The following is a 72,089-nucleotide window of genomic DNA, read 5'->3' as shown; positions in this document are numbered from 1 at the left end:
AGGTAAGCGGCAAGTGACGACAACATATATAAGCACTATCTCCTCTCATTCATTGTATTTTATTTTGAATAAAGAATTATCAGTATGTTAATAGTCCATTGAATAGGCATTATATTTTAATTTACAACTATTAAAACTAATCCAATGTGGATAGCAAAATAAATTTTCTATATTTAACTAATTTTTAATATTATTACAATATTTAAGTTAATTCCCAGCAATAAAATCAACCAAAGTTGGTCTCCACATTATTCCCGAAAGGAAATCAATGTAGTAAATGTTACTACATCCAAAGCAGTAGTTTTCGCACTTTTTTATTTCTCGGCGCTCTAAAAAAGTAACTAATTGGATGGACGGATGAGCGTGTATTTTACCCATGGCCCACACGAGAAAGGGGTGACAGAGCTCTAGCCTGGGGACTATCTAAGCGAGATAAACACACTTCACAAATTTACTCTAATATTTTAAAAAGGCGCTACTTGATAAATAGAATTTTATAATTATTTTTAGTGTGTTTCCCGACTAATAAAAGTGATTATCCAATATGGCGATGGGTCGCATGTTACTTTAATGTCACACAAAAGGGGGTCGCAATTAGTGCTTCATAATATAATGCCGAGTGCTCACAAATTCAAGTGAATTTATTTAAAAATACCAAAAATCCCTAAAAAATACACGGAAGACCCTTTGTTTTATACGTTAAATTGTCTACGAAAGAATTATAATTTAGTTAAACTTACTTTTACTAAATTGGACTTGAGACATGTTGGCTATGAAGTACACAATATATAAATAAAACTGAATAATTATAGAGACTAAGTGCTGAAGTTAATAAGATAAATTAGTAAGTATCGGCTAATGAAAAGAAACATGTATTTTAATACAAATTTAATCTTGTAATATTTCATTGAATTTCAAAGAATATGTTTTATATTATATTATACACAATAGAGTTGCATGTTTTTATTATAGGCGTGATTGAAAACTAAATAATATGATTGCCCACAATTATTATAACCACCTTGCAGCCATCAGTATTTTGAAATGTCAGTCTTTATAGACCAAACCTTTAATTTTATTATTTTATCTTCAGTATTGTGACTAGGCTTAAACATTGTGATTAAAAAGTAGGTATACTATATTCACCTATAAAAGACAAGTTAAATTTTATCACACTCTAATACAAAATGACTATGTTATTTAATTACTTACTGCTTACGTACTTTACTGTTTACTACACCTATTTATTAAAAAAATAGCTAATTATTTTTAAATACTATTTATAAGTACCTACACTATTATACTTTTTATTGAAAATACATATTATGTGCCAACATCATTTTGAAAAATCTCACTTAATAATAAACACTTGGCCACCAGTGCATTTGTTCAAATTTATTCAATCCTACTCGTAAGTCATTCAATTAATGAATATTACTAGAATCAGAATCTATGACTATTTATATTGTACTTAATATTTTTTTTTATTGTTTATTAATTTTAAACTTTATAAATGTTATATCTTGTTTTTTGTGAGATGCTTCGATGTATATATTTAACAACAAATAATATAAAATAACAAGATCGAATTTACATTAATAAAAAAATGATTATGGGTAATTTATTATTAAGTTATTGTATGTATAAGTAAATTAAGTCATGGATCATCAAATTGCCATTTGTTAAGTGTATAATAATAATACGTAAACTATTAAATAAAAAATATCAATAATTTTATTTGCTTTTATTTTCTTGATCAAGTCTGTGCTGTTATTTAAAAAATAAAATATAAACTGAACGTGAAAAATTACCACAAAACAAAATTGTTAGTACAGGATATCATATTATAGATACTGAAGTATGTATCAGTCAAAAAGTCTTTATACTTTCAAATAACGGAATCAATTAATGATTTTTTTCGGATACATCGCTGAAGATCGGTATCGTACCGTAGCAGTAGCGAAGGGTGGAGGTTGCCTATTAAGATTCGACATACATAGTGCCATCTAAACTTTTTCAGTTATACTTATTTGTTTTAATTGAACTAATAATACAATTTGCAGATGGTAATTTTTTTTAAATTTATTAATCGATGCCTAAATCAAAGGTAATCGATAAAAAATATTCTTCTCTCTATAAACTATCTAAAATTCTGTATGGTTTAATGGCATACTTTTAGATATTTTATAGATAAACGAATATTGTTTTACTATTAGCCACCACGGTTTGGATTAGGCAGTGTTTAATTGCATTTTAATAACTAGCAGACTTTGTCTATTGTACTATTAGTTAAATTAAAACAAATAAGTAAGATAATACAAATTATTGCAGATGGTATTGATTAGTTATAATTAAAGCCTGCATAGATCAAACCATAATAATTAATAGTAAGCGTTAGGCTATGGAGATCTGACATAAATAATGCACACTTAAACTCTACTGAAACCAAACCACAATAGATATGAAATATTCTTCTGTCTAGAAATTATTTTAAATTATATTAATGTAATGGCATAATTTTTGATATTTTATAGAATAATTTTTATTTATAATGGTTTGCTTTATGTAGGGTATAATTGATTGATAGCATACTTCCTCCCTTTGCCACTGTTTGAAAGATATAACAGCTAAAATTTATAATTTGTATGGTAATTTATTCCGAAGTATTTATTTTCGTATACAAACAATATTTAGCATCGGTAATTTATTAAAAAAACTTTTGAATAAAATGATTGTAAATCTTTGAAAGAATTGTAAATATTATTATACATATGGATTTATATATTATTCGGATTTATCTCTACCTGGCAAGGTCAGATTATGATCAAGGATGCCCGTTTTGTTATTGGTTGATAAGTATCAAGTAAATTTCCTATAAACTACTGGTCGTATTTCTTTAAATATTTATTGCCTATGATATACTTGATTGCAGTGGCAAAGACTCCATACTAGGCGATTATTTAAAGCGTACCTTCTTAAGAAAAATAATTTTTATTTTCATGTTGACGTATTTATATAATTACAAATAATAATATATTCAATATGCCCAAAGACATCTATCGTATAATTATCATAATTTTACAATCTTTTCCCATATTTCAATAAGCACCATCTATGGCATCTCTCGAAAGTTAAAAAAAATAGAACACACCGCGCTTCGCTTTACATATTGTATAGGATTATTTTCGTGTGAATCGACGGGTTATTCAATATGAAGTTTTTTTTCATAATTTCAAAATGTCTGGCGTCTCGCATACAAATGTACAAGTTGTTTCGTTAGCGCTTACGTCGCGAGAGTACACGTATTCAAAATAATTAATAAGAAGATAATTTCTATGGGATCCAATCACATAAATATGTATTGATTGTTGTTAAAAATATAAAATAATTTATCTCGTGATTTTTATTTTTTTATTAGTTCACTCATTAGACAATTTAGATATCTGATATTGTACCTACCTAAGTCTGTATTTTAAATATAGAAGTATTTTAAAATGTCTAGTTTTACGGGTTAAATTATAAATTGTTATGGAATATAATAATATATATACAACAACGGATATTTTCATAGATGATAGGTAATATATTTTGAGCGTATGTTACGTTTATAAATGTTTAGGAAAATACATAAGTAATTCAAACTAATTGCTTATTTTTTTGAAATAATTATAACAAACCAATTAAGCTTTTGAAATTTTTTCGTTTTAGCATACCTATTCATCAGTAGTAATATTGGGTTATCTTCTTATTTCCCGCAAATATATCTGACAAGCATGGTTACTCCCACAGCCTACCTCTTTTAAAAAGTCACCCTTCGCCACTGCTTGATTGTATACACAGTAAACGTTTTATAACTATCGTCTTATCGGATTTAAATACAAACGTAACATAATGATGTTAATTAAAATTATATTCTTAAATAAAGTTTATGTTTATTACATTAAATTACACTAAGGGCGCAAGTGCCCCACATATTCAAAATATTATTATTTTGGGTATGTAAAGGATTGATAGTTGAATATTCTGCACATTTTATAGAACATATATATTATTATATATCATTATTATAATCACGTCTAGATAGGCAGGTACTTAAATAAAATTAATAATAATTATAATAATGTTTTCTGATAAGCTAATTAAATATGTAGCAATTATACGACTCAGAATTACATGGGTGACACACTTTAATATGTATAAACAAAAACTAAAACGATTGTCAGTATTTCCTCGATCATAACTAGATCAGTAAGGTCTGTTATGATTTGTTAATTGCGACAATGTATTTTGTAATATATGAACTGCATTTGTATAAATAGCAAAGATAATCCATAAATCTTCATTCACTCATCGAGTCCGTCACTCGACGAACTACTCGTCACGATTCTGGTCATTCGACATTATTCGTCTCTCAAACTGAGACTCCCGAGCTCGTCACCCAATCATCATCACCACCAGATCGATGCTCGGTCTGAGCTCCTAGCTCACCACGATTGCTCCACTCCATTACTCCAACTATTGTAACTATTATCTGTACTACAGCATCAAGAAAATAAACATCTACATCCATCTCTACCACAGCTACCTTTATTTACACTCACCACCTGCTCCCTCATCGACCGCCAAAGTGGTGACCTCGACACGATCCTATGCATCGACTCCCCAAAAATGTATTTGATTTATTTGTGAATATTTTGTCTCTTTTTAAATTGATTAGTATACATATCTATTCTGTTGTATATTCTTTACTAGTTACTATGTCTCTCTAAACTTTCTAAAGCGAACGACTGTTCAATATTTAATAAAAAACGTGGAATTAGGATAAAATTGCGTCTTATTTAATTAATAATTCAATGCATTTCCACCATGAATTGACAGTTAATACCATAAAAGAAAACAATAATAATATGTAATATTTATTTCTTTTTAGTTTAATAATACTCATGACCGGTTTCATCCGCTTCAAAAGAACACCATCAATAGAGAATATATATATTATCATCTTTCAATAAGCATGGGATGGGTATATTAATACGTAATTTTGCGTTTAACAAATTGTTTTACTATAAATACCTAAGTATCTCTATTTCAGCCACGATAGCCGAGCGGCTTAAGCATCGGCTTATAATGTCGTGGGTCCCAAGTTCGAATCCTGGGTCTGGAAAATATACATATTGTTTTTCAATTTGTGTTTGGAGTATATGGACCTAATAGGTTGAGCAAGCGGCTGACATCCATTTCTTGTAAAAACAAACATCTGTCAATACAAACCTCCACATTGTGGAGGTCCATATGATCCTAGTAGGAATGGACATGGTCAGAAGAAAAAAAAACATCTCAATTACATTACATTTTGTATTTTCTTTGTTTAGTTTGAAACTGGTTGTGATTATTATTAAATTGAGTAAAATAAGAACTACAGATTGTATTTTATTTTGGTTACCAAATAACAATGATTAAAAAAAATGTATGTATTGTATGAACCTGAAGAAATTAAATAAAAGGACCGCTGGTCAACTTATCAAGTTTGCTTTAAGTAACTTTACATTGCAGGTTCATTTGCTGAACTTCAAACTGCTGATATGACATTTTTGGCGGTAAATGAAGGTAAAGGAAATAAAGTCATGATTGCTTGGATGTTTTGAGACGAGTTTATTTGTCGGTACATGAATACAATAAATAATATAATGAAGGTTGACTATATCGAGTGAAAGACTTGTGACAATAGTAATGCGTCTCGTGATGGATTCGATAAGTGAGTGAGGATTCATAAATTAATCTTTCAATTTATATAAATGCAGTATATATATATATTACAAGAGATATTGTCGCAATTAACAAATCATAACCGACCCTACTGATCTAGTTATGATTGAGGAAATGTTGATTATTGTCGCTCTATTGTTTTATTTTGACAAAAAAACTTACATATTAAAGTATGTCACTCATTTAATGAGTGGTGTGATTACTACACATTTATTTGCCAATTTTCTGGGCGTATAAAAGAATAATCCAACGCGGTGAGTAGAACTTCTTTCTTTTGACCATGTCCGATTCTAACAAGATCATAATATAATGAGTCTCTACAGAGTGGAAGTTTGTTTTAACAGATTTTTATTTTTACGATAAATGGATGTTAGCCACTTGCTCAACATATTAGGTCTATAATTTATTCATAAAAACAATGTGTATTTTGCACATGGGACCCACGTAAATAAGCAACCAATAATACCTACTACATTTTGGCATTATTGTTTAGTTGAAAAATCATGTAAAATTAGTGTAAAACTATTATGTATCACTGCATTTGTGCAAGTAATCACAATGAACATAAAAAAAATGTCGCAATATTGCTCGAGCAAGAAATTTAGAATGGCAACTAAAAGTGATATTAATATTTGTTGAGTTTAACAACTCAACTTTGCGTCATACGCTTGCAAAATAAATTAAAATGTCATTACAGAACTAACGTATAAGTTTCCTTCTATTTATAGTCCAAATTATTTGCCTAATAAAATCTATTTCCACTAAGAACTGATACTTAACACCTTTAAAGAAACTAACGCAAGTTGTAATAATATAATACGTGTTACAATAATCTCGTTAATAATTAAATTAGATTATTCTTAACTACAATAATGTAGCACAACTTTGCACCAATTAACTGACTACATTATTATCTGTTTTATAAAAAAATAATTACAAGATAAAAAGAACTTTTTATATACAACGTTTTTAAATTTTCTGTTGAATCATATAAACTTGACTTGACTAGCTTAAGCGATCAAAAAAAATTGTACTTGATAGAAATACTGAATAATGAAATGTCATTTCATATTGATTTACATAGTATCGCACGTATATATTATTTAATAATTTAGTTGCTAGGACCCCCTAGCAATCAATAATGGTATTGAAATAACTTTTCATACAAAACAGAACTAACTAAAAATGAATTCAATTCTACTTAAAGATGGCTAAAAGTATTAAAAATATGCATTGGCATCGTGTTCTGATATAGTTATATAGTTAAAAATCGATTGCAAGATTTGTACCGGACAAATAAGGATACGACCTAAGAAAAACGTTGTAAAATGTACGAAATCCTGAGTCCAAATCAGTTTCATACTATTCATTCTCAATACGAATTTCTACGACAACAATATCTACCTATAAGTTTTCTTTAAAAATATTAGTTATAATATTTAATCCTATATTATTATAAATAAACAGAAAATAAGCATAAATGCAATTAACATACGATAAAAATATAATTCAAGTTCATAATAATATGTTTCTATGCCATTATAAATACTCGAAGTACAAATTAAAAATAGATAGTAAAATCATCAATTATGCAAATTTCAATTTGCATTTGAAATGCCTAACAGAATATGTAGATGATGTTATTAAAATTACGCATTTAATAATAAAATTATTTATTATTTTCAATATTTTAATCTCTTTGCATAATTGAAACGCATTTAAATATACCTACTCTATAACAATTGCTAATTCCCGATAAACATGATTCTATAAGGCATCAACTATAATGCCTCAAATACATTATCATCACGTTATGTGCTGTCACGTGCTGTCAAAGTAAGCTGCTACTATGGAAAAAAAATCGGTGTGTGTACTTATATTGTATGCGCGTTAGAAGTTATACTTCTTTGGCGTAACAAAACAAAAAAAAAACTTTTGATTACCTAGATTCTTCAACTAGCTCTTAATTGTCTTGTTAAATTACACACTTAAAAAAAAGATCCGGTTATTGGAGCGCTGTTGGTTAATTTCTATACACTTTAACTTAATTATATTACTAAATTATATACCATTATTATTTCTCGCTGTTTTTATTTTTAAAGTAACAACTGTCACACGTTTAATCATTTGTTTACGTAAGGAATTGCAAATGGCCGACAATAATAAATTCGTTGCCTAGGCAACGGAACAATTCTACTATTAAACTTGCGTTTGTATACAGCTGACTGATTCTCAGCTAACTTCATACTGTCGCGCAGCTCTCAATTTCACTCTCTACCAAACGCCCCAAAAGAAGTATAACTTAAAAAATGTGTAATGTCGTTTTTCTTTGTATTTAAAATGTTATCGGACTGATGTTTCCATCTAGTAAGACATTTTGACCCTTTAAACGGTTTAAACGAACATTGTCAGTTCTCTGTCCGACGAAATTATTACCAGAAAAAACAATGAGGTCAACTCACGCGTATTGCACTCCACCATGAACCACTCTAGTCAGTCAACGTTTTTTCTATTTTCTGCAGGCCTATACATTTTCGACTCACGTCAAAATCACGTATTTTTTTTGTTTTTAGTGGTTTTCTCTGTGAATTCTATTAAATTATTATCGATGTCTGGTGTTTACGTCTATTATCTATGGTCTGCTGGTTGGGTTCTGTTAAAAATATTATCTATATTATATGCAATACGCACACGTACAAACTGTAAAAATTAATTGAAATTAGCACGAATAATGAATAATAATTTAAAATATAACAGAGTTGGTATTTTCCAACATTGAATTTATAGAGATAGTGATCTCCACAAAGTTAACAAATGTATAAAACAAGACTATGCAATGTGATAGAGGTCGGTAGGCAAATGGTGGGCTGGACATGTCGGTCGGCAAGTTGACAACCGTTGAAAAAATGCAATCATACAGTGGTACATAAGCGGTACCTAATAAACAACCACAGAAAGTCCTAAATCCCGCTGGATAGACGAACTCATAACATTCGGTGGATGTACATGGCAGCGAAGAACTAGGGACCGAGAAGAGTGGAGGGAGCTATGGGTGGCCTTCATTCACTATTGGATCGACCCCAGCTGATGCTGATGATATATTTCATTCAGATTTAAAATAAAAAGTTATGTGTACAAATCTTGTATATCAATAATAATTATCTCTTGATACAAAATAATATATTGTAAAGTAACTGATCTCTCAGTATATGATTTATCGTAAGATAATATCTTGTATTATAATCGTTCTTAGCTGCTTGTGATAATATTTTGATGAGCAGAATTTCGCACGATCATCGTAATAATTATCTACCTTAGAATATATACTCAGTCAGTATTTTATAAAATCACTGTAATGGCGGCCTTGAATCTAGATTCCAATAGGGTAATTACTGCGTGGAAAAGCTTCAATATTGACAAGTACTTTATCATTATGCACGTCCTAAGGGATAAATGCATTATAGCCATAGATTTTAAAATCAGTGACGGCGATAATGAAGTGTAGTTTTGTTCTGTAATAGTATAATAAAGACTACGTTTATATGATATAAGTAATTGATTAAGGCAAATATCTCGCTTGGGGCGGTGAGGAATATGCAAATATGTACACCAAACAGAAGACGCTCACCGTCCATTTAAGGCCTTGTCTAGATGTAGCGATTTGACTCATTCAGACTGCATTCCAGAGTTACATGTGACCTCATGGCCCCCACAAAGGGAGGGATGACAGGGCTCTAACCTGGGGGCCCGGGCTCAGGAGGGGCCCGGCGAGGCCAGTCGACCAGATAAGTGAGATAAACACACAACACAAATTTGCTTTAATAATAATATTATTACTTAAAATTATATAGTTGTACGATAAAATTTTTAATAGTGTATCGACACTCGACAACTCTTAATTCAAATAGATGTATTAAAATAAACAACACAAAATATACACATTAATTTTACCGCGTACACCATTTGGAAAACGCTACTGTAGAGCATCACATTGCCTTTATCCTTAGAGATAGGTAGGGGGTCCCGCCAAAGATCCCAGCATGGGGGGCCGGTTCAGGATGTCAGGGCCATGTGTGACCTCATTGAGCCGTCCACATATAGTCGCGGTGAAACGTGGCGAGACACGCGTCATCTAGCTAGACAAGCTCTTAGTAACAAAGTAGCGAAATTTAATGCTTGTCTTGCATTATTTTAGAAAGTAAACTGATGGCATATTTTAACGTTACAAGTTCAAGTTACAACTGAAGTGACGGTGTGTCTACACATCTTAAATCAACAATGACATCAGCCACTTTTAAAAAAAAATACAAGAACCCTAAAAATACATGGACAACCCTTATCTTTAGGGCTTGAACAGACAGAGAGCGGTCAGGCGTTCTGCGTTCCGCGTTCAGAGTTCAGCGTTCTTTATAGTGTTCCGCGTAATACCATTTGGGGAACACTTCTGTTGAACATTACACTGCTCTTAACCTTTGCGATAGGTAGGGAGCCTGCCAAATATCCTGGCCTGGGATCCATGTTTATCATCTAATGCGTAAGTGACTGGCTTATGACATCAGGTTCGGGATTCGATTGCCGGTGAGGTCACAATACATACCCAACATAAGTAATTTTCTCAAGCATGTGTGCTTTTTCTTTGTTACCCTTGTGGCTCGCTGTAATATTAAATAATACCAACGTTTCCTATCTGCGTATTTTCTGTATACATTTTTTAATTGCTTCTTAAACCTAATATTTTGTGATATCCTTATGACCGTTATAAAATTACTGTACGAGATACGCCATTGTAAAATTTATAGTGTGAAAGAATCATGTAGCCTTCGAAGTTGATTTAAGTATATATGTAATAAAATACTGAATATGATAAAACTGAACAATTTACGTAAGTGCATTTTGATTTGGCATATGGCATTTAATGTCAAATAGAAAGAAAAAACATAACCACACTCTCGTGATATAAAATATACAGTGTGTTTTTAATATTAATAATAATAATAAAAAAAAAATATCTGAAAAGGTGTATTTACCAGACCTAGGATTCAAACCTGGAACCCATGACATTACAATACGATGCTTAAGCCGCTCGGCCATCGTGGGCGCCAGTTAGTAAATACTGATATTAAAAACCTTAAGAATATCATTTACTAGTAGAATCATCGACATTATCTTAATAATTTTAAGCACAGGTTTGTTTACCTTGGCTTACAAAAAAATAATTGTTCAATAAATTTTATTTAGCACACAGAACAATGAATAGAGAATTGAATAAATATGTATTTATATGACAGCTTTAAGTGCAAAATTGCTACTGTTTCATAGCATATTAAACGTGTTTGCTGATAATAAAACACACTAGTATGCTGTATGTAAAATAAATATATAGTGAAAATATAGTTTTAAATATATATATTATTATCTTAAGTGGGCACAAAAAGGGTGGTTATAAACACTAAAATTGATATATATACGAGGGTGGGTCAATAAGTCCTTAGAAAGCCGACAGGTGGCGCGACTAGTACTGTAAGCGGTTTGTTTTCATGCAGCGGCACTACCGATTCAGTATGCTGCGAAGTTTCAATCAGATTGGTCGGGTTGTTGTGTGTTTCTCGTACATTAAAAAAAAAATTTGCTTGTGGAAAATGGAAAAATGGAAAATGGAGAAAATTGAGTTTAGAGCTGTTATTAAACATTTTAATATAAAAGGGTTAACAGCAAAAGAAATAAAAAATGAGTTGGATTTAGTTCACGGCATATCTGCTCCTTCACTTGCAACTATTTATAACTGGTTAAATGAATTTAAACGTGGTCGTACATCAACAAAGGATGAACCACGCTCAGGACGTCCTGTAGAGGTGACTACACCAGAAATGATCAATAAAATCCACGATATGGTGTTAAGTGACCGAAGATTAAAGTTGAGTGAGATAATTGAGGTTACAGGGATCTCAAAAGGTAGCGTCATTTCTATTTTACATGACAAATTGGGCATGAAAAAAATTTCTGCAAGATGGGTGCCGCGTTTGCTCACATTCGACAATAAACGCAATAGGGTGGTGGCCTCTAAAGCCCTGTTGTCGCTCATGCAACGCAATCCGGATGAATTTTTTCGTCGCTTTGTGACTGTAGATGAAACATGGATACACCACTATACTCCCGAGACGAAAGAACAGTCAAAGCAGTGGATTGCGAAAGGCGAACCATGTCCAAAGAAGGCGAAAACCGTAAAATCAGCTGGTAAGGTTATGGCTACTGTATTTTGGGATGCACGTGGAATTATTTTCGTTGACTATTTGGAAAAAGGAAAAACAATAACAGGGGATTATTATGCATCTTTATTGGACCAGCTAAAAAACAAAATTGAAGAAAAACGGCCTCATTTAAACAGGAAAAAAATCTTCTTTCATCAGGACAATGCCCGTGTTCACACATGTTTACGATCAATGGCTAAAATTGAAGAATTGAAGTTCGAATTGGTCGACCACCCACCGTATTCGCCAGATTTAGCCCCCAGTGACTTTTTCCTTTTCCCAAACTTAAAAAAATGGCTAAGTGGACAACGTTTTTTTTCAAATGAAGAAGTCATCGATCGGACAAATGCTTATTTTGAGGACCTTCCGAAAACTTATTTTTCTGACGGCTTAAAAAAAATTGAGAAACGTCTAACCAAGTGTATTGAGCTCCAAAGAGATTATGTTGAGAAATAAAAAAAAAATACAAAAATAAAAACTGTTTTAATGCTTTTTTCTAAGGAATTATTGACCCACCCTCGTATCTAGCATTTATGTAACTTTGTTCTTAGAAAGGGTTGAAATCTTGGGCTTGAACATGTTACGTTTCCGGGATTTTGAGATTTTGTTTTAATGATCTTTAGAAAAATACAACTTAATACTTTGGACGCGGAAGACGCACGCGGTGCGTAATGACCAGGCGGCCGATCGATGTAATTAACGTGCATTTTAAAGGGGGCAATTAAAATCTCATTATCTCTTCAGCAGCGAAAGCGTTAACAAGTGTCATGGAATTACAACATAATGCAGCTGGAATCTACCATTACAGTAAGGTGCTGTAGCTCAGCTGTAGGGCAGTGTTATTCTAAAATATCTCGTATGAGTTCAAAATCAATAACAAAGTGATAAATTTGCTTTATCGTATTCCAATAGTAAGTTAACCATCCCAGGATATGAACTTTCAGGCGTTTAACACGGACGCTGATGCTTTAGAGAGCGAGATGGATTACGACAATTACATATTAAGAATTGAGATGCGGCGATTTAGTAAGTTGATACTAATTTTGCGGCACTAGTGACACGGCCGCTGTTTCAACTCAATACTATTGATACGCATGCACGAAGTTCGCACGAGTCCAAACGAAGTTGGCCAAACTATGCAAAAAGTACTAACTCTAATATTCGCGTATCATTGTATTATCAATAAATATTGTAGATGACCGCCTTGTTTATAATTGAATATATATAATTGATATTTGTATAATTTCTGAGCAAAAAAATAGCGGAAACGTGTTACCGTGTTACCGCGTCACGTATGCTGAAGATACGGATTACGAAATAATCGTCAAGTTGGCAACCCAGGTGGGATGTAAAAGGTGGAAGGACGTATTTAAACTGCTTGACGTGCAGGTGTAGAGGTTTTCCCCAACTCTATAACTGACATGTATTTTTCTATGCTCATGTTTGAAGCATAGACAATAGCGAGTCGGAAATGACAGTTGTCTATAGATAGATATTCAATATTATAGAGGTTAAGGTTCCAAAATATCAAGTTAAAATGATTATGATAAACTTTTTCACGTAAAACATAGTTTAATATACTTTCATGCTATCTTGCCGTGTAATACCACTAGTGTGTGTGTACCATATAAATAAAATAAAAACAAGACAATATAAATACAAACGCATGCTTCCTTGAATGCTGCCCTTACAATATCTCATCTCACATACAAAAACTGAATATAAAATAATAACGGGGGTAGTTGACCAAACAAATAACAACTACTCCCCTTAAAACTATGGCATGATTCGGAGTGTATAGCCATTGGAAGGTAGTATCTATTTTATTGAGGGAGTAAGAGTTTCGAATAGTTATAAAGCAAACGCAATAATTTGTATTTTCGAAAAAGAGTTTTTATTTATGTTTTAAAAGATTGTTTCTCTGCCTTTTTGTCGGACATTTCGATTCCTAAAATTGAAAAAAAAAAACATCACTTAGTATATAATTTTATATAATCATATATTTAGATAAAATAAAATAATGTTTTTAACGTAATAGCTATGACAGCATATATTTTTAACTTTGACAGTTATCTAATTTTGTTATTAATTAAGTAGTATATCTAATAATGTCAAAGATACATTTTTATACCTATTGTATATTTTTTGAGATTCTTTTTATTTATATAAAATCGAGCTTTAATATTGTGACCATAGCAGTCCATAAATCCATGTATGGCGTGAATATGTTGATCCAAAAACATCAATTCTCATTCAGTTCATTTCACCATTCGTACGTTTGGCTTTCTGTGGTAAATCAGATTATTTGGTTTATCAGAATATCTTATTAAAATGTAAATTCTCAACAAACTAAAATTATTTAAAAACATTACTAATTTACCACAGAATGCCAACCTTACAAATAGCTGCCCTGACAATTGATATTTTACAATGTTTTTATTAGCTCATATTCTTTTTGTCCGGTGGTTGTTTGTCCAGTACAAATCTTGCAATCGATTTTTAACTAACTTCCCAACTAGCTAGACATTTGAAACTTTCAGAATATATCAAAAAACGATGCCGATGCATTATTTTAATACTTTTAGCCATCTTTAAGCAGAATTGAATTCATTTTCATTTAATTCTGTTTTGTATGGAAAGTTATTTCAGAAAAATCCGTAAAAAGAAAATTACTGGTTGCTATGGGGGTGGTCCTAGCAACTAAATTATTGATATATACGTGCGTTACTATGGAAATCAATATGAAATGTCAAAATGACATCTCAGTATTCTATATTTTGTTTGTTTGTTTATTTTTTTATTTACTTCATATCAAGTACAAATTTGAGCATATTGAGCATAATAATTCAACAGAAAATTTAAAAACGCTGTATATAAAAAGTTCTTTTAATCTTGTAATTATTTAGACTTATAAACATATTCACGCCATACAAGGAAATATTCTTAGAGGAAAAATGTAATTATATAATGTATCTAAAATCATTTCTAAAGAAGGTTTCTTATTTCAATTTACAACCTTTTTGATTTTTATTATCTTTTATTTATATAAAGATTTTCGCTTTAAATAGGTACATAAATTATCTACATTAACAAACTTACAAAAGACAATACTATAATATGTTTAAAAATGTGTTTATATAGTTACCCTTATTACTATCCAAGTATTCCGGATCATTCCATGTGACCTCTTTAGCAGATCCAATTATTATATAAACTAAATTTGAAGTAAAGGCAACTCCAGCTGATATCCAAAAGACTTTTCTCCACTGCAGAACATCATGCTGTAATGATACAATGAGATTGTAATTAATTTCAATATTTTTTTCATGTCATCACATCGTTTGTATCTAGTCACAAAGAAAGAATCTACTTATATAATATATATAATTGCGGCCAAATACTGATAAATCTAAAATATAGATTTGGTATAATGTTAAAAAATGACAAAGAATGGGCACTTTTCTATGTGTAATTTTACACAATATGTTCCAAAATTACAGAGATAAGTAAAGGTATATTAAAATGCCGATATTATGTCCACTTTTAGTTCGTTAATATTTATTTCATTATTGAGTTTATTTTTTAATAAATATTGACATATTATCGTTTTAATTTGAAAGTAAAATAAGATAAAAAAAAGAAACTAACATTAATAACTAATTACGACTGAAATAATAAAATCTGGATATATCGGTATTTGGAACAAAACACATCAATATTTTTTTATTGTTAATAATTGGTCATCACAACATAATATTATTATGTGTGTCTATTTTATTACTCTTATTTTAACCAAATCTGTCGTATATATTATGTACAAACATTATTTTTATATTTTAATAGTTAATTAAATAAATAATTTACTTATATTATTTATAACACTACAATAGGCCAATATGTCCAATGACAGTAGTGTGTATAGTAATAGAAGTGAAACAATCACAAACACCGAAGTTTCGAGAAATGAAATTGAAGATGAAAGGCCAACGATTTAAACCTTGAGATAAAATCAAACTGCGATGAAAAGTTCCCTCACAAATATAAATTAATGTATTATAGTTAATACATTTTCAAAAGAAAGAGTAAAGGAAATATAAAATATGTATAAAATGTATTTGATAATATCAGCTATAGTTAAAAATTCAATAAATTTGTTGAAAATTTTAAGAGATCTTTAAACAATATTTTTTTTATTTTTAACCCATACTACCATAATAATATTAAGTGTACCTACGATAACACACAAGAAATTCAAAGAAAAAAGGAAATTGTCACCGCATTTCCAACATTGAAAGACACTCAAAGACAGACTGAATTAGTTTAATGTTGGCACAGGCATCATCAATGTGTATTTTCTATGCTCATACTGAGACAGTATATAATATTATATTCTCAAATATTTTATTTGGACTGCACTATTTTTTTTTAAATATTTATATTCTTTTTAACACTACAATGGGCCATGAGGCTTAATGACAGTAAAGTTAGTAGTGTATTTTAACCAGTGGCGAGGAGTGGAGGTATACTGTTAAAATTCGACATAAATAGTGGACACTACACTTTGTCAATCATACTTAATTCTTTTCATTGAACTAAGAATACACTTTACAGATTGTGCTGGTTAGTTTTTAAAATGCAATAAACCTTCCTTAAACCAACTCATAATGGTTTAGGTATACTGTCATTATGATCGACCGACAAAATAATGAATACCTTTTCAGTCACAATTGTTTACTTTCGTTGAATTAAGAATACATATTATTACAGATGGTGTTAGTTATTTTTTTTAAATGCCCTTGCCCATGTCAATTCATAATCGATAAAAAATATTCTTCTATCTACAAAATATCGAAAATTTGATATGGTTTATTGGCATAATTTTAAATATTTTATAGATAAATAAATATTTTTGAGTCTCTTTGAATCCAGTATGGCTTGGATTAGACAGGGCTTAATTGAATTTTAAAATCTAATAAACACTATATACATATTGTAGTCTTAGTTCAATGAAAATAAATAAGTTTAACTGACAAAGTTTAGTATGCACTATTTATGTCGGATATTAACAGCCTACCTCCACTCTTCGCCACTGATTATAACTGTTAAACAGTACAGTACAGCAATATAGTAGTAGAGGTGAATCGATCCCATACATATCCAAGCTTTGCTAAAATCACATGTATTGTGACCTCACCGGCTCGATCCCGGAGCCCCCGGATGAAATTATGTAAATGGGTGTTTTGTATATAATCCTAAATTTCTGAATCATTATCACTGAACCTACCTCATCTGTGAGAACAAGACCTGCCGTAATAGGCGCCATGATTCCAAATAAATTAGATGTCATGTTGCATATCCCCATCATTGTTCCAGCAAAATTTGGTGCAACGTCTATGTGATTTACCTAAAGGTAAAAATGTCATTTTATATAATATTATGTAGCAGTGGCGTGTGGTGCGTAGATGCTGTGGATGTGGCGCACTCCTTAATTATTCTTGGACATTGATATTATAAAATCAACAAACAAATTTAATGATGTACTAGTTTTCCGATACTGTTCATTATAAGAGCCAATATGTTGTAGTGTGAAACCTTTCTATTATATATAATTCAAGTTGAAAGACTTCGATTTATTTATAAAATCTGTAATCGAGTATTCAGTAGAAATAGTGTATTTCAAAATTAGAACATCCAGCTTGACAATTAATGTTATAGCATCTCAAAATACCCCTTCATAGAAGTATACTTTTGAGGAGCACGTCCGATTTTAAAAGATATCACACGCCATTGATATGTAGGTATTTACATAACAGTTTAAAAAAGCTAAAATAATAAAGTGTGTTTGCGCCAGTTGTGTTTAAATCCTCGCCAACAAATCCAAAACCATGCTCATCTATATTTTTCCCGGGAACCTCCTAATCCAGTGCCAATCTGATCGCAAAACCAACAAAAACAAACAATTATACAAATACACACAAATTTACAGGGTAACCGCATGTCTGTATATACTGTGTGCTCAAAAATCACGGAAGGGAAGTGGTGACATAATGTAATCGTGACAGTGTGTGTGCGAGTGACTTGGGAACGGGACTGTCTGCTCACCATCAACTCAAGGTTAGTGCCTGGAGTTGCTAAGATCATCCTACCCATCAGAACAATCCAAATTACAGTTCTAATATGAAGAGGTTATTGCAAGACAATGATAATATGCAACAGACCCATAGTTTGGAGGAGATATGAGCAATTTAATGTTCTTGTTCGTTGTTCACATATTCTTGATCAACATCACTATTAATAATTGTCATATTACAACATAGACAACATCACTATTAAAAATCACTAACCTCATTTAAAATGTTTGATATATCGCACAAATAATTATTTTGTATGGAGCAAGAAGGCGTGGATAACTGACTGGTGTCCATTTTGACTGGTGTGGCATATCATAATATGTTATAATATTATAATAATATGGTTATAATATTATTATAACCATTTTTCTAGCAAAATTTGAATTAGCAAGAACAAGAACAAGTGTATATCATATAGAGACATCTGTGTATTTTTTTAAAAGTTTCTTTAGTAAAAAATGTGAGTGTGTGCCCTAGGAATTGGTTTTATCCAAAATCAACAAATTCATAATTAGTGGCATACAGTGGCGATGCGCCTTTGAGAGCGCTGGAGCGGTGAACACCTACCCACTCAATTTATGCGAAAAGTTTTTAGTTTAGTTTTTAAAATAAGTATTTCATTTATTAAAAGTGTTCTGATCTATTACCGTAGACATTAATTCATATACAAAAACAAATTGTAATAAGTATGTGTTTTTAACCGGCTATTTTAAATATAATATATAATAATTCACGCGTCGCGCTGGCATCGTCCGTGTGGTTTCGCTTTGCCAAATGCAATGCTATTCGTGAGCGCGTTCCTCGATCGCTCAAGCAATCATGCCTTGTAATGAGAATGAGTGCGACAGCAATAATATTCTTCTGTAGGTGATAGCGTGAGATGGCAATACTTCTTGGAGCGCCACTCACTGTCGCCAAGGCGCGTTCCATACTCGAACCGTATAAACGTATAACCAAAAAAAAGACTTTGTCAACGAACATTTTCACACACGGTTTATACGTTTGAGTTGCGCGAGCCGCTCAAGCCTCGTAAGACGCCCAGTAAAACCTCGCGAAAGCGGATTCATATTATTAATAATTATTGTCTGTTATTTACAGCTTGGATATTTTTTATAATGCTGATATTGCCTCAGCATTATTAAACATTATAATAGAAAAAAATCTTATTGAGACATTTACGAAAACGGTTTTACTATTAAACTTAATTATTTGCACTACTCCGATGACATCAGTGGAAAGTGAAAGATGTTTTTCCACACTCAAACGGATCAAGTATTTTAGCAGAAACACCATCACGCAACCAAGATTGAAGGCATTATATATGCTCAGTATCCAAAAAAGAATGAATTTGTGTCGATGAAAAACAGAAGAATGGATTTCTCATACAAATGAACAAAAACATAGGTACTTTAAAAAAAGTGAACTCCCAGTAAAATAACTCACCGATCGCCACTGGTGGCATATCATTGTCATCATATTACCTTTACAACATAATGGACGTACGAGGAATGATAAGTGTAGCGTGGAATGTTATAATAATAATATTACAATACATATAGAAAATAATGCAAGAACCTTACATGAAATCCAACCATTACTCCAGATTTGATGCTTGTAGTAATTACTAAAAGGGTAACAGCCAACGGCATATTTGTTTCGGGTACAAAACTAAGTATTATCAAAATCACCGATGCCCCCCATACCGCTAAAAATAATAAAACTTCAAATTAATGCAGTAAAGATTTTTTGACTGTAATTTATGTACTATTGCTTGGATTAGACAGTGAATTTTAAAAACTAACAAACACTGGTACTTAGATGGTTTTATTAGGTACCTACTTAGCTTCGACATTTCATTTTTATTTAAATATTACAATACAAATAATAATCATTGACTGCAGGTAACTAACAAATATGGGAACATGAGAGAATTATAATAATACAATCATTTGCATATCGTCACCTGAATACTACAACTAGATAACTCTGATTTGGTCATTGTTGGGAAAATGAAATTTAAACTTTACTCGATTAACTTAAATATAGGCTAAAAATAATATTTAAATGTTCAATTGTATGAAAAAATATTGTAGGTAATATTTTTTTAAGCACAAAATTAATACAGTTCCCATTCATTTCTGACTTACCTAGTTTTATCATTTTGTAGAGATGGAAATGTAATAAATCAGTAACAGTAAGTAAATCAATTGCTATCTCAAAAACAGTGAAAATCAAGTTATCTAGATGTAGTATTGAGGTAACGAATTATATAAATAATGTAATATAATATTTCAACCATAATAATAGAACATACATAATTTTGAAAACACTTCTGAAAAAATGTATTATAACTAGACTTAGGATTCTTAGGTATTTAAATATTTTTTTTAAACATTTAAGCCCTATTTGTTAGCACCTATTTTTGGATAATTATTACATATTTTTACATATTCTAGGTTAAAGCGCATATTTTCACATAAACACAAAATTTCAATGTTCTTAAATAAAAATACTGGACTTCAAACGCTGCATAATATTAAAGCTGTCTTGGAAAATCCATCAGATTCCTCAGATGTTTCAATTTTTTCTACTTCAGAAATAGTTTCATTTACACACGCAATAATAACATAATATGTAGAAGTGGAAAGGAGTTTTTCCGTGTATAAAAATTTGCTAAGATCAAATCGTCAAAGATTCACTTTCGAACATTTGAAGCATTATTTTATTATTTATTGTAATAAAGCGTTTTCTATTTGTGAATAAATAATAAATTAAACTGTTGAAATATAATATATATGATTTATTGTAATAGGTAGGTGCTTGTTTAAATTTTTAGCACCTATTTTTGTTTTTTAGCACATATTGATGAAATTTCAAAAACATATTTTCCAATGATATCTACATATTTTAGGTTATTCATTTTTTAGCACCTAAAAATCCTAAGCCTTATAACCAATATAATAAATCTTTTTGAAAAAATTACGACACCCCGCAGGAATCGAGCCTGCATCTCTCGGGTATCGCGCCCGCCGCGCATAGACCACTATGCTAAAGCTATCATACTAATTACGACAAATTTTAACTATCGGCTGTTATAATACTCTCTGAAGCGCTTCCGAAATTGAGCTACGATTGGCTATCGACTTTTGTATTTTAAATCAAAGTAGGTATTACTTTAATTACTAGCCGACAACACGGATTACTACAAGATATATATTATACTTCATAATAATAGAATTCAATACGTACCAATTGTGTTCGCAATTTTTCTTGCTGCAGTTAGAGAGCAAACTTGCCTATTGATGAAATAGTCAGACAAATAACTATAGATAAAACTGGCCAGCCACATTCCAAGAAACGGTAGGGCAGACAAAACACCATTCTGAAACCAAACGTAAAGGAAATATTATGTCGTATCGTATTATTTTCATAATTTCCGATGCAAATGAAGCATATTATTAGGTTACAGTGACGTCCTGAGGGGGTAGGCAGGTCACGCGTTGTATAGGGGCGGCACATTATAAAGGGCGGCGAATAAATGAACAAATACAAATATTACAACTTTTAAGAGGTCGCTTCATTAGAAAGTATTAACATATTGGTTTAAAAATAATCGAACTATTAAACTTTTGGCAACATAACTATTGTTGTCTCATAATACCCATTGTAATACATATTGTAAAGGCGGTTTATCGCACAGCCAAAATTACACAAGAGTACTTACCTAAAATCAACACTGTTTGAGTGTAGGGTAGGTGGAAAAAGATTTTGTGTGTATATATTATGTGTGTATATATTATGTGTATAAATGAGTCGGGACCTAACAATGTTTCAGACAATTTGAAACAAAAAAATGATAAGGGTCAGCAGCATTCTAGGGCGGCACTTTGCCTAGGGCAGTGGCGGCTCTACCTTAAGGGTTCGTAGGGACCATCCCCACATCGTTATCTTCTCAAAAATATACGTCCGATATTTTTATCGTTGTCATAATATACCTACTAATTACATGATTAAATGAACTATTCAGTTGATTTTATCCATCTAAACCCGTCGCAATTTACAGAGATATTTATTATTATTATCCAAATAGGTAAAGCGATGATTGTAAATTATGTAATAACATAATGATGATTACGCAGTATTAAAATCAGTAATTAAATTAAATACGTCTTATTTCACGTACAAATTAAGAAAGCTATGGCGTCTATTTTTCACTGACCCATCAGTCCTATTCCGTCGACGCGTACAGATCTCGTTCTACAAAGATTGTGAATCCATTAGCGTTAGTATACACATACTGGGGAGCGAATCAAAAGACCCCTAGGTAAGTAAAATGCTCGTTGTATCTCGTTGTTCGAAACTGATAATATTAAGTCTATAATAATTATTATTATAAATTAAGTTAATATTTTAAAACACGCTTTTTAGCTGTGAATAAGTAGCGACTCAGATAATCATATTATTATTTGATAGATAATGTATAAAATGAGATAGTAGGTAGGTATGTATATTTAATAATTAATGGATAAACCGCACAACCTATAAAATCGTCGACCCGCCACTGGCCTAGGGCCGTCAATATTACCTGAATATAATAACTATATTATTATTTTCTTGAATTATCCGTTACTACATCTTTGGACTACTAATAAGTACGTATTCTTTAAACAAAACATAAACCACTGATATTATTATTAAACATACCATCAGTGTAATCTAATGAAAATAATTATTTTTGGTTACATGATGTGATTCTAAATAAGAATGAGATATGTTGTTATTTTTACTCTACACTTTCGTGATTGGAATTTATGGTTTCTATTTTATTTTTTATCGGGGGGGGGGGGCTAAAATCAGTCAGTGCAGCGAGCGTCTACGTATCTAAGTCCGCCACTGATCTACACTACTTTATCACAGATCCTCTTAAAACTATTTTTACACTATTTCAAGCCTGTAGACAGAGTTAGTAGATAATAAAAGATAGATAGATAATAAACCATACAACTGTTACCACTCGCACTGTTCTTTGTATGGAGATTTCATGCGATAATTAGGTAAATCGGATATAAATTAATAAGAGGTTCTCACGGCTTGATTCAGTCTTGATTGGCAAGGACACCGCTTCTGTGTTTGAGTGCTTGCTGTTAAACCAGTCGAAAGTTTGGAGTTTTATGGAAACTTTGCTGGTAGCAATAACTTATAATTATTATATTTTAAATTTTTGTAATCAATATGTAACTGTTTGTTTCCTTAACAATACAAAAAAAAAATTTTTTTTAGTACACACAAATTAATATTCTACAGAAGATTAATAATATTTAAATGATTGTTTAGAATTTATAGTAAGTATTTTTAATGTCATGAATTTAGAAAAAAAAACCACAACATATTAGAAACCTACGCCTTTTTCTATCCATATTGAGCTTTTATAATTATATTAACTATATTTATATGTCAACTTGAAAAATATTTGCTTAATTATTTTTTTTTTTTGAGACAATATTATAAAAAAATCATCACATGAATTAGACAAGATATGATTATTTCTGTAAATTAATATTAAGTATTCTTTTACATATTGACTGTTTAATCTGAAAACCAGCCATCTGCAATTTTGACCGAAAATTAAGTCTTCAACTGTGTACAGCATCATAATATTATTAAAAATGCCAAACACAGATGAACACAACTATCAGAAAATGACAGCATAAGTTTTTATACATAACCTCAATCGACCGTCAAAGATACATAAAATCATCTATCGAAAAACATTATAGGTACCTAGTTGGCGGAACTAATATTGTGTTAATATACTGAAGAAATATTAGGTTACTAATTGTATATTTTCATCTTTTTGTGCCATATCCGTTATCAGACGTCGGCGATATCCATTGCTACCTAACTCTGAATAGGCAATGGGGATGAAGTGCTGAGCTTAAGCCAAATCTGAGGTTCTTAAGCTAGGACGTTTCTATTACCAGGGCCTCATCTACCATAGATCTCCTCTTCAATGATAATATACATAAGGTGATACCTATAGTCTAGGGATGCCGCATTATGCGACCAAAGTATGCCAACTTTCTTGTTATTTTTTTGTCTTTGATTATTTGTATTTGATTTTTTTCATCTTCAAGATCACCTCGACATTTCGACGGCTTAATCTGCAAACCAGCTAACTGCATTTTTGACCAAAAATGAGATTTTGATAGAATTTTGTTATATAGTATGTTTTCTATGCTCATACAAAATTTTAAACTCCTAAACCTTATAAATAAGTGCGTTATTAGTCGTCAAAAGCAAAGCAGCCAACGGAAGGTGCCAAATTTCCAATATCGTAATTGAACAACAACAACTTCGCTCTTTATATAATTTCTCTTCATATATAAAAGGGAAGCTAAAATAGTGTACCTATTAATAAAATTCATAGTGCAGCTTATTTGTAAAAAAAACGATTTTCAAATGCATTTTTGGAATTGTTAAATTCCGCTCGAGTGTTAAATTTATTAAATTAGTTTTTTCTCCGTCCTGAACAATTTGCCCAAATGGAGTTAGCCGGTTTGCAGAGTAAGACGGTACTTCAGTGAAACGGCAAATAATTTTCAACTACGGGTGCGACGAAATTTTGCACTCGCTGGCTGGTCGACCTGTGAACACGTCAATTTGTTTCATGATGGCGACGGGGGTATTAATTCTTAAATCGTGTAAAGGTTACTAAAAAACCTAACACATTTACTTGAAATAGAAAACATTTCAATGAATATATTATTATTGTTACTAATAGAACAATAAACAGAACATTAAATGGACGCATGTTGGATTTATATGATAAAATATATTTCGTTCGGCACGCGTCATTTGCACAATCCGCGCATCACCTAGCCACGATCTTTTTAGACCATGCCTCAACTGAGGTAGCCTTAAGCAGTCGATGATTGTTTATTTATACAATCTTCAGAGGATATTTAATAATACATAGCAAACAGATTACCAAAATTTTACTTTGAAAAATCGAATAAATAAAAGCGATAATCGTCTAACTTTTATACCTTTTATATTGTTTTAATAATATTATTTACCTATTCATATATTAAGTGTTTCGATATTCCCAGTGATTATCACTCTCAGATTAACTTCAATTTCACGGCCAACTATCTCGTAGCATTTCTGTATATAAATCTATTTATATACCTATTATTTTTTTTTATCATGTCCGATCCTAAAAAGATCATAATATGGGACTATAACAGAGTGGCCGTTTTGTATTAAAATATTTTTGGTTTTTACGAGAAATGGACATAGCCACTTGCTCAACCTATTAGGTCCTTACTCTGACTCCAAACACAAATTAAAAACCGGTTGTGTATTTGCCAGACCCAGGATTTGAACCTGGGACCTACGACATTTTAGGCCGAAGCTTAAGCCGCTCGGCCATCATGGGAGTATAAACACCATTGTATAATTCCTGCCTCTTTTTTTGAGAATTTTTTCTATAAATCAAATTGAAATAATTATAATATAATTTAGAATGCATTCATATTATTGATATCAATTAGACATATTGAAAAGTTTTTGCCTCGAGGTTACAAAATAATATACTTCATACAGAGTACTATTTATTTTAATACTACTGGTTTGTTGTACACGAACTTGTACACAAAAAATAAACCTTTAATATTGTCATATGTGTCATTGTCAACCTCAATAATTATTATTTTTAGTTAAAACCGTGATTTCTGTGGATCAGTGTTGCTATATTATATTAATATTCCTCGGCCATATACAAGCCTCTCTTGTCTTCTCGACTCGCTGTATCTTTAGTTGAATGTTATGGTTCGAATTATGATTAGGAGTGCAACCTTAGTATAATGGGATATCCTATAATATATTTATTATTTGTATAAAAGAGGTAACTATATGTATGCAATATTTATTAATGAAAATGTATTCAGTATTTAGGCATGCAAAATTTCCAGCGTTTTCTATCACTACCCTAAGCCATTGTGGAATCTAGGATTTGGCAATTGTATTTATAATAAGCATGATAATCTTATTACATTCATCGGGGAATTTAATCCTAATTCGCATAACTATCTGATAATTAATCTCTCATTATTCGAAATCGTGTCGCGTATTTTTTATTCTCACGAAAAATGCATATTATTTTTTGCATTCAAAATTCAACAGTTAAAATTTCACGATTCTACACCACGTCCTTGTCAAAATAAGCAGTGAGATATTAGTTAAGAGAGTATTAGTTAAGTAGTCAAGTACATTTTTGTAGTAATATTTTAGCAAACTGTCTGCTTGTTATAAAATTATGATTCTTAGTCATTATATTATTTTTAACCTTTTCAGTAAATTCGTACTTTCATACTCTCATCCGGATATTATTTATATAATATAGATTATTTATTTCAAAAATATTTATCGCAAATTCAGTGTGTGATGATAATTGATATGGAAAGATGTAGAAAATTCTTTTTTTTTTATTTTCCGGTCTCTTGAAGAAGGACTTCTTGTCAGGCTGGGTGATTATATAATATTATGCCTTGCCCAACGGAGTCGCTATGTTTTGATCGTTGAAATGATACTGTATGATATATCCATGCATAGATTATAAATACTTTTAGTACACTGATTTTAAGTACATAGATTATCTCATTATTTTCAGTGTGTTCTTTTGGTATATTTTTCATATACTGTTATACTGCTTGTAATATGTATGCAATATTAAGTAAATTTGAAAGCAAGGTTGTATTTTAGATATTATATATTATTATGTATTTCAATTACCTACCTACATACTGTCCAAACATAAAACAGTGTAGAAAGACAAAACTAAATTAAATTAAGTTGTTAATGAAGTTTAAAATAATAATGAATGAGTAATCGAAAGGTATTATTGGTTCATGTCTGTTGCCAATTTAAAAGTTTCCATAAATCAATACAATAATGATTATTGATTTATGCCAGTGACGTATAGATATCATTGTCTGGTCACCTGAAGCACTAGAAAAGGCGTTAGTTTCTGAATAGTAAACTGTTGCAAATATAGGAATAAAGAAAAGCAAAAAAAACTAGACGCCAGTTCTCCATAGTGCATCGACATATATGATAATAGCAGGCTTATCATTGGCGGCGATGCTTTCGAAACTATAAAAGTTGTTTTTTTCTTTGGTCTCTTATGAGAGATTCAAATAACCCAAGCGACGAAATAAATCGCTGAATCAACGTCAACAACAGGTACTATTTTCGCATCCAAAAACTTCTGCAGAGCAGAAACAACACTAAAAATATCTTCTGCATTGGTTACTGTGTAAACGTGATAAGAAAAAGATAAGATATCTTTAGGAGAGAGCCCGGAGAAGAATCTTTAGTTCTAATAAATAAAATTGCATTTTGCGATAGAAGTACAATGACAGCTCCTCATTTGTTTCTTCAAATTATTTTCCCCGCCAATTCCAATTTTGAATTTTTACGACAGATCATGATAAGCATTGAATTCAATTTTAATTCGATGTTATTTTGTTTGAATTGAAATGCTGTAAGAATTAACTATTTTCATTTTAACGTACTGTAAATGTCATAGTATAATAATTAATTTGATATTGAAAAATGTAATTGTTATTAGTTTGCTAACCAAGATAAACGTATATCTATCAACGAAGCTATCTGGTGCAAAGCCGGTAGGTAGGTACTTCAGTTAGTCATTTATAAAAATCATGACGAACTAGTAATAATTATTATAACTTGCTATGTTTTCTTGAAACTATTTATGACTTTTGTATGCTACTGTATGTGTGCATGAATATTGTTTTGCAGTCAACAATAAATTTAATGATGACACTGCGTAAGAGACTAAATTAAACTCACCGTTTGTGGGTATATATTATGGGTCAATGTTAGCAATATGTTAACCTATTTTTTACATGTCATTATCTTACAAGCCAGTACGTATTTCGCATGCAACTATTTTCCAGGTAATAATGCCATTTATTTGATGTAATATTACATTTATTATGTAATAATTGACAAATGGCAAATTAAGTAGGTATATAAATTACGATATACAACCAGGGCTCGAAATCAACTGAAGCGTTCACGAATTCTTCGATAATAGCATTCCGTCTCGTCAATAGACTTAGGTATATGTTTATTTGATAATATGTCCAAAAATAGGATTTATGACAGTCGCAAACCATTGAAATTAAAATAAACCAATATATTAGTATTAGTATAGTATTCTTTAAACTTTTGAACAGGTACTTGAAATTAATTCAAAATTCGGTCTATTGTCTGGGGTGTTTTTATGCCTCAGCAAGGCTATTCTAAATAATCAATACGGTAACACGTTTCTGTTATTTTTATTATTCCAAAATAACACGGATATCACTTGGAGCAATTTTATAAACAATGAGGTAACTCAAATAATTATTGTTAGCACAGTTAACAACATGTCTTACTTGATTCCTATAGGAATCCAATTGGACGAAAAAATGTTAAATTGGAGATTAATGGTATTCATTTGGAATCAAGTAAGACGTGTTAACTGTGTTAATCAACAACATTTAACAGTTTGCGGTTAACGCGGTCATGGGCAGCCGTGAAAATATTACGCCTGACAGTTAAATTTCCGGGATAGTTAACTGCCTGAATACGACATAATATCATATGTATCACTGTTTTTATTGATTTTGGAGTTAAGAGTGAGATTACTTTAACTTTGATATGCTAAAGCTTTGAAATGTAAATTATCAGACTATTACATTAAACGGTATGCATCAATGCATCTCATTCCGTCGCTAGATGCAACTAGTAGAAGAACACTCCTTAAGAATCGCATTTTATTTTAAGAAAAAAATATTACTACATATTCACAAACCAAAATGTCTGCTTCCATAATAATAATAATAATAACTTGTAATTGATTTGAGTTTTGTACAATTCCATTTGAGTAATGTCTTCGATCCGGGTTTCGCATTTCGGCATCTTCGGGCACTATGCGCACTCACCGTAATTAAATACTTACAATATTTTTACCATCTTTTAACGTATTAAATTATTATATAAACATGAATTAACTTTACTGCATTCGTTGCCAGTGTATATATGCCATTGGTGGTTGCGCAATGTGCCTGAAGATGCCGAAAGGCGAAACACGGGTCGCAAAAATGACTCAAATGTAATAGAACAAAACTAAAATCAATCAGAATTTAAATTCAAATTACAACAAGTAGGTCGATAGTATTATTGTTTTAATAATATTAATAATAAAGATATTTTATACTTCCCGGTTTAGAAGTTATAATTTTATTTTTTCACTCAAATGGTTAAAAAATAATACCTACTTATTCGTTAAAAATGATTAGGTTAGGTTAGTTTACGTACTACTACGTAATAATATTGTCTAGAGACCTACTTCAAGGTATTTAAAAAAATGCCCTGTTTTAGTGTTTTAAGATTACCTTTATGTACATACAACATTCAGTAAATCCATTCTACACACGGCACTATTAATTTTATCGATCATAATAATTTTACTTGACTAGTGACATCTATATGGAAATATATAAACTGGACAATTCATATTATTTTGACAAAATCATGTAGGCAGGCTGGAATCTATAATATCTATATCTAATATTATACCTACGCTTTTTTGGTACAGATGGCGGTAGTAAAGGTATTTAAATCATAAATATTATACAAAGTTTAGATGCAACGAATTTCATTGTATGTACTTACGTAAGTAATTAATAATTGCATTATTTATTTTGTACAACGTAACTTATTAAAGTCTAGTTTTCTGCATAGTAAAGCAATACTATTAGATAGGTATTTTTTATCCGTGGAGAAACAAGAACGTCTATAAATAACTTTACTTAGGTACTGAAAGAAATATTAAGTTAATAATAATAATACTATACTAACTGCTTTCAAATTGACCTTCATGACCTTGTTGAGATAAGAAGGGATTTCTGTGAAGAGGGTCAATTGCACCCAAGCGCTTCCCATGTGGGCTATGGCCATACCCCACATTGGGACGCATGTTAAAATCTTGGACCATGGCACTTTCATTGGCTGAAAAATTCGAAAATAACGATTATTATTGTCTTATTGTGTAATCTGAATGGATATATTATTATCTATTAAGTATTAGAAATTCAATATTTAATGTAGGCAGATAGGCAGATTTGAGTCGCCTAGAGTCAAAACTCACATTTTTCATTTTTTAGTTGATAACTCCAGTGATTCTAAATGCACCAATCTATATATTTTTTAAAATGGATATCAAAAATCACTTTTACAAAAATTATTTCCTAAAATTAATTTTGGGTAAATTATACTCTAATAGGGGCCTATAGTGTTTCGAATCGATTTCGGTTCGAATCCTGGGTCTGGCAAGTACACCTATTGTTTTTCAATTTGTGTATGAGTCAGAGTATGGACCTAATAGGTTGAGCAAGTGGCTGACATCCATTTCTCGTAGAAATAAAATCTGTTAATACAAACCTCCATTCTGTGAAGGCCCATATATCCTATTAGGATCGGACATGGTCGAAAAGAAAGAAATTATACTCTGGGCCTAAGGTCTTTCTAGCCTTAAAGAAAATCAAATTTCTATTTTCTAATTTCTAGGTACTTAATAAAATCAAATCGACAATGTCACTCGTTAATATTTATGATCTTTCACTATTTTGTGATTACCAAAAATAGTGCTCTAGTGTTTTTTGCGATTTATTCAAAACTTGACTTTTGGAGAATGTGAGTTATGACTCTTCTAGGCGACGCATTTATTCTAAAACCCTTATATGAATGCAATATTGCACTGGGTTTTATCGATTATAATCTATAGTTATATGTTACAATTTTAGGTATTTAATGCGAATGTTTTTAATAAATAATTTTATTATTAGCATCAGAGGATTTTATACATCATTGTAGTTAGGTAGAAATATAGATACCTACTTAAAATAACGTGTACCTATTTATCACTCCATCATTCGCTTTGTTCTCTTAAAGAAGGTAGATTTTAAGGGAGGTGTTAAATAACTATATCTTTTTTTTGAAAAAGGTGCAGTGGGCCAAACAAGTTTAGGAATCTCTGGTCTGGATGATAAATAGGTTTATTTTTCCATTAGATTCGAACCTGCGACTACGGCGCTTCAAATACAGGTATTATAACATTATTAATTAACCGCAAGGCGTGAAATAATATATATTTATAAAATTAAAAAATGTGTATAACTTGAAATCCTTTTTATTTATATCAAAAATCTAGCTTCAAATAAAAAGGATTTCAAGTTATACACATTTATATTGTAAATATAAAAAATATTAAAACTATCAATTAGGTGGCCAAAAATCTCTTAAGCCTAATAAATATGACCATAAAATGTAATAATAAAATGGGGTCCTGTGACAAATAAATAACATTTTTTTACAATTTTAAGTTTATCTTTGGCATAAAATAAAAAATATTTTTATTCTTAATGTTTTCAGATACATATTTATTAATTAATACAGTTACAAAATATAAATTATCAAAAAAATGTCTCAAATTGCAAGTTTCGTATTATTCCGCTAGGTGCCTCTGGTAGGTAAAGACATCGCCTTAAATATAAATTACTTGACATGAAGCTTGAGCTGAAGCTAGTTAATAAAATATGTCACCTTTTGTTTGTTTTGTTGACCCAGCGATATCTGAATGTAGTCTCTTTCCTCTTTGCTGATACTTTTATGGACTGCAGGACTCTCAGCTCCGTACCAAAACCAGACAAGTCCTACGAAAATATTGACGGCGCCTGCGCAGTAGAATATTAATGGCCAGCCATAAGAACTTGCTGCTAGCACCCCAGACATCGGCATAACCAGAACTGTTCCAAACATTGAACCTAGAAAATAATATACGATGTTTATTGTTTTATTTTTCTTACCAGAGTTACATGACCAAGTCAGAAACGTTGCCAACTTGGCGTTTTTATTGCCACATCCAGAATTTTCAAATGGCCATCTAGTTTGTAATAGTATAGTAGTAAAAATAGTACTAATGTTGTTAAATTTAGCGTTTTTAGATATCATAAACAACTTAAAACATCATAAAAAATCCAGAATCAGAAAACTAGATCTACTTGAAAACCATCATGATGGCCTTTTGTACCTACCATATAATATATTATTATATAATATTGACCATGTCCGATGCTAATAAGATCACACGTACCTCCACGTAGTGTTTTTACGAGAAATGGATGTTAGCCAGTTGCTCAACCTATTATGTCCGTACTCCAAACACAAATTAGAAAACATTAAGTGTATCTTCCAGATCCAGGATTCAAACCTGGGACCCACGACTTAGCACTATTTTAAGGATGACCATATTTTGTATCTTCATTATGTTTTAGTTGTTTGATTAATTCATTAGTTGCAAAAAATATTTTTTTTTTACCATGTCCGATCCTAATAAGATCATATGGGAGGTTTGTGTTAATAGATTTGTTTTTACGAGAAATGGATCTTAGCTACTTGTCCAACCTATTAGGTCTATACTCTGACTCAAACACAAATTGAAAAACAATAAATTGAATCTAATAACAAGTATTTTCCGGATTCAGGATTCGAACCTGGGACCCACGACGTTATAGGCCGACGCTTAAGCCGCTCGGCCAAAAAAAAAACAATAAATAATTAATTACTCATCTTTGCTTTCTTAAAAAAACTACGTTATTTTTTTTTTTTGGAAATATTAGTTTCACCATAGTTTTGTTTTTAAATTTTAGATGATCTGGAATTATTTTGTCATCTAGGTAATTTTTAACCCAGCATCTTGCCAGACCTTACTCGCAAAGCAAAGTAGAGGCAATTTTCGCGCATACATCGATGTAATCACAGAACAGATCTGAGTTCCCTAGATGTAACTTTTGGCGACCACATTTCAACATTACGCTCTACCTTGCTCTCTGATTTGGCAAAACGCAACACGGCAGATTCAATCAGCAAAAAAAAACTGAGTCAGAAGTTATGTTACGCGTAGGTATAATATGGTCTGGCAATCAGACTAAACCTTCCGATGATAATTAGTAGCAAACTGTTGATAGTGACAATTAGTTTTAAAACTGGCTTAATTAATTTTGAGTAATCTTTTGATATTACCTCCATAAATATACGTGCTCAATCTTCCTCTTTCGTTTACTGGACTCCACTTCCCTTGAAGGGTATGCAAGCTCGGCAGCAAAGATCCTTGGCAAAGCCCCTGTAGTGTTCTACATGCGCATACAGCCTGCCATCCAGCCTACAAAAGTATACATTATAAAACGACGAACATATTGTTAACTTTCCTAGTCGAATACATCGAAAATATATTACTAATAACCAATGACCCTAAAACCCTGCTTTGCTATATATGGAGTTTGTGTTAAACCATTGTAAGTATTTATTACCATAATTCGTTTTTAATTTTTATTAATGCAAGTTATCATTTTAAGTACTGGAATCCTAAACCTGGACTGTCAATACAAACAACACAAACAATGACCCTTCAAAATCATCCCGTCCCCCGCGCCACACTCAGTACATATTTGCACATTCAGTAATTGTATTATTTTACCACGTTTTTGTTATCTCGTATTCTTGTTTGTCCGGTACAGATTTTTTCTCGTGCAGTACAATTTTTTTCTGGTTTGTCCAAGATTTTTAACTAACTTCCCGACTAGCTAGACATGTGAAACTTTTAGAATATATCAGAACACGACGACAATGCATTCTTTTAACCATTTTTGCCATCTTTAAGCAGAATTGAATTTACTCAGTTATTTCTGGTTTGTATGTTTCGGAAAAAAATCATTAAAAGTAATATATACTACTCACTATTGTTGCTAAGTGGGTCCTAACAACTGAATTATTAATATATACGTCAAAATGACATTTCTGTATTCTATAATATTTATTCAGTATGGTATATAAAAAGTTCTTTTTGTCTTGTAATTATGTTACATTTAGGTAAGTAGGTAAATAAAATTCATGTGATATTTTGTACATGGAATTAATTCATGGTGTTTATATTTATTAATAAAAAATATATATAAAATTTCTAAATTTGTTTCTTTTTCGTTTATATTAATATTTTTATTAACGACATTAAGATAGGCATGCTGTTTGCTATTTTATTATCTGTAATATAATTTTATATTTTTTTAAATATTTTTTACACTAATTAATTTAATTACTTTAATTTTCCCCTTTTTTGTACGTGGTAAAAATAATATTTTTTTTATTTCCTATCCTAGGTAGTTGGTTACATAGTAAATTAAGCATGTTATGATTTATTCAGTAATAATATATTATGACTCTTAGATTATGTTATTTCTGATGTTTATATTTTTATATTATGTTTTTATGTTTTATTTGTATTTTAATATCATGTTATTTGTATTTTAAATTCCGAACGAATGATTTTGATATCCACTCATTTTCGACAAGATTTAAAAATCAAAAAAAAAAAAAACAATAGAATATCTCATATTTAGTCACTTGAATACAAATTATGTTTATATAACTATCTCTAATATCAGAAAGTGACATTTTTAAAACGCATTTTTATTATTATTTGTTGCTATGAATTTTAAAAGCCATCAGTACTTAGTTTTTTCAGAGCTTAATTATTAGATTTCATAATTAATTATTGCTTATCGAAATGCATGTATAGTGGGCAAGCTAAACAAGCTGCTTTAAAGAAATTCAAATGCAAAATTTGAAATACCACTATAGGGACCAATTTTATTTACATTAGCAAATAGAATATATCACAGCTAACCACATTTGCTCCCGTAAGAAATTGTTCTGGGTAGCTAGTATTATAATATTATTATGGTCGTAGACGATTTTTTAAAAAATATATGTACCTATAGTAATATATATATATATATATATATATATTTATGTATAGTAGGTAATATATGTAATATTTTTTTATAACACCAAATACCAATTTTAAAATAAATTTGTTCGATACTAATAATTTCATTCAAGATTTTTAAAATAAACGAATAAAACATTTATTTTAATATCATTCGAATAACGAACTTGTGTAGAATAAGTAAACCAAAAGACGTAGAAAAGTTCACTATATTATAATATACTTATTTACTAATTTTATTTTTCTTATATTATATTTATCTCCACATGGTCCTACACCACATTACGTTTGATCCCATAGGGAGAAAATGTACTGGGCTTTTTTAATATTATTATTAAATATAATATCCAGCCATACAAACTTATTATATGCCTATACTATGGTGATATCTGGCATTGGGTCTCCAATTAATCGAATAATCAAATCACATGACATCAATTTCAAGGTATTTACTATGTATTATAATGCAAATGAGCTGAGTGAATGGCTAACACTTCTGGCTTAAGTTTGTTAAGATACCCTACACTATGAAGGGTTATATGAATACGTGACTAGATCCAAAAATAGTGAGTTACCATTTTTATACATAATACTTACTTTCACTTATACCTAATAAGATGTACGAGTATGTTCGATTATGTAATAAAAATGTGTCTTACAAATCTTGCAGCCCAGGGTAGGGTTATGGCGATTAATCCATTAGTTGTCAGTGCAAAGACCATAAGGTGTTTTGCTCCATATTTGTGAGCAAGGTGACCTCCTGGTATCTGCATACAAGTGTATCCCCAGAAAAAAGAACTAAGTATGAGATCCTGAACGTTTTTGTTCCAATCGAACGTCTGAAAAAATAAATATGATTTAACACATTTTAGGCCAGAGGGTGCGTATTAATTATAAAATTACATTGATTACAAGTATTTAAGTACATAATATAGCTTGATATTATTGATTACAATTAGTATTCATTGGTTATTAAAGGGGGTTGTGCTCATATTTCATTGTGGAAATAGTAATACGCACCAAAGAGCGGAGTATTTATTTGTTGGTATCATAAAATAATGTGAAATTATGTAATAATTGATATTCCTCCGAGTTTATTCAATCACAAAGAATACCCTACAAGTCCAACGTTCCCTCTAATTTTTCTATCGTGTGTGCGGATCATCAATGCACCTATGCAGGGTTGGTGTCATCCGGTGCGGTAAATTTTCATCCCCCCCCCCCCCCCACAAACACACACATACATTTTGTTTAATGACACGTCAAAAAATTCTTTTTAATGACTGCATTAATGCATTCGACGAATTCGAACGCATAATTTTATAGCCAATAAATACATTATTTGACTCGATCGCAACCAAATTTTTTGCGCTCAGCGATCTCAATCCTATTCTTTTGTTCTTCGGATATTTCCGTCATTATTTTAAAAAGTCCACCTCTTTTCAAATATTTCAATTTCGTAACAGCATTTCGGTGTATTTTTTTACTTAATTGCCTTTAAGTTTAATATACAACCTCCATTCAATCCACTTCTTTCCAGACGTGAATTTATTCTCCTTGCATATTTGCAGCGGAGCATATGATGCGTTTGACACAATCACCTGTTTCCGAATAAACACATATACCTATCACAAATTTTTACTTTTTGCGAATGCATTGAAGATGGCATTTCTATTTCGACGATTTCGACGAGACATTCCAATTTAAATTAATCGCAGGATTTCTTCTTAATGATCGCATTTTAAATATCATATCCACTCCTTTTTAAAATTTGTATATTACATATTTTAAGTACACTGCTTTTTGGCACGAACATTTTTACCGTATAAAAATATTGTAAAAACTGTGATGTTTTCACAATAAGGACTACTATGTCTCTCTGAAATCGTGCACGAATCACTCCAGTAGAGAAAAATAATATAATATACACACACACATTGTGGACCACCACACCACACATTCCCAATGCATTCTGTAAAGTCTAGAGCAGAGATGGCGAACCTTTTTACGTATACGTGCCAAAACTTCCCAAATAATGTTTTTTGACTGTCTGACGTGCCGACAAAAAAAAATGAAAAAATTACTATAAGAATTGAGTTCTTGAATATTATTACTATAATACCTACTTGGTTTGATTCTTAACACACAAATTGGCGCCAAAATTTCTCGGATCAGTTATTTTTCAAGATTATCAGCTGCTTGCTATTTTTTATAAGTACAATGAGACCTGTCATTTATGCATGAATTTCGTCGTTTCCTTTTGCGCATCGATTGATAAATTAATATTATTGGTAAAACTAATATTATTAAAAATACTAGAAATAATTAAATATTAGAAAATACGCATTTTAATATTATACCTACTTAGTATATATTTAGGTATTTCTAAAAAAATATCTTTTAAATTATACTTATACTTATCTATTTTTTTTCTCTTCAACACAAAACATTCGCGTGCCATGCAAAATCATCTCGCGTGCCATAGTTTCGCCATCCCTGGTCTTGAGTTTATATCCAGCATTAAGAGTATTAAAAAAGGGAGAGAAACATATTCACCGTAATTCCTGAATCTTCAGCAGTGGTTTTGTCAGTCATGGCGACTATAGCAACGCTCATTGTTACCCTCATTCCATATCCAAAAGTTAGGCACAGGAACATCAACAGTGCTTGTACATGACGAACGCCTAAACCTAATTCTGAACAAAATAAATCGAATGTAATTATTTTTTCAGTCTTTCATTTCAAATAACGTGAACACGGCGACCATATTTTCATACTTGCTGATAGAACAGATTTATCTTCAATTACATTAATGGAACAAAATGTATCTATAATATATCAGTGAATCCCAAACGGGCTCTGCGAGAGTTCTTACCCAAAAACTCACCCAATACCAAAGGCCCTATACTAGGCTATTATTGAAAGCCTACTTTCAAAGAAAAATAGACTAAAGATGTCATTATAAAGTTAAAAAATGTCGCAATTATTATCTTCAAGTATTGAATTTAGAATTCGTATCAAAGTGTTAAACTGTCAATTCATGGTGGAACTGCATTGTATTATTTGATTCACGTGACCTCAGTCTCGTCCACTGAAATGTATGCAATACATTAGGCTTGAAAGGGTAGGCCTGAAGCCTTTGCGTATAATAATATTGTCTATGACCGCAGCTTTGTCCAAAATAATTAATACTACAATAATTTTAAAAAAAATCTATTGCATTCAATCATATATATATAAATATACTTAAGTACGTTGTTTATGTACATGTGTAAAAATATTTAAGAAAACACATAATTTAAATTCATCGCTCAATTTTATTTCGTCACTGTGTAGTTAATTATTAATGTGTACTCATTCATCAGTAATAATATCGTAATATCTTCTTATTTCCCGTAAGAATACTTGACAAGTGTGCTCTTTTTCTCTTATTTTCACAGCATACCTCTCTTTTTTGATTTCTTAGTCATACACATTTTGATTTTTAAATAAATATTAAAAACATTAAAACTATAGTAAATTAGTTATCAAAAATATTTACAGTAAATTAGAGAAAACTTAACAAAAACTAAATTGTAACAATACCTAAACATGACCATAGAATAATATTATTACGTACTTAAGGGTGATTATAATCGTATTAATAAATTAAATGGGTACCTATACATATTATCTTATTACCATGGAAACTTTAACTAAAATATCAAAACGGTATAAGTGTATAAAATATACAGGATGGTGTTCTATTTCACAATTGGTGTTAAAGACGCATTAAGACTAGTTGTGCAATTCAAACATATGATTTTTTGGCTTGGCAGGGAAACTGGCAAAAAATATGTTATATTACCTTTTGGAGGGTCATTATCTTTATCCACTGACGCGTACTCACAATTTTTATCACTTATCACTTTACTCATGTTATAATATTATTATTTTTATAAATGATTAATAAAATAAACTACTTAATATAAACTAACAAAAGTATGAAATTGAACTGTTGATTATTGGCGGAAAGCTATTACGTACTATTATTAGGTATAAGCGGAGGAAATCGGTTATTATTAATATTAAATTGTGTTAATTGATAAATATCCAAGATGAATGTGATGCTAATCGATTGTAATAATACATCAGCCATGTTACTTAACTCATTCGCTGCTGACTATATAATGATTTTTTAATAAGCACCTTTAAAATGCACGTTAATTACATCGATCGGCCGCCTGGTCATTACGCGCATGTGCGTCTTCAGCGTCCAAAGTATTAAAGACATAAATATGGATAGTAATGTTGGTGATGCTGACATCAAAAGGAGAATATTGCAATGGCATAAAATGACATGCCGAAACTGCGCCCAATTTGGAAGAGCAAACATATTACCGAAGTGACTAAAATGCATCTATTCGGACGATCGTAAAGGAAGTTGGTTTGAGTAATTACTTCTCTAATTATTATACAAAAATTGTAGACACCTTATAATGTAGGATAAGTAATTCAAGCTCTGTAGTATCTGGAAGCTCAAAATAAAATTTATGTATTCAAATAAAATCACTATAGTTATGTAAATAACAATTTTCTATGTAGGTACAACGCTTTATTTAATTTTCTTAGTAAGATTCCATTTTGGTTTAAAAATGTATCTATTATATACTATGTAATGTTATATATTAGGTTCTTACTATTAGAAAAAGTAGATCGCGGAGGTTTTTTCTCTTCCAAAGTAGATCTTATGTAAAAATTAGTTAACAACTCTGCTCTAGAGTCTAGTTAATAAATTATTACGAGAATACGTAGCAAAACGTTGGGTATTAAACTTAATTATTGCTTATTTATTAGTCAAAATTTCAAATATGTAGATATATTTAATTTAAAAAAATTAAACATGCATAAGTACCAAGTATTTAGATTTTTATGAAATAATGTATTTTTTTATAAAGTTTCTTAAATGCGGTTTTAGGGGTCAGACACGCAGCACTGAAGTTGCAGCATGTCGATGTAGGTTTTACTTAGTAGAATATCCAGTTGAATAAAAAAATCCGAGATTCAAATAGGATACATTTAGAATCAAGTAAAACCTGCGTCGACTCGCTGCAACTGTAGTGCTGTCAGAGCCCTTACTAGGTTACAGCTAAAATTACAAATTTCCCACTCTTGTTATAGATGACAGTAGTGTGTTTTTTTTACTAAATTTTAGTTCCAGGATTATATGACTGGTAGTTACTATTTAATTAAAATTAATCGATTGTCTAAATTACGACTGAAATCTAGAGGAAGAATTTTTAGATTCACCAACGATATTTCAGATCTGACTGTAATGAAAATAATTAAGAAATGAATTGAGAAAAAGGATGGAAATAATAAATTAATTATAAAAACCGAACGGAGTATTAAAACCCAAGAGTAATTTTGATATAATGGGGATATTATGATGTTCCCATAAATCACGAATGTGACTTTGATAAATTTTCGGAACAAGTATTGATGATTTATCCGTTTGCTGCGTCCAGTTGCATCGTCAACTTCACTTTTGAAGCCAAAATCGTGGCCAAACAGTAACCATGGCGTGGATCGGATTTTTTTTAACACAATAACACTAATACACTAGAAAAGCCTACATGGAATTGAATAAGATGTTATTTAAAAAAAAAGACGTAGCATTAATATCAGAATAATTATAATATTATTATACCACAGTATTTTATTTAAATTATTCACTAGTTTATTCGTGTGACGTTTTACAAGTTAAAAATTGATTTAGTGTTACTGGCTTGATAAAGAGGCAAAAGATAATTATGTTTAACTTGCATCCAGCAAGTAGCAATCTATTTAAATTACATTTTGTTAAAAATATTACGTATGTAAATAAGCTTATCATGTCTTGTCCTCACGATATAGAAATTATTTTATATTATGTATATACATATTAAATTTACGTCACAAAACATTCTGGACATATTTAAATTATGTTTATGGAAAATTTCGTTTCTAATGTAAATAAAGCGATTGTGATTATGAGTGAAATTTTAATTAATGAAATGTTTACTTGCTTGTTTCCATATAGGATTTAGCTCATCTATATTAAGGCCGCAACACTAAATTGCGATATAAAGGGTTATCAAATTAATTAGTACTATAGATTTTTAAAACGTCATAGCAGCAATTTTTTACCAAAAATAACATTTGTGTTCAGTATTGTTTGCCAAATCATCATGGAAAGAGTCACAGTTGTACAGCGTATAAAAAAGTTAAAATGTATTGCAACAATAATGAATCTATTCGAGCTACGTTTCGGGCATTACGTGAAATTTATGGTCAAAATAATCTACCAAATCGTCAAAAATGTAAACGAACTGCTGAAAATATCGATGTTGTGGATCAAAGTGTGGATGAAAATCCAGACCAATCAATTACACGTCGTTCTCAAGAACTTGGACTTTCTTATGGGACTACATGAAATATTATTTATAAAGATTTGAGTTTGAAGGCGTATAAAATGTAGTTAAGGTTGTTGGGTTTGTGTTTTTCCCTCTCTCCATGAATGTGTATTTTCAATACACTTTTAGAGGTTGTAAAATGGAAATAATTAGTGCAAAAGAGTACTACGGATGAAGTAACTACCTAAGTATAAAAATACGAACCCAATGAATTTAAATGCATCGAAATTTTACTCATTGGGTTTTAAAGCAACTTAAAGCAAACCCATTATTTCATGAAAAAATCACCTTAATTAATTTTTCTCATTTTTGGTTAAATGACTTTGTAAATAAGCATAGTTGACGTATTTGGAGTAATGAAACCCTACATGCTATTCTTGAACCAACTTTACGTCCTCAAAAATTAACAATTTGGTGTGGTTGTGTAATTAGACCCTTTTTTTTTAATTCGAGATAACTGTTTTTTTGTTTGTGTAAAAACCATATAAGTAACTCTTTATATAATATACTTAATTATGAAGAAAAAACAGTACCTTTTAAACATATCTAACGTATCTGTAATTAACCAGACGAAAAACTAGATAAACATAATCAACAACGTAACATTTATTATTACATAAACATATTTTAAAAGACAATACACGCTAAAAATATTTTTTTTATAATAAAACGTTACTTTTTATTAAAATCCTAACTAGGTTCATTCCCTCATAATTTGGTAACTTTAGGATGAAATTTTCCGATTACTTTTTATTCTTCCACGTTCAACGAAACACCACATATTATGCGCCCCTACACAAGCTGCGCCCGTGGCATCTGCCCTGCTTGTCCACCCCTTCTTACACCACTGATTATCGTAACACAATCACTGATGACCTTTTAATTACCTTTTAATTGCCACATTAAAATAACACGTTAATTATATATCTAATGGCCAAGTACTCCAAACGCACCAGTCGCGGTGTTAGCACTAAATGAGTAAACATAAAATAACCTATGTTCTCAACAAACACATTACAATTATTGCATTCGAAGTTTAAGCACTACAATCGAAATGCATAGTTTCTTGCCTCGGCCTGAATATGGCTGGCCTTACCTTGCATTAACCTTTGAAATTATGTTATTACATTGTAGTATGTTTCATAATCTCTGTGAATTTTGAGTGTGCTTCTTATAGTCACATCTCGAAATCCTCAAATCTTTGTATCATCATAGTATATGAGTGGCGTTCATTAATAATTCATTATATATCAGCAGGATGACGATATCAAATGCAAACATATATTTTTATTTTTCAATGTAGTTCTCTAACAGTTCTGTGCATTTCTCTACTTCTGTAAACAATCATTTTGTTGTCCTGCAAACCAGCAGGGCTGTTCTGACACATCACTTAACTCCAAAATTAATAAAAAAAAAAAGTGAAAGATATGATATGTCATATTCAGGCAGATCTCGGGAAGAACTGTAAGGCGTGATGTTTGTTAACACAGCTAGTCATAACCGCATTAAGGAACTGTCAAATGTCATTAAATTCCACAGTTAGCACATCTTACTTGATTCCAAATGCATCTGATTAGAATCAAGGAAATCGTCTTAATTGTGCTAATAATTATTGTAGATAACCGCTTTGTTTATGGAATAGCTCCGAGTGATATTCGTGTTATTTTAGAGCATTAACAATAACGGAAATGTTCTGTCGCGTTAACTACTTAGAATAGCCCTGAACCACTTAATTTGGTCATCAGTTAAAAACCGCTATCCTCGAAAAATGTTCTACTTCAAACGTCGTAACAGGAAACTAATCAGAGGACGACAGGTCAGGACAGTAGGGTGGTTGGTATAGCTGCTCACATTCTCAGATGACACTTTATGCTTATCGTGAAGGACCAGTTTATTTTTGATGTGACTTTCTCACACCCTTTCTCTTGACTGATTCCTGCAAAATACTTATAATATAAATTTAACTCTGTTCTGTTACGGTTGTCTTTTGTGACATGAACTTTAGGAGCGAAAATCCTGCCTCATTCTAACTGACAATATTGCTGTATGCAAGTAAATTATTACACGCTTTAATGGTAGAGAAAGGCTCCATCCGGGGTTTCGCCAATGGTGGTTGTCACCTGGGTACCAACTCAAAATGAACGCTGACCCCAAATAAAAATATATTTAAAAAATGAAAATACGTACTTATTATGATAACAAAAATTATTTTGCCATTTTTTTTATCACAGTATTAATTTAACACGAACATTTTTAAATATCCAATTAAATTAATTTAAATAATATCCTTTCAAATATTATAAATTAAAGACTAGGCTAATTTCTATGTTTTTTGAGAATCATTTTATGTCTTTTATGATAAGATTCCGCATCTATCATTATTGAGACTTCGAGGAAATGCATTTCACTGTGATAACTATATTGCATATTGTCATTAATGGTAGATAAGATATTGAAACTCATAAATAGAATTATAATTATTATGTTCTCATCTTTAAATATTATTTATTTTGCGTTAATTCTTCGATTTTCCGCCGTTTCAGTGTCATCCTTCGGTAGTACCTATGCAACGTATTTAATATATTTTAAATCTACGTAATTGATTATAAAATGAATTTTCTGTGTATTTTTCCCCTCCTTCAATCCTGCCTCCTGGGTGCTGTATACGTACACCCAACACAGTATAGATTCTGTGGCTCATCTTCACCAGACTATTAAAAAAATACTGGGTCTTCATCCAGTAACTCTAGGTTTACCTGACTGGCAGCGTTAGTTAAAATGGAGTCAGCATTTTAGACATTTATAATTTTTCATAAATAATTTTCCCAGCTGTATGTACAGAAATGAAATTTTCTTTAGCTTTTCGATAAATCTTCAGTCATTTGACTCCTAATATTAAATATACGATTTAAGGTTGCCCTCAAGAGTACATTGACTCTCAGCCCTAATTAAACTACCACAATACATCCGTGGATCTGTATTGGTTTTTTTCTTTTCGTTGGTTGGCCTACTGTCACAACAACTGTCCAGAGTTGCTACAATATACATCAACATGATTTCGCTTTGATTTTATATTTTTCCGCTTAAACGTTTTTGATATTAAAAAATAAAAGGAATCTGTGCCGTCGAAAACTTTTAGCGTGCCAAGTTGGGCACGCGTGCCACGTATTTTTCATCGGTGTTCTAGATACTCATGTATTATAAATTACATTTTTAAACTAAATGTTTACGTTGGGAAAATATACATATAAATAGCTGAAGATTTCTCTACGTCATTTTATGTACAAACTTGACAAGATATTTTTAATAGTAATTTAGTATCTTATATACATATACGTAATACTAATTGCACCATACTTGACCTAAAAATAGGAAAATTTATTTTTATGACAGTGGGAAACGCAATATTTAATATTGTGCAATATCTTTAAGTTAAAAATATCAATATTTTCGTAGTATTATTTAAATTTTTCTATTAGGTTCATTGGAAATAAATTGTCCACACTGGCAACAAGTTGCTGGCAACCTCATTAAATTTCACGATAATTATCAATATTTGTTTGACCAAAAATTATTCTAATCGAAAGTTAATGAGGTTCACAGCAACTTGTTGCCAGTGTGGACACGGGATAATGACAGGGCTTTAGATTAAATTTCTTACTCTTATAATTTAACTATTTAATTGCAATGCTGCTAATTGGAGGAGGCCCGGCTTGGCAGGTCGACTAGATAAGTGTTATGAGCAGAAGACAAAAGAGATATTATAAAATATTGGCTTTTATTATGTCCATCCAACTATTATTTTCTTGGGCACATTTCATTATCTTCTTGAATTATTATTTAAACTGATTTATTTTATTCTAAATACTCTAAAGTAGCATTACCTAATTAAATCGAGTGTTTTAAGGTTTTTTTCTAAATTAAATGATAATCAATAATGAATCTAATATCATAATAATTATCATTAAAACATGAGTTATGTGACTTTTAAGGGTCGTCAGGTACTCTTAAATTATGAAGAAAAGTTACATTTTCATCCACTACTAATTTATTCAATGAATTTCTTTTATTGTGTCAACTGTCTATTCATGCTGGAACTTATAAATTAACCAGTATAATTATAAATCTAAATAATAGGTATAAATTTTGGTCCAATTCTAATTTGTTAAATGATCAATTGAATTTTGCATCATCTCCGTTATTCTATCCTATATTATAATGTTTGGGATTGTTATATTGATGACTTTATAGGTTGTACAATATACACTATTTATTATTTTATTTGTTATTTAATTTGACTCGTAATTTCGTTTATATTCGTTTGTCCATCAAATTGTTTATTTTTTATTGTAAATTTTATAAATCAATTGTTAATCAAATTTTATTGTTTTATTAAATATTGACTAATCATAAATGTTTGTGATATACTTAAATATTTTTAATTTTTTATTGTAAATTTTATACATGAATTATTAATCAAAAATTTTTGTGTTAGGTAATAAAAATTATTGCCTAATCATATATATTTGTTGATATTAATGTTATTTGTAAGTGCTTATTGTTTCATATTTTGTTTTGTGTTAATAATTTAGAATATTAATTTGTTTAATGATGTAGTATTATATATTAATATTTAATCTCATTAATTTAAATTTAATTGTATTGATAAAGTATTATTGGACGGATATATTGGTAGATTATTTCTGTCGCCTTTTGAATTTGTTTTGGTAAATATCTGTTTTAAAAATATTATTCGAGTGGAATAAGTACTAAACAAAATTGCGTTTTATTAAATTAAACAATAAATATTCCATTAATAGGAGAAAAATTTGCCTGCGGCGCTTTTTAATGTCACATGTATCATCATTTTAATAGACGTAGCTATGTAGATTGTGACTACTATGACGTACTCGATTTTTGAGTATATTATAGTATCTGGGGTCTCGCGGAATACCAGTCGGGAAATACTACTATACTGCCCTTAATAATTATTGATAAGACGCTCCACCAAAGATTCTGAAAGTCATGCAAAGGACCCTAAATAAACAAGTGAATTTACACCTAGGCTAACTTTGAGGCATTTGAAAAATTTTCTGCGTCATTTTATGGAGGACAAAATAATTCCGATCCCTCCTTAGATTCATCACTTTCAACTCCTGACTCCTCTGTTTCGGCAGAGCTTCAGTACACTGGTACAAAGGACACTTCATGTCATTAAAGATAAATGACGGCAGAGCAAATCAAGATTATTTTAATTTTCTAACAAAACTCTTTCTTTCATCAATAAGGTACATGGTTGCTACAACACAGTCATGTGCATCATCGCTTCGAGACAAGGAAGTGTGGAACTAAAATCTATTCATTCTGACACGTTTATAGCGTCATAATTGGCAGTCCTTCACAAACCGCGGCTGCATAATCATGTCGGGTGGAGATGGGGTAACTTAAATCATTGTTATTATCATTATCATTACACCAGTCAGTTTTTGATAGGCCATGGTGGATTCACTGCCAAGCTCTACGAGCTTAGACTTGTTACCCGGCCAACATGTCCATGTAGCAGATAGCTACAGGATGCAAACCATGTACTCCGAGATGGAAGAAATGCTCAACCAGCTGTTCGGTCCATCAGGCAGTCCGAGCCGGTCACCACAAAGGCCAATTATATTGCATTAAAAAAACTGCGGCATCTTATTGCGGACGGAAAATCTCTTCACATTGTTTAAGATTTATTTTTTGTATCTTATACGAGGGTGGGTCAATAATTCCTTAGAAAAAAGCATTAAAACAGTTTTTCTTTTTGTATTTTTTTTTATTTCTCAACATAATCTCCTTGGAGCTCAATACACTTGGTTAGACGTTTCTCAATTTTTTTTAAACCATCAGAAAAATAAGTTTTCGGAAGGTCCTCAAAATAAGCATTTGTCCGATCGATGACTTCTTCATTTGAAAAAAAACGTTGTCCACTTAGCCATTTTTTTAAGTTTGGGAAAAGGAAAAAGTCACTGGGGGCTAAATCTGGCGAATACGATGGGTGGTCGACCAATTCGAACTTCAATTCTTCAATTTTAGCCATTGATAGTAAACATGTGTGAACACGGGCATTGTCCTGATGAAAGAGGATTTTTTTCTTGTTTAAATGAGGCCGTTTTTCTTCAATTTTGTTTTTTAGCTGGTCCAATAAAGATGCATAATAATCCCCTGTTATTGTTTTTTCTTTTTCCAAATAGTCAACGAAAATAATTTCACGTGCATCCCAAAATACAGTAGCCATAACCTTACCAGCTGATTTTACGGTTTTCGCCTTCTTTGGACATGGTTTGCCTTCGTAATCCACTGCTTTGACTGTTCTTTCGTCTCGGGAGTATAGTGGTGTATCCATGTTTCATCTACAGTCACAAAGCGACGAAAAAATTCATCCGGATTGCGTTGCATGAGCGACAACAGGGCTTTAGAGGCCACCCTATTGCGTTTATTGTCGACTGTGAGCAAACGCGGCACCCATCTTGAAGAAATATTTTTCATGCCCAATTTGTCATGTAAAATAGAAATGACGCTACCTTTTGAGATCCCTGTAACCTCAATTATCTCACTCAACTTTAATCTTCGGTCACTTAACACCATATCGTGGATTTTATTGATCATTTCTGGTGTAGTCACCTCTACAGGACGTCCTGAGCGTGGTTCATCCTTTGTTGATGTACGACCACGTTTAAATTCATTTAAACAGTTATAAATAGTTGCAAGTGAAGGAGCAGATATGCCATGAACTAAATCCAACTCATTTTTTATTTCCTTTGCTGTTAACCCTTTTATATTAAAATGTTTAATAACAGCTCTAAACTCAATTTTCTCCATTTTCCATTTTCCACAAGCAAATTTTTTTTTAAATGTACGAGAAACACACAACAACCCGACCAATCTGATTGAAACTTCGCAGCATACTGAATCGGTAGTGCCGCTGCATGAAAACAAACCGCTTACAGTACTAGTCGCGCCACCTGTCGGCTTTTCTAAGGACTTATTGACCCACCCTCGTATAATATAATTATGTTTGAGTTGTTATTATCATTTGTTGCATTGTGGAGAACTATCATGTATTTTCATTTTCAATTTCAATTTTTCAATTTTTATTTATTTTTAACATATTGTGGACATTACAAATTATAAGTTTAAGACGTTCACAACATGACATATAGAAACAAAGAAGTATACTTAAAACAGTAAGTTGTTTTACCTTTGTTTACCCAGATTCCCACGGTAGTCCAATATGAATAAAACAACAAAATTATTATAAATATTATATTTTGTAGGTCAATAATATTACAAAGTATTAAAAACACAGATTTTGATGTTTCATTTGGTATGGCTATTAAAGTATCTAACTAATCGAAAATTACATCTAAAGGTTTTACATCTTAATAAGATATTAATCCAGGACGCAATCTCCTTTATGATCAATTAAGATAAATTACATAACTAACTTAATTGTAACAGACGTCTGGGCTCTGGCCACGTATTTATTATTGCCGTTCTTGTACTTAAAATATATTTTTTTTTTTTGGGGAATTTTAATAATTTGGATCAGTTTAAACGTACAAATTAGGAATAATTCGCATGGATCATAAATGGATCGATAGCTAAGATACCAAAACACTCGCCCGGAAAGCGAAAGACTTGAGTTTGAGTCCCACACTTTTCTAGATTAAATTATGTTGTTTGTTTAATAAGGAATCAAATATTCTTAATATTACTTACCTATTTTTCAAAAGAATCATACTTTGTTTTATTCATTAGACACTTCTCTAACTAGAAATTGAGTACTTTCGAAATGTTAATTTCACTACACATAAAAAAACTTCTACGTCGTCAAAGTGTACTGATTTTTTTTAAACCATCATTTTTAATGATACGAATGCAACGTTTAGTTATCTAAATATTTTTAAACATGATAGTTAGTAAATATGCGATTAAAATGCTTTCATTTAAAATTTATAGGAAATGATTCACGAGTTATTAGATTAAAATTTTCCTGAGAGGATAATATAATAATAACGGTGGTTAATAAATTATTGATAATTTTACTGTAGAGACAGCCACAGATAAGATTGTCGGTAACAAGAGTGTACAAAGCTTGTAATAAATGATGTGTGTATTTTATTAGTAAAAACACAAAATCACTATCTCGATTTTGTCTAACCAACATAAGATTCAAATTTGAAATGGACATATTATTATTATGTAAGTGTTGCTATTTGTTTGTAATTGATTGATTTTTAATTACCTTATGTTAATAATATTAATGTTGTCTGTATATTATTATTTTATTTATTCTTTAGCATAATACTTACAAAATGTATTCTGAAAATATCAATACCTTTCATGAGCGATTATATCAAAATGACACATGATAAAAGAATTAAAATCTTATAAATCGTAGTCTATTATGTTTATTTTCACCATTCAAAATAATTTACTATTTTTTATTATTCAACGAATAATTCACAAGATTTAAGAATGTAATATTCTTTTTATTGAACATACATAATTTTGAAAACTCTTTTTTGACAAAATACGACACTCAGTGTTTTCAAAATTATGTTCGATGGCCCAGTATTGAACAGTAACAACTCAAAAACGTTGTTTTGGGATAATCATGTTTTAATATTTGAATATCATTTAAAAATGTCAAATATTAATATTACTGTAATTAAATTAAATTTTCTCATTATATTAAACCCTTATACTTAAATCAATTGCAAAAAAAATATCATTTTATATAAACAATAGTAATTTTAGACCATTTTATAAATTATTGCTGTTTAAAACTGGTTAGAGTTACAATATTGTAAATACTTCAAGAGTTATATCTATTCAAAAAAACTTATTGATATTAAATTATTACCTACTTTAAGTATGACAGAGAGTGGAGAAAAGTAGTGTAAATGAAAAATATAAAATAAAAAAATATATTTATTATAAATTTTAAGATTCAAGAACTATTATAAAATTCTCGAAAAGATAGTAAAAGTATTACAATTATATTACTATCAGTATCATCATCAGAATCATGTAGTGTTCCAATACTAGTATCGCATACTATACTATAACGGAAGAACTACTAAGTAACATTATTTTTTTTTTCAAATTATAAATTTTGGTGGTGTAATGAAAGCCTTCTTTATTTCTGGTACGCTTCTTCGCCTTCTGACTTTGAATCGAACATTCATTTTCTTAAAGTTTTATTCAAAAAAACTATTTTTATGAAAAAAAATACCTCAGGAAAATCTTACATGTTATTCTGCATGTTATTCTACATGTTATTCTGCAACACTTTTTCTTCATCGGTATTAATGGTAAAGTTTTTTCCTATATCCTTTTTTTTCCTTTCGACCATGTCCGATCGTAAAAGGATCATATGGGCCCCCACAGAGTGGAGGTTTGTATTAATAGATTTTATTTTTACGAGAAATGGATGTCAGCCACTTGCTCAACCTATTAGGTCCATACTCTGACTCATACACAAATTGAAAAACACTATGTGTACTTGCCAGACCCAGGATTTGAACCTGGGACCCTCGACACTATAGACCGGCGCTTAAGCCACGCGGCTATCGTGGGTGTAAGTTTTCTTAAATCGTTCTGCAGTAATTTAATATCAATAAAATTTTCGGTACTCCATATTTCCTTAACTTCATATGGAATTTCGGTTTTCTTAGTAACACTGATAATGGGAACCAGTTGGTACAGTACGTAAATAGTTGCCACCTTAAGGTGCCTTTTTCTCTTCACGCCCAATCAATGCATGCATAGCCTCACCTTAATTTTGTGAATGACCAACTATGAGGAAGCTAAGCATTATTTCTTTCTGTAAAAGTGTAAACAGTATAAATATAGCAAAGTAATAAATTTGTTTTTATTTTGCCCAGCGCTTTTGATATCCGAATAAAACGATACTTCCGAAGATGTAGCATTTTTTAAATAATTAAAAATGCAGCTCCCAATTTTGTTGTCCCTCCCCTATTAGCGATACCTTCATGCCAAGTATAATACGGATATCCCAATTTGTTACCTACATAGAAAATTGTAAAATTGTGGCGTGAGAACCTGCGTTTGTAAAATAATGCACTAATGACTCCGGGTCTATTCTATACAAAAGGCACGCTAACGTGATATCGTGATAATGTGTAAGTATTTATTACATACATTTTTTTATTGAAATGTTATAATTGTATCAATCAGTTAGCCGTTTAATCAATCAAAATTGTATCTCTATCGCTCTCTCTCTCTATCGCTTATGCTACAGCCAAGGGGCATGCTGTTAAAGTATAGCACTTTTTGCAACAATTATTACCCACTTATTATAATTGTTACAATACGTGTTAATAATTCAATACAAACATACCCTAGTTAGCGGTTTTAGCGTATGAAAGTAGCCTTTTGTATAGAATAGACCCGCAGAAGGAACGTTGATCACGGATTGCAAATCAAAGATACAAATATTTCTGTTAGGCTGCGCGCAGACGGCAAAGCGAAGTTTCGGATTCATCCGCCAAACGTCGTTTACGGGTCGAATGCGTTTTGTTTGCGTTTCGTTTACGGCGATATATCGACGATGCTGTCCAAACATCTGGACAGAGAAAACACAGTTTTCAAGGAGATTCATAAACGCCTTTTTTTGAAACTGCACCCTGCTGCGAGAGTATTTATCTCTCATTACAGTGGTGTACAAGGGTAAATAAATCAATATAAAATCAGTACATAATATTGCATTATACCTACATTTATTTTCCCACTATTGCTTCTTTTGGAGCTGGACTGTTTTATATCGATAGCGTTTCAAAAATTACCTATTATTGTGCCTATTATGTATCATCATAAACTTTGTCTGATCAATACTATCGACCGAGGGTACTTGATGGAGTTTGAATTTAAATTCTAATTGATTTAAGTTTTGTACTATTATTATTTATTAATACAATAAAAAAAAATAATTATAAGTTAATACACGAAGAAAGGGTAAAAACCTTATTACCTAGATACCCACTAAGTAAAGGATGAAGTATAAAAACATAATATTGTGAATAATTTGAATACTTGCATTGTTTCTAAAAACTTGTTGTAAATACTATTAATACATTCGGTAGGTAAGCAGTTTTACAAAATAAAATAAAAAAGTTTTGACACAGCACAGCTATGAGAAGAAGTATTTCATCAGAAGAAAGGCTCGCCATAACTAGAAGGTAAACTAAACTAAACTAAAAAATATACATATACCTATACAAGTACATAGGCACATACCTATCAATAGTAGTAGGTAGGTATTCATTATTCTCACTACAATTTATTATTATTGGTACCCGTTTACATTTTAGTGTATATATATATAGATCATCTAGATGAACAGATTTTAAGGGAGATATTTCAAATGTTTATTTATAATATGTGACAAAACAGAACACCCGGAAAAAACCTGGCTGTTCTGTTTTATCATGTTCTGTATTGTTATTGTTTTGTTTTGTCATGTTCTGTTTTGTCATGTAAAAAATAAATTATAAATAAACATTTGAAATATCTCCCTTAAAATCTGTTCATCTAGATGATCTATATATATACACACTAAAATGTAAACGGGTACCAATAATAATATATTGTAGTGAGAATAATGAATACCTACCTACTACTATTGATAGGTATGTGCCTATGTACTTGTATAGGTATATGTATATTTTTTAGTTTAGTTTAGTTTACCTTCTAGTTATGGCGAGCCTTTCTTCTGATGAAATACTTCTTCTCATAGCTGTGCTGTGTCAAAACTTTTTATTTTATTTTGTAAAACTGCTTACCTACCGAATGTATTAATAGTATTTACAACAAGTTTTTAGAAACAATGCAAGTATTCAAATTATTCACAATATTATGTTTTTATACTTCATCCTTTACTTAGTGGGTATCTAGGTAATAAGGTTTTTACCCTTTCTTCGTGTATTAACTTATAATTATTTTTTTTTATTGTATTAATAAATAATAATAGTACAAAACTTAAATCAATTAGAATTTAAATTCAAACTCCATCAAGTACCCTCGGTCGATAGTAGTGATCAGACAAAGTTTATGATGATACATAATAGGCACAATAATAGGTAATTTTTGAAACGCTATCGATATAAAACAGTCCAGCTCCAAAAGAAGCAATAGTGGGAAAATAAATGTAGGTATAATGCAATATTATGTACTGATTTTATATTGATTTATTTACCCTTGTACACCACTGTAATGAGAGATAAATACTCTCGCAGCAGGGTGCAGTTTCAAAAAAAGGCGTTTATGAATCTCCTTGAAAACTGTGTTTTCTCTGTCCAGATGTTTGGACAGCATCGTCGATATATCGCCGTAAACGAAACGCAAACAAAACGCATTCGACCCGTAAACGACGTTTGGCGGATGAATCCGAAACTTCGCTTTGCCGTGTGCGCGCAGCCTTAGTGGTTTCTATGAAGAGTTTGAGCTATTTTTCGTTTTTCTCATGTATATGAGATTTATACTATATTTTTTTTAACACTTTTGTTCTGGGGTTGCATTTTTATATATCTATAGCTGCTGTCAGCATATTATTAATCGGCGACATGAAATATATCTATTTTCCATAGTACTCGTTATGACCGCAATAATAAATTCCGCATATCCGCTTTCTACTTAGTCAGTGATGCAAACGCCAGATAATAAATAGCTGACAATATTCAATAAAAAGAATATTATTTTGATAGTAATAAATAGTGAATAAAAATTAATCGGACAGGTCACTCGAATCTAAGTACTTGGTTTGTTACTATCTCAGTCTGTGTATCGCTCTGCGCAACATTTTATTTTTCCGAGATTCGGACTTCGAAACATAGAATAAGTATTGTAACATAAACTACTATAATAATATACTATTGTACCGATGATTATGCTGCAAATAAAACTTGCTCCTGCATCCATCTTCGACTTCTTCATCATCATCCTCAATGCCATGACCTATGACACCGCGACGACTCCCACAATAGTAACTCATATCGAGCCCCGCATACTCGTATTATCTTGCAGAGCAAATATTCGCCCTTTTTCGTAATGAAAAAACTAATATTGAGTTATGTATTAAAAATTGTTTCACAAAGGTGGTGATTTGCCATTGGCATAGCTTCTTGGGTACATTTTGTTTTATATAAACGCCACATTGTTGCTATATTTAGACTTATATTAAAATAATATTTTTTACTGGACTGTGTCCAGCAGTAGTGGGAGTCTATGAATGGAAAAAAGCGAATATTAGTGCGAATCCCATCTTCGATATCAGAACTTACTCGTTTTTCGCACTTACTGTGACCACGCCTTTCAATTTTTTTAATAAAGCCCTTACTATTCAACTTATTACAAACTGTTAAAATGGTTTTTCTACTTATATATGTTCAATGTTTTCATAAAAAATATTTTACATATTATTCTTTTTCGAACATTTCCAAACTTAAAATAATATGCACAATTAAGCGACCTGCACATCTAATATATACACAAGACTGACATCGGCCATTATCGGTGGTTATTGATGGTAGTTTATCATATGTTTGTATTGAGACATTATAATTGTTACAATAAGTTAGCCGTTTAAACAGTTAAAACTGACCATCTCGCTCGAAAATTTAGCACACCCAAGAGAAATGTTGTTAAAACACAGAACTTATTGTAAGAATAATTATAGTACCTATTTTAATACGATAATATGAAAAACCACCCTCGATAGCGGCCGACAGCGGCCAATAGCAGTCTTGTGTATAGAATAGATGCGCTGGTACTGTTGGAGGTTTTAATTTTGTACTCGGGAACGACAAAATTGAAACGTAAGATCAATCGCCATGTTTTAAATTGACACAATTCGAAATGGGTCCGTACAAAACTGGTTTTGTTTGAAATTTTGTAAAATTTCATATGGATTTTTTGGGTCTCAAGGTATCCAATTTTTTTTTTCAATTTTTTTTTATGTACAAAACGAATATTTTGGTACCAATATCGCGAAATGTCAAATTTTTGACTTGTTACCATTCAATACTGGGACATCGGTATGTTCAATAAAAAGAATGTAACATTCCTAAGTCTTGTGAATAATATTCGTTGAATAAAAAAAAATAGTTAATTAAATTATTAGTAAGTTCAAGTAAGTTACAACAAAAAATCTTGGAGTAGTGTCGGTTAGTAATTAAGATAATTATTACCTACTTTGATTTAAAACTCATAAGCCGATTGCTAATAGTAACTCATTTTGGAAAGCGCTTCAGATAGTATTGTAAGAGCCATTAGTTAAATAATTAGACGCAATTAGATAGGATACCTATAGCATTGTGGTCAATGTGCGTGAACGCGAATCCCGAGAGACGCAGGGTCGATTCCTGCTGGGTGTCGTATTTAAAAAAAAAATTATTGGCTATATATTTTCTCAGAAGTGTTTTCAAAATTATGTATATTCAAAATAATATAAAATGATCTGAAGTTCAAAGTAACGAACATAATATATCTTAATATTATACATTAGTTACCCGTTTCTTTGAATAACAATATTGGTTATTAATTACCCTTTTGTTGTTAGTTGTATTTATAATTTATTTTCAACGGGAAGACAACATTGAATGGATAATAGTGACCAACGATAAAACAATTACTAATAAGTTTCTTTGCTTTGTTTCCCAAACAGCTTCTGGATCTCTTAAACTATTTATTTATCGAATACACAGGACTTAAGAATGTATCCATACAATTTAAAACAGCTTAATAACTAACTAATTAGAATTTTTTAATTAATTTTTATACTGATCGGGACTAGAACCTGCATCTATTTCATTATTTATATATTATATATTTTTTAATACTATGCTGTGTAATAAATACCAAAAATTTCTACTATTTATTCACCGATGCATGATGGCAACCCTTTAGTTTGCATGAGACATTTATAATCTTTTAATAATATTACACATTTAATGTATAATATTGGAACCTGTCAAAAAACACTTTAACTATTTTTCAGTACACTTTATCAACTGTAGATAACTGGAAGTTATTAAATAAAATTTCGTTCGCACAAAAAAAATATTAAGACTATGACATAGTTTGTTGCTGAAAGGCAATACCCACCAAGGCTTAATTATTTTATAAATTTTATTTTGCAGACGAAAGCCAGTGCTCAAAACCGACAAAACGAAATACCGTTTGAATAAAGGAATTGGTAAATGCATCTATAAAGTATTTTCATGATGGGTTTCGAAATAGGATCGACTAGAATTCTAATACTGGCAGTACTGCATATTTTATATAACTCGTGTGAGAGTAAAAATAATACATACGATTGCCCCAGTGGTTTTTCATCATACCATAAAGAAAATATTCACTTGTGTCTTCAAGAACAAGGTCCATGGACATATTTAGATGCAATCAATGGTTGCCATTTAAACGTTTTACCATTTGAGATACATAACAAAATGCTTAAAATTCATGGATACAATGTGACATTTATTTACCATTCTCAATTTTATTGGATTGACATATCGAGAGCTTATGAAGGTGGACCATTTATACCAACACAGAAAATTAATCGATTAGATGACTATTTTAAAGGAGTCAGCACAGTCGAGGAGAAAGACCACACGAATGGGTCTGAAATGTGTGCTGTTACTGATACAACAGGAAAAGTAACCATGCTGTTGGATGTGATAAGAGCTATTATAGTGTGTGTGTTATTTCTCAGTCATTCCCAAGTAAAGGGCAGTCTAAAATTTGTCCGCCGGAATCTTTTCTATTCACATCTCCATTGATATCATGTCAAAAATATATGACGTTTGGAAACGCAAGAGCCCATCCTGGATACACTTTATCAGAAGCTGCCGAAATCTGCAGAAATGATTCCGGGTATCTTCTTCAGCAAGGATATATTTACTCTAGTTATTTCAATGACGGGGTATCACTAACTGAGTATCCAGTTGGCATCGACGTTGACAAGGATGGAGTTCGTTGGAAGTTGATCCCATATGGAAATTATAGTAAGGTTAGTAAACTACTGATAATCAATTATTGATGTTGGTTGAGGTTTACGCAGCATACATACATTAATGGTTTAACTTATAACTTTTTAAAAACTAAAATCATAGATATATCTCATTGATTAACTCCATTAAATTCCCAGCGTTACCTTTGTTCCAAGAATGGACGATTTCACAACTCTTGTGATTGTAGTTTTTATATTTTTTATAATTACTAACTATCTATTATTTTGTTTTGATGATATATACGCTTATTGAGTTTATTATTAGTGATTACTTAGAGTTTTTTACAAACACTTCAACTATTCATAATTTGTTTGTGATAAAGTTTTGACCTACATTATTGTATTAATCTGTTCTATAAGTATATAAGTTAGAATTAACTGTGTTCGTTGTCAATGCGTGTTTACCTTTTGGTGAGTGCACATAGCGCCTGAACATGTCGAAAGCCGGAACCCGTTTCGCAAAAACTGATTCAAATGGAATAGTACAAAACTTAAATCCATTAGAATTCAAATTCCATCAAGTACCCTCGAAGGTCGATAGTATTTAATATCATTTGTTTTGATTTCTGGTTTCGTAAGATCTTCATCCAACAGTGGATCGACTTTTGTCGATGATGACAATATTTAAACGATAATTAATCATATTTTAAAGAAATTTTATGTAACGTACCTTTACCTTAGGTATTTTTTTTTTGATGACTGATTCATAGAAATGTGTTTCATTTCTTTTCTTAGGTACCAAAATTGAAATGGAGTGAAATAAATGACATATCGTCCAGTATAAGTTTCAACGGGACCTCTTTTAAAGTGTTGAAAGGGGATCATAGGTTTCAAAGTTTCATATATGAATATTCTCCAAAAATTCCTAATGTGAAGATGCATCTTTCTTTTGATAAAGAATTCGTTTTTCCCTCCAATGGTAAGCGTTTTTTATTAAATTATTATTCCATTAATGATTAAAACGTGGGAAAAACAGAATAACACAAACAAATAAATTGACACAATATTACTCCATGAGGAACTTTCCGTTAAAATATGCATTACCTAACTAAGTTGCCTTGAGGTACGAGTGTTCCACACGTATTTTTTTTACATACAGATTCCCATTTTTTAATAGTTACCATCATTACTATCCGTCATAATCAAATGCCCTTCATTTGAAAAAAAGATAGAATATAATTTTTAGACGGCATAAAATATAAAGTATACTTACCATCAGCGGCGGCTCCTCTAATACCATGCAAGTGCTACGCACCGCCTGCATCTTTGAAGACATCGCTCAACTTTTCATTGTTATTCATACGTGTACCACTCACTTCGCGAACTATGAACAATACTCCGTTCGTGCGCAAAGCGATTACGATCCAAACAGATTTTCAGTTTGCACAGGATTACAATGAGGTCATTATATACTACGTAAACCGTGGTCGAATGTTCCTGTAATGCCGTTTTGTGTAGAATTTTTTACACACTTTTAGATCGGCGCACGAAATTAGGACTCTAGAAACAAAAACGCCAGTTTCTTTTTTATAACAATGTTGGCGAGTTAATTTTTAACAATTTCACATTTAAGATTTAATGAATCGCCAAACTTTTACGAAAATACAAACTACCGAATTTATTTCTAAACCACTCAAATACATTCAATAAACAAAAAAACACATCAGCGGTTATTTATTCGGCTGAAAGATTGTTCGCTCAGAGCGTAAAGTCGTAAACCGTGACATTTATTTTTCTTTATTGATATTAAATCATTTGAACTGTTTAAAAACTCTTTTTAAGAAATATAATAAATAAACAAAGACAATTAATTTACCTTCTGAGAAGTTCAATATTTCAGTCATTTTACACTAAGATAATATCTTAGCTTATTGACATGGCAGTCTTCGGTGATTAAGGTAATCATGGAGAGACGCTTTACGACCTTTACGTGGCTAGGAAAAGTGTTCCTGATGCCGCCAAAGAGTGTAACACTGCGTACCCTTATGGCACAGCCTCAAGGGTTCCGTTGCCATGGCCGGCCCTGCAGCGGTGCTACAAAAGCGACCTACATGCTGCAGGTCTGACATGGCGGGAGGCGCAAGAGTTGGCGTTGAACCGAGGGAAGTGGCGTGAACTTGTGCTTGCCCTATGCTCCAATGCTGGGTATAGAAGGTAAACCATTGCGCACTACCAGAAAATGCTATTCTGAAGACCACCGGCCACCACTGCTTACTTACTTACTTAGGATATGTGCTTATATATTTTGGGCCACCTAGACGGTTTTTAGCGCCTATCCCCTTTATATGAAGTGCCTATCTGGAGTGAAGCATGATTGTGAGTGAGAGGACCCGGTCTCGGCGGTTTCGCGACCGACCGAGACCAGGTTTGGGATCTGGGTGAGGGAATCTCTAGTGAGTATATTTAAAAAAAGTGTTTCTCCTGAACAAACAACAACAAGAACCACCGCCATCACAGGCCTCCATCATCTCCCCACCCCACATCTTGCTTCTGTCCGGTTCTGCGGAGTCCAGCGTTCAGTCCGTGGGGTCTGGCGTTCGTCCAATCCGAATCCAGAGCCGGGGTCATCTTCTTCCGCACCAGACGGGTGCTCGCAGGAAGACTGAGAGAAGGCCAAAAAGCAAGATCGGCATCCATAATCGCATCTTTATCGTGTGTTACTTCGGGTCTTAGCCCGTTTGCTCATCAAAATTGGAGCCGCAGAGGGGGGAAAAACTCCGGAGGTGAGCAAGCCCACAACCGGCCAAAAACCCCTCCGCTGTGGTTTTAATCTGTAGGGAGAAAAAAGTTAATAGGTCATCAGGTCGTCTTAGGTGGTGATCGGCCTTGGCTGAGTGGCAAGGGATCTGTAATCATAAGAGAAAAATACAAGAAGAAAAGAATACGGTGTGTTATTTAGGGGAGGGGGGAATTAGTAGGAGTACCCTCCTTGGCCGGTCAAATTGGTAGTGAGCGTGTATGTCATATTGTAGTAGGTCATTAATTGTCGTGTTAGGATGGTTGTTGATGGAGCTGTAGAATTGCTTCGTGAGCTTGAGGATGTGGGTTTGGAGGGTTTCCAAGTTAAGATCGCTGTGGAGTGTGGTGTTCCTGACGAACCAGGGAGCATTAGTGATTGCTCTGAGAGTTTTGTTCTGTACGATTTATAGTCTGTTGATAAATTTTAGGCCGGCAAATGCCCAGACGGGGCACGCGTAGGTCATAATGGGGCGAACGATAGCTGTGTATAATAGCAACTTGCTGCGATAGGCAAGCTTACTCCTATGTCCTATCATGGGTTTGAGCTTAGCTAAGACTATGTCGGCTTGGCGTCTCTTATCGCTAATGTGTTTCGAAAAGTTGAGTGCGGTGTCTAACGTTAGACCAAGATATTTGACCTTATTGGTCCAAGGGATTTTAGTCTTGTGCATTACCAGGTGTGGAAATTTGCGCTTACGTTTAGAAGGTGGTCTCCTAAAGTTGCGCCTGAAGCAAATGGCGTTACTCTTGTCTGCGTTTATTTTTATGCGCCATTTGTCGCACCAGGCGGAAACCTGGTCGGCCGACCTTTGGACTAGTTCTGTAGCTCTGTCTTGATTCATCGATCTGGAGAGGATCGCTGTATCGTCTGCATATTGTGCTGTTATGCACGAAGCTAATGGGGTATCTGATGGGATAGGAATGTCTCTTGTATAAAGGTTATACAGAGACGGAGCGAGTACGGAACCTTGAGGGACTCCGGCGCTTGCGGGTCTGATTGAAGATCTTTCTCCGAACAGTTTGACTGCGAAGTGTGTGTCGGTGATGAATGAGTGTAGGATTTTAATGATTGGCTGTTCGATTTCGGCCTCTGAGAGTTTAACTATAAGTCCTTCGATCCAAACTTTATCGAAGGCTTTAGCAATATCTAAGAACAAGCCAACTGTATATTTATGGTGATTGAAACCGTCTGTTATGTATTCTGTTACGCGCAACAGTTGATGGTTCGTGGCGTGACCGGCTCTGAACCCGTGCTGAACGTCTGGTATGAGTTTCTTCTCATGGATAATGATTTGAAGTCTGGCATTTATTAGTCTTTCTAAGAGTTTGCTCATCGTAGGGAGGAGACTGATTGGCCGGTGACTTTCGGGGAGTGTGTGATCCTTGCCTGGTTTTAGCAGGAGGATGATGTCAGCAAGTTTCCAGACATCTGGAAAGTATTGCAGCTCTAGACAGGCATTGAAGATCCCTGTTAAGGCAAGGATGCCTTTCTTTGGTAAATTCTTGTGGGAGAGGTTGCTCACTCCGTCATTGCCTGGCGCTGAACGATTTTTAAGTCGTGAGATTAAGTATTCAACTTCCTGAGTGGAGATTGGGGTGATCGGAAGTGGTGGAGGATCTATTCTATCATGTATAATAGCGCTGGCCCTATCTTCAATTGATTTTAGGTGTCGTCTGGTGGACCTTTTAGACGTGTCTATTTCGTTGGGTCTAAATTGATTTTGGAGGCTGTCCGCAAATACCTCGAGTTTCTCCTCTGTCGTGAAAACCATTTTATTATGGGCTTTCAGAGGAGTGATAGGACATTTTTTTATCCTCAAGGCTTTAGAGAGTTTCCAGAAGGGGTCACTGCCCTTTAGTAACTCTGTGAGTTTGGAGTTCCAGGTCTCACTAGCGTGTGTGGCGTTTAGTTTACGAACCTCCTTCCTTAGTTTCTTAAACTTGAGGAAGGAGGGCTGGTCCCCCAAGATTTGGGAGATTTTCCTAGCGCGGTTTCTCGCCGTGATTTTAAGTCTGGTGGATTTTGGCATATCCATTCTGTGGGTATCAGTCTGACTGATCAAAGTTGAAGCGGACTTGACCGCTTCGTTTATAGAGGCTGTCAGTTCCCCTATTGCGGAATCTATCTTAGGTGTTGAGGAGAGATCTAATGGAATCGTGTGGTGTTCTTCCAGATGAATGGCAAAGTCCTCCCAGGATACTTTATATCTTTGGGAGTCTGGTGACGTAACTAATGGGTCCAATGCATCCCCGAGGAACATTAGGACCGGTTTATGATCGGAGTTGAGTTCATCTACCGTACGAATGATGGGGATGTAGTTGGTATTACGGGTGATGGCGAAATCGAGAATACTAGGCATGCCTCTGTTTGGGAAGTTAGTGGGCGACAGAGGTGCGACTATCACTGATTGGCTAGTTTGAATGAAATCGTATAGTACTACTCCACGAGCTGTTGACTTACGGTTGTTCCAAGCGGAGTGCTTGGCGTTGAAGTCTCCGGCTATGACTGTGGGAGTATTATTTGTGTCCAATAGATTATCAAAATCTGACCTGGTGGGTTTCTGTTTCGGCGGACAGTAGATAGCTGTGAATTTAACTAAGCCGTAATTCTTAGTGGTTACTAATATCGAGGTAGATTCTATAGCCGGACGTGTGACGCGCGCGGGTGGCTGAGAGTGTGTTGAACAGTGCTCGATATGTGATTTTACGATGATGGCTGTTCCGCCACCTTTAGTGAGTCTGTCGGTTCTGTGGATAGTATAGTTCGGAACACCACTGCTTACCATATTTTATTATTTAAATAATAAAGACATACTATGTATGAGCAGTCATTGAGAATCCATAATTAGAAACTTTTCAACCCCGATATGCATGCTAAATTTCGTTAATTTTCATTTCAGACGGTCCTCTGATATTAGAAGTTAAAGGAGACTTTGATCATGAAGAAGTTTTGATAAGGTGTTTTACAGATTCAAAAACTTTTTATCCAACAGATATACCAATAATAAATAATTATACAAGATTTGATGCTTATGGAGATAAGTTATCAAAATACATTCTCAATGGAATTTTTAATGAATATTATTGGTGTAATATGGTTAGTACCGATAATTTCCATGAATATCAATCAAATAAAATTTTACTTCTTCCAAATCTCTATCCATCGGATACTAAAGCATATTTATTGCAATTTCCTGAATACGATGGACAAAACAAATTCGATCAACTTGACAAAAATTTCAAGGTTATAGAACCATATTTTCCATCAGCGAAATATAAGAGAATATATAAAAATAATTCATTCCTGATCCATTCAAGTCCACCAACTTCAACTACTCATGATGAGTTCATCATTTTATATGAACGAAACCTTCAAAACTGCGAGGATTGGCCAAATATTTCTAAAATGAATAAAGGTAAGTGTATTATGATTAATCAATATAAAATTGATATATCTCCTTAATCAGTGATACTGTAATAAAGCGATTTTGGGACAAATAATTTTAATACCCGCCATAACTAAAATAACAACCATTATGATTATGAGTGAGCAGGTAGTTTTCGCCCGATCCACAAAAACGAGGCCGAAACAGCGTTGCCAACTTAGCCATCTTGCACATCTAAACTCGTCCCGACTGCTGCACGTCGAATGTGTCGATGTGACTTTGTTGGTATTCGCAAAACACACATTATCTGATGCAGTGTTTATCAATCTTTTTGGACCTGCGGACCACTGAAAAATATTTTGCGGACCGCAACCCATAGCAAAAAGAAAACATATTTATATATTCTGAAATTTCCGGCGTTTCTCGGACGGATACAAGGGTAATAAATGAAGAAGATATTTCTGCAATTTTATAATATATACAATGATATATATACGAGGGTAGTCACAGAAGTACACGACCTAACGAAAAATACACTTGATTGTTGGCAAATCTTTTACCACCGAGCCATTTTTTCAAGTTTGGAAACAGAAAATAATCCGAGGGGACTAAATCTGGCGAATAGGGTGCGTGAGGAAGCAATTCTAACTTTAACTTATTTGTTTTTGCCATCGCGATAACCGATGTGTGAACTGATGAATTGTCCTGATGAAACGAAACTTTCTTTTTCGCCAAAGAATGCGGTTGATTTTCTTGATTTCATCACTCAAACGCTGCAATAAGTTTGCATAATACACGCTGTTGATTGATTTTCCTTTTTCAAGATAATCAATGAAAATTACTCCACGCGTATCCCAAAAAACTGACGCCATGACTTTGCCTGCAGATGGAACTTTCTTTGCCTTCTTTGGAGCCGATTCTCCCCTTCCATTCAATTGTTTTGACTGTTAGAAGAAAGATCTACATTCTATATAAATAGAGGTGGCTCTCGTGGTGCAGTGGGTAAGGCGCTGGCCTCCCACCCGAGAGTTCTGGGTTCGATTTCCGGTCATGACAAAAACATTTATGTGTTTTTCTCAAAGCCTGGATGTTTGTGATTGTTCAAAATTACTAACAACAACCTTGTACGAAAAAGCAAGGACATGGTTATTAATAATTCTAAAAAAAAATCTATATATAGAAAAAAGTATTTACCTACACTGGCAATATTGTATAAACAATTATTAATAATTTATATAAATTTCGACGGGGAAGTCTCATCGTTACGTGTGATTATAAAATTGCTGAATTTCCAGTGGAGGAAGGTGGAAAAAATGGATATCGTCACAAAGCGTTTTTATGATTTTTTTCAATAAATATTATTAATTTTGAAGCAATGTGCTTTTAATTAATACGCAAAAATCTAGTAAAGTTTTGGGACTCAAACTTTCTATAGGTACCCCAAACGCACGCACTTCATCGTCCAACCGAATCATTGTTTTGTTTTTACTGTAAATTGGTGAGCATCTATCGCCAGAAATTATCATAATTATTAAATTATTCACATATTTCTTATAGACAATCCAGACTCACCGCCCTACACTTGCAAAGGAGATTACAATACTGGAGTATTTTGGGAATACAATAGTGTATTGGATATGACCCCTGTAAGTAAAATTTAAACCCTACCATTTAAAAAGGAAAATGATGTATAAATACGGTAAGAACATAGTAATATTTAAATGGCAACTCCACAGTGAACTAAATAAAATTGCAATTTGTATAAACCTAATATTTTTTAATTCATTTAAATACGTAGGTTTATTAAAAGTATTTACCATGACCAGATTTTAAATTAAATATGTAGTGGTTATAATATATTTCTCATGGTATTTTCATAATGTATTGGTTGAGTTTTTTAAGTCGACTGTAATTATTTTGTGGAAGATGAGGAGGCCGGATCTAAGGGTGGGGGCGATGGAACAGAAAACCAGACAGTGACCTTTGTGATGATGTTTGATGGCTCCGTGGTCTGGTTTCAACTGTCACTCGGGCGGTATAGTTGGTTTGGGTCACCAGATTCGTACACTCCTGCACTTTGTGACACAGTTTATGGACGATTATGATAGTGAATGATATGATGATGATAGATTATGAATGAGTCTGTATCTATTGAGTCAATCACTTAAGCGACGGAAAGCTTTTAGAAGCCCGCACGCGTCCGCTTATGCGATGCAACTGAATGTTCTTTATAACACCATCTCTCATGATCCTTAATTGCTTATTGAAAGTTTGGTAACAATAACACTGGGGATTAGGAGGTGGGTGAGTTGATAAGGAGTGGAATGGTAACAAAATGGCCCAACCATGTATGTTCAATAAATAATGTTTATTCTTAAAACTTGTGAATTATTCGTTGATCAAAAAAAAAATATTAGCAATTCTATGACAAAAATTTTAAAAGATCCTAAAACCGGTTACTAATAATGAACGTAATTTAAAATACAAATAAAAAACGACTGCAAATAATAAGGAAATTTAGAAAGCCCGTCAGTGATAATTTATTGTATGAACCACTAATTAACTTCGTCGCAATTAGACAGGAGCCACTTAGTAGTTAGATCTCTTCTTCTTATTGAGCGCTGCACTCGTACCAGTCACGGAGGTTCTTAAGCCACGAAATGCGGCGTCGTCCTCTGCTATGCTTTCCATTGATCTTTCCTTGAATCACAAATGCTGCTGTGAATGCTATACTTTTGTGCTCTCATAATGTGGCCGAGGTACTGTAATTTCCTGGTTTTGATAATTTATGCAGAAATTATCGGTCCTTTCTCATTCGATTGAGAACTTCAACATTATTTGTCACCCGGTCAGTCCAAGGAATTTTGCGGTTAAGGTTTTGATTGCTTCTTAGGCATCTCATTTTAAGAAAGGCACTCCTTGCGATCTCAATTATAGTTTTAATTTCCTGAGACTGGACCCAATTCTCATGAATCCATGTACCCAAATCTTTATAATGAGTCACACGTTCAATTGGTATGCTGTTAATGAGTAGTTAGATCACATGGGTATAAATCCTAGGGAGCGAAGGCTCGAAGCCCGTTGAGTGTCGTATTTTTTTCTAGTGGTTATATATTATATTAATGATTAATGGGAATTAAATAATTTATCTCATATAATGGATGCCACGTTGATAATAATTATTAGTATCTCAATTTTATTGCGGTTTTAGTATAAGTACGCTGTAACCATAGAGAGTTATTCTCATTAGGAGAGTTCCGGTGACATTTAATTTTCACTTTGCATAATATAAAAAAAAACGGTTTGACGTTTCTGTGAATTATTTTAGTTATTTACCATTGTTTGCTCTTGATATTCTGTAGTAAGGAAAAAAAGAATAATGATCAGTAGATACTGTTTTTATGTAGTTAATAAAATGTACCACTTCGATTAGGTTTACTTATTAAAATATAATATCAACTTCTTATCATAGTTTCTTATCAATATTTTTAGCTTACAAATTTACCATCAGCTGGCAAATGGCGTTAACCATCGACACCGCAAACAGCTTAAAATTTATCCTAATAAAGCTGGAATATTACACCCAGAGTTGCTTGAAAAGCAAAAAACTGGTCTTACCTACTCTATATCAGTAGGAAAAATACCAGATGGCAGTGCCACCTGTCAACACGATTGTCGATGCGCTCAATGCGTTTAGTGTGTTCAATGCGCAAACATTGCATTTAATGGCCCCACCAAACCACATCCGCCGCGCACCACATCCGGTCTTAATCGGGCGTATCAGGGGACCCTACGTACGGATGTGAAGCATCATTTTTTATAACTGGGAATTTCTCAAGAGCAGTTACTCAAGACTAAGGTCGCCATACACAAAAATGTGCTTTGACTGAATTTACATTACTTTAAGTTAAGGTACCCATGGGAGAGATGAGCACGTAGAGGCAATTATTTTATTCTGCCATTTTGATTATTTTATATCATATAATATGGCATATTTTTGTGAATGATTGTTGGCAACACTGATAGTGGTTTCGCATTAATATTGTCATCCACTCTAATCTTAACTTGAGTGATTCACAAGCATAGTGAACCAAGTTCATTCTGGTTATTTCTGAGTAAGCTAGGTTCTAACATAAAATTTGAGTATTTTTAATGCTGTAAGGGTATGATTTCTGAGGATTGACTGAGAAGATCATCAGCTTTATTTGGATGTAGTCCTTATAATAACCAAATCAATGTATGAGGATTTGGAAGATCTTCCCTTTGATATTAAATTGAATATAGCCAGTATTTATTGTCCACATTAGCACATTAAATTTGAGAAATAATTCTAAATAACATTTTTCTGACACCTTTTGTTGTCAGATCAAGTTGAGTAGGTATTAGTTATATTTTCAATATTTCCCTTGCAGTTCGGATTAAATTAATTTATCTAAGTGATGAAAATGTAGATTCGTAAACCGTAGTCCGTAGGTAAAAATCGTGTATGTCTTCATCGGAAGCTGAAGACCAAATCCATGTGCAGTGCTGCATGCATTGACGCCGACACTCATCTGCGAGTTGGAGGTCTGCCCGTCGAGCTGGTGACAAAGTTTATATGGTTAGGTGCCACAGTTACCGACAATGGTGGTATTTTCAGTGAACTTGAGATCCGCATGGGTATGGTGGGGTCTGAATTCTCTCCATCTTGGGAGTCGCATGGAGGTCAAGGCTGTATTCTGTGAGAACCAAGTGTCGTTTGCTCAACGAGTGAGTGCTACTTGTCCTCATATATGGCTGCGAGACGTAGTATCTTACCAAGTTTCAAAAGTCACGGCTTTTGAGCTTTGACAATCAATGTCTCTGCCGAATCTTAGGCGTACATTGGGACGACCAAATTAAAAACACTCGAGTTCATTTCTTCATGATTGGGGCAATCACGTGGCTGGAACATGTGTTCCGGATACCACCGGACAGTGCAGACACTTCTACACGCTGCATGTATGGCATGGCGGGAGACGCGAAGGTTGGCGATGAGCCGAGGGAAGTGGCGTGGACTTGTGCTTGCCCTATGCCCCAAAGCTGGGGCGTGCCAGGGTGAAAGAAGATGAAAAATGATGGTGCTCTTTGCTACTCAATATTTCCTTTGAATTTATTTTGTCATCGTCATGAAGTTTATGTTGGTTGAGTCGAGAGATGAGTAGCCATTCTGTGTCGATTAGGCAACATGTCCATAAGGCATTGGTGTGAATATTGGAGATAGTTCAATAAACGTTTAATACATAAACGCGGTCTGAATAAATTAATGTCATAATCAAATTTCTTTTGAATAAATTTATAAATTAAGTTTCGTTATTAGTAATAGGTTCTTATTGATATTATTATTTGACAACATTATTAATTAATATTATCGATAAACAACTAAAAATTTTATAAAATAATATTGTTTGTGCACAATGCAGTTTTGTAGAATAGAACAAAGTAGAAAGATGTTTTTTAAATTATATACAATTTATTGTCAACTTACGAGTATAGTTTAAAACTTGTATAAAAATAAAGCTTCTGTTTTTTTCACAAAAAGTAAAAATATGTAAAGTGAAAGAAACTCAATTTTAACATAAAACTATGAGAAAATTTAGTTACCGGCTTATGCAATTAGTAAATATAGACAATTTGAAAGATACTGTTTAATGAAAACTTTACTTGGAAAAATTTTGACAATGAGAATACATGTAGGTATATGAGAATATTTGTAATAAAAAATGTTAAAAAAACTTACTGTAATTTGTTTACTAAATATTAATATATACAGCTTTAATAAATATTCATCTGTAAGTACATCTACAGAAATCCTTGGAAAAAGCAACAAATTATAATAAACTGAAACATCCGATAGTACAAATTAATGAAATTGATTTTTTTTAAATGATTTATTCAATTTTATTAGATTCAATAATAACATTTGCATAAAAATATAATATAGTATAATTCCGTGGTCTAAAGGAGAAGTGGTATGTCACTCGTTTTTCTTTTTCATTATGGCGTAGGTAGTAATAATCTATGATTTTACTATAATATAGTAAAATGATATTATCATAAATGTAAATTTATCTATTTGTTATCATACTAACAGATAAAAAATGATACACGCATTTTTATATTGACGTTATTCAGTGACACAATATGAAAAATGCATGTGTCAAGAATATAATATGATAATTTCTTTCTAGTAAAAGTACTCGGTCTGGATATTGTAAGCAAGATATTAATTTATTAATTAGCGTATTTCATCAACATTGTATTAACTTCATGTATGACTTTTGTAATTTTTCGCATATTCACTAATACTGTAACTAAGACTGGAGATACTCCCTTTTTATATTATTTTGGGCATTCTATTGTTATTCCAGTCAAGTTACCTAAATAAGTGTTCAAACGTAGCTGTAAATAATTTGAATATACATCATTTTGAGAACACTTCTGAGAAAACATATTATAACCAATAGAAAAAATCCCAGCAGGAATCGAACCTGCATCTCTCGGGTATCGCGCCCATGCACATAGACCACTATGCTATAGGTGCCATACTTAATTGCGTCAAATTTTAACTAATGGCTCTTATTTTAATACGTTTCAGATGTTTTTATTGTGACAAGTTATCTATTTGGGTATTTATTAAATTGACGATGGAAAGAATGAAGGATGTAGATTATTGATTGATTTTGTGTTAAAGTAACTTAGTATTTTTGCCATTAAATGAAGCAGTTACGGGCAACCACCGAGTAACAATTATAATATGAGAAAATCCAGTTGATAGATTATCTCCATCGAATACATAATAAATATTAAATCTATAATTTTTTTAAGATTTTAGAATGTAACATTATTTTTATTGAACATAATATATATTTTAAGAACACTTCTGAGAAATATATAACCAATGAAAAAAATCTTTTTTGAAGAAATCCTGCTGGGTGTCGTTTATTTGTTTAATTTTTTTTTTCTATTGCTTATATATTTTTCTCAGCAGTGTTTTCATATTTTCGTAATATATCGTAGTTTACTATTACGTAGTGTGACGTTGCAGACGTCACCAACGCCCTAATTAGTAATTTTAATTAGAGCAGAGGTTTTTCTCTCGCTAGCAATATTCATATGCTGCGGTTGGTACTACCAGAGAGCATTCGGGTTGGATAGGTGGTGGGGGTATCGATTGATTCTGATCAATATCCGCTCTGATTCTTTCTTCTTTCTGGTTGAACTTCGACACGAGCGGCCTGGGATAGTTGACTCCGCGTGGCAACTGCCACGCGGTTTGTAAATACGTTTATTTTTATTATTAATTAGTTTAAGTTGTTTGTTTTAATTATGGCTTCACTCACATGTGGATATTTTGTTTAAACTAGGATTAATTGCTGAGGATTTATTGTACAAATATTATATAGTGCAGACGATAATGCATCATTTGTCTAACGTAATTATTCGTTTATACATTATAAAACCATTGTGGATGGACGGTGGTAAATTCTCCTCGGCGTTGCATCGCTATTTTGTACTTGAGTAACTAATTGTTGTTACGTTATGGTACCATTGACTATTAATTATATTTTATATTAAATGCAGTGAGGTTAAATTATCACGGTGTTTCATTTAATTTATTTGTACCCTATATTATGTTCTTTTACGTTCTTTTTCTTTCAGAGAAAAGCCGTTGGCGTCCATTTTGAGTTTAGTTTTTCAATACTCGCAATTAACCGCTGCAACGGTATGACAAACATGTCCGTCGGATACCAAATGGCTCCGACGGTCCTTTCCGCAAAGGATTAGAATTCACCAGAGAGATAGTGCGAAAACCCAGTACCCTGAGCTAGCTGTGCCTGTTATCCACATAGGTTTGGATAACAGTGTTGAATGATCGTAGGTTGATATATGGCCTAGAGTTTACTTAACAGTAGGAATTAGCTTTCTCTGTGCTGTTATATTGCTTTATGTATTTTTGTTGTTATTGGTAATAATGTATTTTATTTCAAAACTACTTACCATAATTGTATATTATAATTCGGTATGTGAGTACCTACCTATAATATTATGGCGCATTGGTTTATTATAATATTTTCTATACATTAAAAAAAAATTAAAATGTTAAAATAGCTTTCAGAATCTACAATATCTTTATTATATAAACAGTTTCGACTATATTATGATAATATAGCGAACTTTATATAATATGCAACTCAAGTACATATCTGAAGAATATGAACCCTTTACTGCATAGTGTCGCAAATTTGCGACATTTCAAACTATTTCGATATAGCCAATGCCACCTGTGTAAATTATCAAATAATATCCTTTTTCGAGGCCTAGAAAACTGTTTTACCATAAACATCCTACTTTACCGATTTTGTTTGGACATTTCAAG

The 72,089-nt window shown here is 32.0% G+C and overlaps 1 protein-coding gene and 1 long non-coding RNA gene across 3 annotated transcripts; one reads left to right on the top strand and one right to left on the bottom strand.

Annotated features, from left to right (window-relative positions):
- Positions 1 to 13,867: 13,867 nt before the first annotated feature.
- Positions 13,868 to 40,864, bottom strand: LOC147073711 (putative inorganic phosphate cotransporter). 2 transcript variants are annotated; one of them, XM_085944239.1, is made up of 12 exons: positions 40,750 to 40,864; positions 38,908 to 39,032; positions 37,617 to 37,756; positions 35,720 to 35,899; positions 33,299 to 33,437; positions 31,820 to 32,040; positions 30,077 to 30,226; positions 21,395 to 21,527; positions 19,726 to 19,850; positions 17,299 to 17,418; positions 15,160 to 15,295; positions 13,868 to 13,962 (listed from the first exon to the last, which is right to left on the bottom strand). In XM_085944239.1, the coding sequence occupies exons 2-12, from the start codon at positions 38,975 to 38,977 to the stop codon at positions 13,913 to 13,915; spliced, it is 1,464 nt and encodes a 487-aa protein (XP_085800365.1). In that variant the 5' UTR covers positions 38,978 to 39,032; positions 40,750 to 40,864; the 3' UTR covers positions 13,868 to 13,912. The 2 variants fall into 2 exon arrangements, with proteins under 2 accessions (XP_085800365.1, XP_085800366.1); XM_085944240.1 differs by having other exon boundaries at positions 38,908 to 39,085; positions 40,750 to 40,821.
- Positions 40,865 to 49,579: 8,715 nt separating this feature from the next.
- LOC147073710 (uncharacterized) lies at positions 49,580 to 65,559 on the top strand. The gene is made up of 5 exons (XR_015070345.1): positions 49,580 to 49,735; positions 56,695 to 57,566; positions 58,302 to 58,485; positions 63,206 to 63,721; positions 65,249 to 65,559. It is a non-coding gene; the product is annotated as an uncharacterized LOC147073710 (long non-coding RNA).
- Positions 65,560 to 72,089: the final 6,530 nt, after the last annotated feature.

This window comes from Rhyacophila brunnea, unplaced genomic scaffold, assembly GCF_057557595.1.
Source record: "Rhyacophila brunnea isolate RB1 unplaced genomic scaffold, BYU_Rbru_1.0 scaffold_17, whole genome shotgun sequence".
Lineage (NCBI taxonomy): Eukaryota > Metazoa > Arthropoda > Insecta > Trichoptera > Rhyacophilidae > Rhyacophila > Rhyacophila brunnea.
This window is presented reverse-complemented; position numbering and strand designations above follow the sequence as displayed.

Coding starts and splice junctions, on each gene's coding strand:
- LOC147073711 (XM_085944239.1), bottom strand. CDS start 38,977: ATGAGTAAAGTGATAAGTGATAAAAATTGTGAGTACGCGTCAGTGGAT. Junction 37,757..38,907: donor AGATAATGACCCTCCAAAAG/GTAATATAACAT, acceptor TATTTTGTTCAG/AATTAGGTTTAGGCGTTCGT. Junction 32,041..33,298: donor GAGCACGTATATTTATGGAG/GTAATATCAAAA, acceptor ATTATTTTCTAG/GTTCAATGTTTGGAACAGTT.